This window comes from Amblyomma maculatum, chromosome 1 (genome assembly GCF_055883805.1).
Source record: "Amblyomma maculatum isolate TAMU_Amacu chromosome 1, ASM5588380v1, whole genome shotgun sequence".
In the NCBI taxonomy this organism is placed as follows: Eukaryota; Metazoa; Arthropoda; class Arachnida; order Ixodida; family Ixodidae; genus Amblyomma; species Amblyomma maculatum.
In genome coordinates this window covers 37,992,217-38,064,305 of record NC_139344.1, presented here as the reverse complement: position 1 = coordinate 38,064,305, position 72,089 = coordinate 37,992,217, and the positions used below count along the sequence as shown (strand labels likewise).

Here is a 72,089-nt window from a genome sequence, read left to right as displayed (position 1 = left end):
TCTGCAACCCTTTTGAATCGGCATGAAACAGTGTTAAGAATTGAACAGTGCAAGGCTGAAGAATTCCGGTTCATTTAAAGAGAAGTTTTTCTTTATCATTTTTTCCTTCTTGCCGATGTATGCATTTTTCACTGCGCTAATACTGCAATGACTCCTAAACATTTCATAGAAATATCAGGGCTTGCGTTTCAAGATGCCCTACCACCTCCTAGCAAAATTTAGGTCAACTTCCTTTTCTATTTGTATCTACTTTCTAAACAGAAAACGATTGCATTTTTCAGCAGAACTACTCCCAGGCTTCGATGCGGACGAAATGAAGCAAAAAAAAAAAGTTCGAGGTGGTCACAATTCATCAAGAGCCGCCCACTTTAAGGCGGCTGGCAGAAGTAAGTATCCAGGAAAGCATCCAACTGCACTCAACAACTCCAGAAAGCACTAACTATGAGTCACAGGGCAACTGAACACCATTATGAGAGTTGTGCTGAAGTCGGAAATAGCAGCAACACATATTTATGGAGTCGAAGTATAGATGACAACCTACAGAAGTAAAAGGGGACATCTGCTACCCTTTGTTAATGTTCTGGACATCAACTGTTCCTGGTACGCACTTTACTTCTGAGAATCTGCGTCACTGAGCATCTGCTGTCATTTTTCCCTTCGTCACTTCTTTCCGAGACTCGCAAGTCACTGCTGCAGATCAAGTACGGCATTTTAGTTCAGAGGCCACAGCACGCGTGCCAGTTTGTTTTCCAACTTTGGCATTCTCGCCGCACCCAGTTCTGAATTCATTTTGTTCTCCATTTCAGCTCTCCAGTCACGATTACATTCTCAAAGGAGTTTTACTTGCGTTTTTACTGAAAAACGCCATTTATACTTGTTCCATTTTTTTTTTCTTTTTTATCTGCAGATCGGCTTTCCGGTAGACCCCCCTAGAAAAAATGCGCAAACTTGATGAGGCCCAGCTTCAGCTGTGCGTAAGTTTAAGATAGCCGCTGCCTTTGAAAGGAGTTTGCCAGATTCAGAGCTTCGTCGTTTTAAGCAGACAGATCGTGTAGATTTGGCGCTTCCGCCCGTTTTGTAGATATGTGCTTGAGAGTTGCAAGGCGAACATCAATTTCTGAAGGAGAAAAACGGGATCACTTACAGTGAACGAGAAAAAATAGAGCGGGGTATAAAAGAACGAAGACTTGTGGCGCCGATCAACTTGATTTTCGAGTATAGCCTTTATCGCTATACTAGGATGGGTCCAGATCATGAAAATGTCCATTTTCCACATCATAACGCAGTAGAACCACCGGCACGATGCTGCATGGTGACTTTTTGTTGGAGTTATCAGGCAACACGTTATTCCAGGACAGCTTGATAACAGGAGTCACCAGAGTAATTAAGGCGAATACGTTATAGCTTCGAGCATCGTATGGACACAATTTGTTTTGAAAAATGCGGCGGTGTAACGTAACTTGCAAACGATTATTCTTCATCGAACTGCCCTACCAAAAACGAATAATACATCCATGGTTTGTTCAAAGTAACAAAGCAATGGAAAATCGTCCCCAGCTAAAAATTATTTGTCGTTGGTGTGCAATTTCGCTCAAGAAATGGTTAAAACAGTTTTCCCCGAACCGTTAATTTGCTCTAAAAGTAACAAAGGGCAATAAATAACTGACTTTCAGTTGCAATGCATCGCAAAGTTTAAGATCACGCCGCCCTTTTTGTAATAAATACAAACGCCATTTTTCTAACGGTACACTATTTGCTTCTTCGCATTTCACACCTTTCTTTTTATCTGGGTACCAATACTACCCTCCTCTCTTCGTACGCAGTGCACCCCCCTCCCCCCCCCCCCCCCCATTCCCCCAGATCAGTTCTGCATGCGTTCTTTAGAGGATGAATGGATTATTTTTTCTTTATTTCTTATATAGGAAGAATACTGCTCTACTAAAATCTCAACCAACTGGCGGGAGCTATTACCGCTAAAAAGGAAGCACATAGATGCGAAAAATAGTTCTAAAACGATCCTGTGCGAACGTACACTCTGCGGTAACCAACAAGGTAACGTGTATAAACTGCTCATACCGACACACATCATTCGACTTCTTAAACCTCGAGGGGACGTCATTTCACAGGCAAGGGCAGACTGATAGATTTTTGCATTAGCCCTTCTACGTGCGACTCCTGAGCCCGTTTCATCATCCCTGGCTCTAACGGTTACCCAACACGCTAAAGAAACCACCCGCAAAACTGAATTCTTCTCATTTTATATCCACAGAAAAGGAGGCGTACCGCTTAGAAGCAGCGTGGCTAGTTTGAGCGCTTTAAGACGGAGGGGTCAAGAGCACAAAACAAATAAAATGAACAGATGCATAAGCAGACAGAACTGTCAAAAATAATGATAAAGTGACGGTGAGGAACGAAAGGGCGGGGGGGGGGGGGGGGCTAGTGTTTTAACATGTTTTTCATGCATAGTGCGATAGAATCTGTTGCAACACTAAGAATGTGGTATCTTGAATGCTATTTAAGATTTCGGCATTGGGTCCACTTCATAGCAACTGAGCGTAGTGGCCGTAGGTCTGAAACCCAGCATATCTCTCACATCATCGTCATGAGCCAGACTATACTCACTGCAGGGCGAAGGCCTCTCCCATATTTCTCCAATTAGCCCTTGTGCTAGCTGCGTCCTCTTAACCCCTGCGAACTTCTTAACCTCTTCCGCCAACCTCACTTTATGTTGCCGCCTACTAAGCTTTCCTTCGTTGAAATCCAATTAATTTGTTGCCCTAAGCGACTATCGGTTGTCCTCCCTTCGCACTACATGGCCTGGCCGTGTCCATTTCTTCTTCTTGATTTCCACTGGAATGCCATTAACTCGAGTTATTTATCTGATCGATTCTGCACGCTTCCCATCTCTTAACGTTATGTTACGTAATGTGACGTAACATTATAAGAGATATCTAACATAATGCAACCCAATTTTCTATCCGACTCTTCATTGCCGCAAGCCGGGAAATTTGTGGAAAGATTACGCTGTCCCACTGCATGTTACACGTTGTCACCGCCACCTGAACAGCTGCCAGGGCTAGTCTGAGCACCGTCCAAGGGTAGAACGTAGCCCTCTTCTTGCTACTTTACGGCTTAATCCGCCACATAACCATGCTGCATGCAGAAAGTGCTGTGGTTGTCGGTATTCCGAGCATCTTTCACACGCTTGCCATCGCCATCACTGCACCCATGTCGACAACATATTTAAGAAACCACTCGTACGCTTCTGAATCTTGTCTCTGCCTACGTTATTCTCAGATGAATGGGGCAGGATCAATGCCGAGAGGAAGGATATTCTGGCTCTGACTGAAGACACGGTCCCGTGAGCTGGAAACAGCCTCCTGCTCAAAGCTGAAATGTGTCTTCCGCAGAAGCTTATAAACTCCGGTACTTTACCACTGGCCTTTCCCTTTCCATTCTGTGAGACTGTGAGGCAGGCCTCCAGAACAGCTAGAGGCCACACCTAATACGTTCTCTTTGCGTAAAATCCGTTTTACTACGGCTCTAATTGCTCTTGTCTAATGACGGCATCCTTAATCTTTTTGTTTTGAGCCAGTACCGAAAAAAAGGCAAGAAATCAGAGTAGATCACATCACCGAGCATGTAGACGTAAGCATGAAATGAATTGCAGGAAAAGCGTATCTGGCTCACGACTATTTCATTACTACGTCGGCGCGTGTCTCCTCTGAGGGCGCGTTGGAGGCGTCCAGCAAGAATCGAGATATATTGATGTTTTTTTTTTGTTTCTTTTTTTTTTAAATTTGCGCCGCGAAGTTAGGGCGGAGTGAAAAAAGACTCTTGTTGACGTGTGCGCTATTCGAGCGGCAGCACATCATGTATACACCAGGGGCTGAGCCATAACACTTCGTTTAGGTCTGCCTTTGTGTTCTCTCGGTTCGCTTCCACGTTCTCTACCATGTTCTCCCTAGCGCCTTGCCGCCGAAAACGGAGGCTAAAAACATTTAATATTTAAAAAATTAGGATTCCGCACTTTACTTAGTTATTCTGCCCAACTGCAAATGTTCCTGACATGTTTCACACGTCTGCTGGCGCTGTCAATGCGCCCAAGACGGCAATACGCACGAGAGACTGCTCGTACATGAGGCCAAAAGATTTAGACGAGCCAATAGTAAAATAAATACTGGTGCGCGCATGGCCAGTTCACAACCCCATGCTGACGATGGATGGGAACCGCGTTAAGGAAACGCCCTCATGATCAGCAGCTGGATTGTGACAAGGAGAAGAGCTAGCACTGAAACACAAAATGACACTGGAAAGCCCAAAGTTGCGGACTAGCGCATCTAAAGTCAATACAAAAGACAGAGAGAAGAAAAAAGAATTCTAGAGGGCACTTTCCCTCCCTCCCCTCCACTAAGCCCTCCACTACGGCACCTCTTTCTGCTTTCACTCCCACTTCACTTTCACTTTCTGCTTCGCGATGACGCGATAGCGTGAGCTACCTTCCAACAAATTGAGCCCCGCTTTAACCGAGCCGTATGAACGAGCCTGCGTGTTCTAGGGGTATCGTGAATGCAAGTATCCTGACAGGCTGATTCTGATATCCCCCTCCCATTGAAAGGAGAGGCTGCCAAGCGTAATGTCAGGCAACCCTACGTTCAGTGCGCCATGCTCGCGTTGTCCAGTCAGTGCGCGGCCATGTCAGCTGCCACGTACCGCATGCACGATCTTTTTCGCTCACAACGCCAACGCCGGATTATCGGTGAACGGGGATTCCTTTAACGATGTCGCGTTAAAAAACAGAAACAGATGTGTACGAAGGGAGTCGAAGGTAAAAACGGAAGCTAAATGTTTATATATACATATGAAGTATATATACTCGTCGTTTGACACAGAGAACCCTTATGACTTTTTTTTTTGTAATTTCCCAATCGGAAAAGACTACAGAAAAGTTTCTATCGTTACGACAGAATATCTGTGCGGTTTTTGATAGGAAACCGGTTGTGACAACAAAACTTTCTGTAAGAATATCAGAATTTTCTGTATTTCCAACAAAAACATATTGCCAGGGGGCGCTCGGAGCGAAAGACGTTGAAGTGGCGCTCGGGGAAAAAGGACGAAGTGAATCGGCTCCGGACTAGAAGGACGTACCTAAAGCTTGGACCGTGTAATTCCACCTGCACCGGCTCTAATAACCTAGCCCTAGTCGCCAATATCGTGACAAATCTGGTGGAGGTCAGGTCTGATGTCCCGTACCCCTCCGCTAAGCAGGAGTGCTGGTCATATATTTGAGGAAACGCCTGTTCACCGCACCAGCCGCAGGCAACGAGGCCTACCACCTGAGTTTTCCCCATCGGCTATGACTACCAGCAGCCACGACGTCGTCGCAATGCCTGGAGCGGCCCCTACTTACGTGACGTTTCAGAACCCCCGCGTTCCAAAGACCTTTCACGGGGACACCTATGAAGACGTCGACGACTGGTTGCAGCACTACGAAAGAGTAGCTACCTTCAACCTCTGGGATGACGCCGCCCGGCTTCGCAACGTCTACTTCAGCCTTGAAGATGGCGCTCGGACATGGTTCGAGAACAATGAAGACCAGCTGTCTTCCTGGAGTGAGTTCAAGCGTCATCTTGCGGCTGCTTACGGTAGCTCAGATCGCCGCGAACGGGCTGAACGCGCTCTCCAATCTAGGGTTCAAATGCCTAACGAAACCGTCGCGGCATATATCGAAGACATGACACGCCTCTTCAAGCGGGCAGACCCTACAATGTCCGAGGACAAAAAGCTGCGCTACCTCATGCTTGGCGTTAAAGAGCAGCTTTTTGCTGGCCTGGTGCGCAGCCCACCGAAAAATGTCGCAGAATTCCTTGCGGAAACATCCACGATAGAAAAAGTGCTTCAGCAGCGAGCTTCGGCACAGAACCGTACCGTCCACGCCACCTCCGTCTCTGCCGAGTTACCATCGCATGGCATGGACGCATCGGCGCTACGTGAGCTCGTACGTTCGATTGTGCGCGACGAACTCAGACTGCTGTATGGCGCACATCAACCGGCTTCTACCTCCATTGCGAGCGTTGTCCGCGACGAAGTGCAGCAAGCGCTCCGGCCTCCGTTTCCAAGCTGTGAACCTCACCCTGCTCCCCCTTTTTACGCCACCTGAGTGCCAGCGTCCCACATACGCCGAGGTGCTACAATACTCGCCACCCCAGTCGCCGACCCTCATTACTGGAGCTAACGTAGCTGCACCAACAACACCGGCCCCCGTGATCCAGTACGTAACGGATTCCCGACAGTCTAGACGGAAAGCAGACGAGTGGCGTACCCCCGACCGACGGCCTTTATGCTTTCACTGCGGCGAACCGGGCCATGTCTATCGGCGCTGTCCCTACCGTCGACTGGGCCTCGAAGGGTTTTCCGCCGATTCTCCGCGGCCTCGCTACGGCGAACGGCCCCGAGCCGTTGAAGATTTCCTCAATGACCAGAGCCGTGGTGTTCCGTCTCGTCTGCGGCAATCTCGATCACCGTCGCCCAGGGCTCGCCCCTCGCCATCTGCTTCGAGGTCCTCGTGGGCAGCGCAGGGCAGATTGCCCAGCCCCCAGCGGGAAAACTGAAACCAGCGACCTTCAGGGGTAGGCTCGCTGGACATCGCTGCGCGGGAGACCCCCCATCGACGCGGACACGGAAACTCTACGAATCGACATTGGAAAAGTCCGCGGTTGCCGATTATAACGCTACCTCGACGCCACCACGACGCACCCGCAACGACGACGAATTGCCGGTGGAACTGACGACGCACCAACGCACCCGCAACAATGACGAATTGCCGGTGAAACAGACGACGCAACAATGCACCCACAACAACGACGAATTGCCGGTGGAACAGATGACGCGACAACGCACCCGCAACGACGACCAATTGCCGGTGGAACGGACACCGCAACAACGCGCCTGCAACAACGACGAATTGCAGGTGAAGCATACCGCGTACATCGACGCAGAGCACTCAAACACTCAGAAGCCTGATATTCGCGAGAAGCTGTCGTTGGACATACCAGTAATACTGGATGGTCGCCATGTTCGAGTTTTGTTGGATACTGGCGCTGATTATTCTATTTTGAGCAGCCAGTTTGCCGCGATTCTCAAGAAGGTTTTGACTCCGTGGGCTGGCACACACGTTCGCACTGCGGGTGGTCATCTGGTTACTCCTCTAGGAATGTGCACGGCCAGGGTTCAAATTCAAGAGTCGACATTTGTGGTAAGCTGCCTCGTTCCGAAAAGCTGCTCACGTGACCTAATTCTGGGTGTAGATTTTCTTCGTGAATATGGCGCAATTGTTGACCTCCGGGATTTTAAGGTCTCGTTTTCAACTGAGAAAGCAGTGGCCCTCAGCAGTACACAGCGACCACTCAATGTTCTTCGAGTTTATGCGGACAGTGTCACGCTGCCACCCCGAACCAGCACCTTCGTTAATGTCAAATGCAATGCACTTCACGATGGTGATGCAATAGCCGAAACTAACCTCTCGTTACTGTTGACGCAGGGAGTCTGCGTGGCTCGCAGTTTGATCCATCTTAACTGTGGTCAGTCCAAGGTACTTGTTACCAATTTTTCGCACGAGTATCGACACCTTTTTCGGAATACTTCCGTAGCTTTCGCGGAACGCATATCTGAAGTCTCCGAGTGCTTGTCCACAGAAACCGTGCCACCGCCCACATCCCTCGACAACCTCGATATTATCTCAGAGCTATCGGTGAGCCAGCGTGAACAGCTGTTTTCATTGTTACTCGAATTCAGAGAGTGTTTTGCATCATCGTCAAAAGTGCATCAGACTCCCATTGCCAAGCACCAGATCGTGACGTTCGATTATGTGCGCCCAATTCACCAGCACCCCTACCGCGTCTCTTCGACCGAGCGCGAAGTTATTAAGTCACAAGTTAAACAAATGCTCGAAGATGATGTTATCCAGCCTTCAAATAGCCCATGGTCCTCCCCAGTCGTTCTAGTTAAAAAGAAAGACGGCACGTTACGTTTTTGCGTCGATTACCGCAAGCTGAACGCCGTAACCAAGAAGGATGTTTGCCCCTTGCCGCGGATTGACGACTCCCTCGACCGCCTTCGGCGTGCGAAGTACTTTTTGTCAATCGATCTGAAAAGTGGCTACTGGCAGATTGAGGTAGATGAGCGAGATCGTGAAAAAACGGCCTTTGCCACACCCGACGGACTTTACGAATTTAAAGTTCTACCTTTCGGACGTTGTTCCGCGCCGGCCACATTTCAGCGGATGATGGACACTGTCCTTGCCGGGCTTAAATGGCAGTGTTGCCTAGTCTACGTAGATGACGTGGTGGTCTTCGCAGAATCGTTTTCACAACATCTTAAGCGCCAGCGGTCAGTACTCGAAGCCCTTCGATCCGCTAAATTGACACTTAAACCACAGAAATGTCACTTTGGCTACCAAGCTTAAATTCCTCGGTCATGTCGTAAGTGCTGCCGGCGTGAAGCCCGACCCTGACAAGCTTACTGCTGTTGCGAAATTTTCGATTCCACGTGACAAGAAAGCTGTTCGCAGATTTCTCGGTTTGTGCAGTTATTACCGCCGTTTTATCGATAACTTCGCTGATCTTGCTGAACCGCTGACTCGGCTCACCCGGGGAGACACCCCTTTTGTTTGGAGTCACGAGCAAGAAGCTGCTTTTACCGAGTTGCGTCACCGTCTCCAATCGCCGCCTATTCTAGCCCATTTCGATGAGCACGGTGAGACAGAAATCCACACCGACGCCAGTAACATTGGCCTTGGGGCGGTTCTCGTGCAACGTCAAGAGGGTGTGGAACGAGTCGTCGCCTATGCCAGCCGTGCTTTATCCCGCGCCGAGATGAACTATTCAACTACTGAGAAGGAATGCCTCGCCATTATTTGGGCTGCTGCAAAATTTCGCCCCTACCTTTACGGTCGCCCATTTAAAGTGGTCACTGACCACCATTCCTTATGTTGGCTGGCCAACCTGCGTGACCCATGTGGCCGCCTGGCGCGATGGAGCCTTCGCCTACAGGAGTTTGACCTCACTATAGTCTATAAGTCCGGACATAAGCATGAAGATGCTGACGCGCTCTCTCGTGCGCCCGTCGAGCTCGCTTCACCACACACGGGTGACTCTGGCAGTTTTCTCGGAGCTGTTGATGCTTCAGATATGTCTCATCAGCAGCGTGCTGATCCAGAGTTACGAGCCCTGATCGATTATTCAGAAGGTCAGCCAGCCATAATACCTAAGTGCTTTTCTCAGAGCCTCTCAACTTTCTGCCTGAGAAGTGGTGTACTCTATAAGCACAGCTCTAGATCCGATTCGAGAACCCACCTCCTCGTGGTACCCGCAGCTCTGCGAGAGGAAATCCTTTCCGCGTGCCACGATGAACCAACTTCTGGCCACTTGGGATATATACTCGCACACTTGCTAGAATACGAAAGACATTCTACTGGCCCAACCTTGCCACTGTCGTTAAGCGCTATGTTAAGAGCTGTCGGCAATGTCAGCGTCGGAAGGTTCCGCAATCAAAGCCTGCAGGCCTTCTCGTGCCCATAATACCACCACGCGCACCGTTTGATCAAGTCGGCATGGACCTTCTCGGTCCTTTCCCTCGATCCTCCGGGGGCAACCGCTGGATAATCATCGCCACAGGCTACCTGACTCGATATGCCGAGACCAAAGCGTTACCTAGTGGTACAGCATCGGAGGTTGCCCATTTCTTTGCACACCAGATCATGCTGCGGCACGGTGCTCCGACCTGTATTACGGTACGGCGCATCGAAAAGCTACTGCTTACCATCCGCAGACCAACGGGCTGACGGAAAGGCTTAATAAGACCATTGCGGACATGCTGGCGATGTATGTCGACGCCCAGCACAAGACTTGGGATGCTATCCTACCATATGTGACATTCGCGTACAATACGGCAGTCCAGGAGACGACACGCTTCACGCCGTTTCGCCTAGTTTACGGCAGGGAGGTTCGGACGATGCTGGATGCAATGCTCCCTTGCGAAACAGATACCGAGCTTTCTACCGACGCCGAACACTCTGCCCAAGATGCTGAGCAAGCACGCCAACTAGCACGCGTCCACATCGCCCAGCAACAGGACAAGGATTCACGCCGGTACAACCTCCACCACATACAAGCTTCCTACAACACCGGGGACCAGGTGTGGGTGTGGACTCCTGTTCGACGCCGTGGCCTATCAGAAAAGCTGATTTGCCGTTACTTCCCTTACAAAAATGGATATTGAATTTCTGTTACCCACGTAATGTGTTTTTGATGAGTCATCAACCACTCAAAGGAGATTCAAGATTAGATGTGTTTTAACATCATATCCGCAGCAGACTTTCCTTTGAGATCACACATGAAGTTTTGTGCTTGGAAAACGCAACAGTATTTTTGGGTAGGATCTAATGTGGAAATACATTGACTTTATCAAATGAGGAAATGTATACATCACTAAGTGAATATATATTATTTCTTTGTAAACTGCACACTTTCAGAGCCCTATGTTTTCATTTCTGATTAGCATATGTAGGATGTTGCCTAAGAAACAATTTTTATGTGTTTTAACATGAGATCCGCAACAGACTTTCATTTGAGATTACGCAAGAAGTTTTGTACTTGGAAAACAAAACAGTATTTTTGTATAGGAGCTAATGTGGAAATACATTGACTTTCTCAAATGAGGGAAATTATACATCACTAAGCGAATGTATATTCTTTACTATGTTTTCATTTCTGTTTAGCATGCACTGTAAAAACAAAAAACAACTTTTTGGACATTTGTTTCATTCAAAACACGCTTACACCCTGCGTCTTGGGTGTTTGTGCCATTGCAAATCACTTCTTGCCAAGCGAATGGGTGCTGTGGTTGGACAATATGCTTGAGGGTGTTACGGGCAAGGATATTGTTGTGTACGCGAACCGACGCACTGCCACACTGCCTCCGAGCTAACGGACGCAAGGCCGCTCCATTTCCAATGCCTCCTTGCACCTGCGAGCAGGCCGTTTTGGAGAGACCAGCAGGGGTACCCCGGCCTGCGCCGACGACGACGCGCGGACGTAACCCGAGCCGTGCGTTGACTCGGAACTGGACCGTCCTGGGAGCATGTGCGCGACCAGGGCACGAGAAGCAATGCCTTCTTTATAATGCATGATATTTTGCGTGTTTCCTAAGCTTTAGAGCTCCTTCTTGCTCTGCGTATAGATTAGCCGAGCCCTCAGTCATCGCAACGCTTCCCGAAATGTTTAGATACAAGTAAGATTTAGTTACCAGTAAAATAGTGTTGGCGCTGCTGCGCTTGCCGGTATTGAAGCTTGCTCGCACTTTTTTTTCCTTAAAGGTTCGTGCTACAGCTCCGTGTTCAGCGAAAATTACGCCCAAGGTAGCAACCACCGAAGAGCCAGCGCTGATAAATTTGCCAGCGATGCCAAACTCGACATGTTAAAATGACTGCAGTGGACAAAATAGTGCGCATAGGTATCTAGAACATTAGATGCAAGTTCTAATGGTCAAGAAGTTGTAATTGTTAGAGCAGCCGCAATGGCCTGTACACTTCGAAACATGCTTCGAAACATTATGTCCCAATCTTATGAATGCAGTCCAGACATAAGAAGTAAATACGTTACCGACATTACCAGTTCCCCGAGTGGCCGAGTGGTTAGCGTAGAAAGCTACGGAGTAAGAGGTACCGAGTTCGAATCGCGCCAGAGGTGCAGTTTTTTTTTCGCTTAATTTAATTTTATTTTTTAGCTTTTTTTAATGTAGTTGAGGTGCTTCGCTACGTTTTAGCTTTTACTTTTTATCCAAAAGTGCTCATTGGTCAACACTCATGAATAACACACAAGAAATGCACACATTAGGTACCAACCAGAAACACGGTGGCCAACTTTCTTGTGAAACTCATCAAAAATGCATCAAGAAAATGTATAGAAATGCTAATGTGCATGATGAGGAATGTAATTATCATTTAATCAGAAACTCATTAAGCTTTTTTGTAAGGGTTCGGACCATATAAAGTCTTGCGGCGCCTCAGCGACGCTAACTATGAGGTCCTCCCTGATGGCCCAGAGCAGAGAGGCCGTCGGCTACCTCGTCCAGAGACAGTTCATGTCCTACGCATGAAGCCGTATTTTACGCGGTAACTGAGAGACGGCATCTGCAAACTTTTTTTTTCGTTCGCTTTTGTCTACCTGTGCGCACGTGTGCCGTGTGCGTCACACTTAAGGAGGGAGGAATGCCAGGGGGCGCTCGGAGCGAGAGACGTTGAAGTGGCGCTCGGGGAAAAAGGACGAAGTGAATCGGCTCCGGACTAGAAGGACGTACCTAAAGCTTGGACCGTGTAATTCCACCTGCACCGGCTCTAATAACCTAGCCCTAGTCGCCAATATCGTGACAATATTTACAGAACGGCAGAAAACAAAAAACTACTATAGAAGTAAAAACAACTACAGATCTACAGAAAAATACTACAGACTACAAAAAAAAATATGGCATTTACGAGAGAACTACACAATATTTCGCAGTATTTTTGACACGGTTTTGTAGTTGATGTTTTTTTCGAATGTGTTTGATATAAATTTCTTGCTCGTCAATTTTTATTACAGTTCGACTCACCTCCTTCACACAAGCTTCTTCTGGGCCTCTCAAGTATTCATTCTTCTTTTAATATGATTTAAAACTTTTTCTCGCCCGTCTATCAAACAATTCATCTTGTATTCGTTTAACATCATGTGCTTCGGACACACATAGCGGAGTGACGTTGGTGGGACCCACCCACCACCCGCGCACTCGCATCCATAAGTGCGTATTTTAGGTGCATAGGCAGGTGAAGAACGGGCAGACAGCCGCACTTCGCGCCTTAATTCTCCCTTCTCCCGAGCATATGGGTGTGCATAGTGGACACAACTGAGTATGCCCACACCCGCATTCCGATCACACCCACATTCCGTGTGGTACTCTCACAATACCTGTGTGGTGTCGGAGACTTCCTCACATGTGAAAGTGTGTGTACAAACCCCGAAGAGCGGACACTGGACTCTTGACTCATCACGCGCAGTAGCGCACGCGCTTCTGCATTTTTATTTCAATGTGTGTGCGCGCGCGCGCGTGTGTGTGTGTGTGTGTGTGTGTGTGTGTGTGTGTGTGTGTGTGTGTGTGTGTGTGTGTGTGTGTGTGTGTGTGTGTGTGTGTGTGTGTGTGTGTGTGTGTGTGTGTGTGTGTGTGCGTGTGTGTGTGTGTGTGTGTGTGTGTGCGTGCGTGTATATGTGTGTGTTCTTTCCCTGTCTCTGTGTTCTCACCAACTAAAACGTCAGTTATCCTTTCCCTACCTTTGTAAATACCTGTTACCTGCACCATTCTATCATTCTTATGAAGACTGATCCCCCGTCGAAACGTCAGTAAATAACGTTATGTTATGAAGGTCGCGTCAATCTGCTTTATCAGTATATATACATACACACTCATATATATATATATATATATATATATATATATATATATATATATATATATATATATATATATATATATATATATATATATATATATATATTGATACGTGGCAAGAAGGTGAGCTCTAGAAACACAATGGATGATGACTTGTGTGAATGTTCTGGCAAGCGGCAACATTCTCTTAGTACCAACTACTGTTGCTATCAGCTTCGTCTTCCTTCTGTCTCACTGTTGTTGATCGTCGTCTTCAACTTTCAGCCACGCAGGGCATATATATATATATATATTTGAAAGGGAAATGAGGGGCTCGTTAATAAAGCATTTAAAGGTGCGAACAGTCTACGAGTGCAAGGCAAACGTTCGTTTTTATTTTTTTTCTTGTTTATACTGTGGACATTTGCAGGAATTTTGTCCTATGGTGATTATTGGAATAAAGAGCATTAAGTGCAAAGTGGAAGGAAAAACAACGCGCCCACCATAGGACAAAGTTCCTGTAAATGTCAACAGTATAAACAGGAAAAAAAATATAAAAAAGAACGTTTGCCTTGCACACTTGTAGAATGTTCGCTCCTTTAAATGGAATGTTCGCATATATATATATATATATATATATATATATATATATATATATATATACATAATATGGAGAAGAGACCAAAACAGAAAATAGGGCAGATAAAGAACACAAAAATGGCATGTGGTATATGGTGAATGGAACTGCCCATAGTAACTTGGGGCTATGAGGACCACCGTAGACGAGGGCTCCCGATTAATGTCGACTCCTAGCCCGTGAATTCCTGACAGCACGCGGTACAGGGGTGCCTTGCGTCCTTGCCTTTCGCCTCCATTGAACGCGACCGTCGCGGCCGGAATCAAACCCGAGTGCTCGGGCTCTGCAGTCGAACGACATAACAGAAGATAATGAAGCATTCCATTCATGCGGTTAGTACATTCATGCATTCCATCCATGCGCGAACCGCTCTCTAGGCTACAGAGAGCATAGACATTTGAAGGCTTATACCGGGCCATAGACATCAGGGCCATGGATATCGCGATCAAGGGATGGTAAGGCCAGTCTGTATCGCGCTGCAAAATCGTACATATTCGACTGGTTTAAAAAAGAGTACATGACTGATAAAACGTTGCGCCAAGGCACCCACAAGCAACTGCAGGGACCTTTCTACGCTATCGCGAGGTGCTCTTGAAGCAAAGTTAAGTAACTCTTTTCAGTTTTGTAGTGAACGATAATGCCCCGGGTCGACTGGGCAAGTAGCCTGCTTAAGGGGGCAGGTGTGGCCTTCAAAAGCTACCGGAATTCTTTCAACAAGAAGGTGGTACTGCGCGAGTAACCGGTCAAGCTCAAGTATAAGTTTTTAGGCGTAGAGAACCCTCTACCTCGGTTGCTTTGTCGCTATTTTTGAAGATGACATCACGACTTGGATAGCGACCAGCTGCGCCTGCAACCAAGCAGCGCCATCCACATCCCCAGAACTTCATCAAAAATCCCGCCTAACATTTTCATTACACACCCCACTCTCAGTGGCACGAAAACACCTCGTTCAGCTGGAAGCCTAGCCTTCATATTAAATAAGACTGTATTAACGGGGGAGTTATATGGTGCATTCTTTTTTCTATCATCGTATTGCATGGTGGCGAATACAAGCCATGGACAGTAATTTTGACCCGCGTTTGGTCCCAGACCCTGCATGTTTTCTTTTTTCTTTTTTCAAACAGCACGACGAAACTCGACGAAGTAGTGCGATGGCGGCCGGGTGTCAATTCACAACGCTATCAGCGCCTGCAGCTGCATTATGTTTTTGTTTACTAAGTCACTCAATATGCCCCCCCCCCCCCTCCCCCCTTTAAGTAGCAATTCGCCAAAAGTTACGATAACCTGATATTCTGCGCTGTGTTTAAAAGCAAGGCCACACAATTATCCAAGTGCTATGTAACAAGTTGCTTAAAGTTACGACAACCTCCTATTCTGTGCTCTGTTTAAGAGCAAGGCCACACAGTGATCCAAGTGCTATGTAACAAGTTGCTTAAATTTCAAATCTGTGCACGTCGAGGTGTTATTCTAGCAGGTGACCAATAGTTCTTCGAAGTACCACTGAGCAAGACTTCAGTGCCTATGGCGCATTAATGCAGCCGCTCTTCAACACCATGATATTTATAAAAACATGCCCCCATTTTAGTAATGCAAATATCCTAGCCATGCACAGTACTTTTGGAGCAGCACGATCCGCGCGCCATACAATTCTCGTCTTCTAGATCTCAACTAGTTCCAAAACTCGCAAGACAGGATGACACCTTAGCAAGAGACTTGTTTTACCCTCCCCCTGCAAAGGGAGCCGGTCATCGCCCTCTTCAAGCGCGGGCTCAGGAAAGAATTGAATACGACAGCAGTCACCAAGCCTACCACGACAACAGTTCTTTCACAGACGTCTGCCAGGGAACCAAAACACGAAGTTTGCTTATTTCGGCGTGGAGCAGTGGTAACGAGTGCATAGCATAATTAAAACGACGTGGAGAAAATCAGTGCATCTTACCGTTATTAACATCATTCCACAGAAACAGGCTGGTTGAATATGTTGCCTTTGCTCCTCGGCCATGGACATCCAAGCGTATAATGCGGGTAGCCCGTAGAACACAGCATTTCCAATCTGTGCTCTGCTGAAGCCGTTTTCTTTGCTACTTCCCTCACGCGTTTCTGGAAGAAGGTGCGAGGCATAACCACGCAGACGCCACTCACTCTCTCTTTGCAGACAGGACATGAATTCAGTTGCTATGTGCCTGCACGTCTCTTCGGCTGTGCGGGACGTCCTATAACGTGGCATATTGTCGCATATCAAGCCGACAGTCCACATTTTCCACCAGTATACGCTCAAGGAGCGCCTTGTCATGACGTTATACTCATTTTGCGTTTTCATCATTCGCACATCCAGTGTCACCTTGTCTACACGGTACTGCTGTATGCTTTAAGAACTGAATACTACTTACAGTCGTTCACCTTTCATTCTGTAGAGCACGGAGACCTCTTACGTGCGCCCACTATGTCGCCAGTTTAATCTTGTTGCGACAGGCTTCAATTTCAGCTGTTTGTTTGATCGCTTTCTTGCTTGTTTTTGTTTGTTTGTTTTACTCTTGATTTCATTTGCAAGTTGTTTCGTCACTTCCTCATAATTGGTGAGTATGATTCTCACAATGCTAGATTGTGTACACGCCATCACTATCTGCATTTACTCACTGAAACTATGCAGGTTATATAAACTAAGACTCTAGAGAATACTTAAAAATACATTTTTTTTTTCAGCTAAAATAGCTCATTCTTGAGTATACTAGTAACAGTGGTGGCGCCAGCCAGAATATAGCGATAGGACGTGTGACCAGCATGCTGGTGAATGATTGTTGAATGGTTAACGTTTTAACTATATATTACTGGCAAAAACTGATATAACTTAGGGGAGGACTGTAAGCCTCGCTATACATGAGTAGCCTAGCTACAACAGTTAAAACGTTGACTGTTGACTATATATTAACCCATTTCCTAATGAGCACACTGTAACTCTATTGTGTTATTCACCGCTGCTGGCAATGCTATGCCGAAGAGAGCGCTCTTCTAACTCAAAAAGCTTATATTTAAAAATGCTGATAGTCTTAGATTTGATTATAGGGTTTAAGGTCTCAAAGCGACTCGGGCTATGAGGGCTGCCGTAGTGGAGGGCTCCGGAAGTTTTGACCACCTGAAGTTCTCTAACGTGCACATTTCATAGTACACTGGCGCCTTGCATTTCACCTCCTGCCTCCACCAAAAAATGACCGCTGCTGCCTGGATCTAATCGGTTTCCCCGGGACCAACAGTCAAGTTCCCACAGTGGCAGACACTATCTCAAGTGAAATAGCCTGTCTGCCCGGCAATTTGTTCTGCATAATGGTGTGTGGAAACCGCGATTTCTTGACAAAGGCCAGCTTCGATAACATCAGTGAAACTCAACGATTTCTTAAAATACTTCTCGCGAAGGAGCAGCGGCTTTGGCGTTCAGATGAAAGCATCAATATCAGAGTGTCAATCTCAGTTGCGACGGCAATATTACGATAAAAGGCGTTATGCAATACTGCCTGTGAACATGTGGATGTCGTTAAGGCGGAGGCTTCCCCGTGACAGTACAAAATGACATAGAGAATACGCGTTTTGAAGTTCGTGCATAGTAGCAGAGGGCGCATCTTTGCTTTCTCTCTCTCTCTCTCTCTCGCCTCCGGTAGGGTTACATGTAATAGATAAGCCGAGGGCATACAATGCCAGAGAAGGCCATGCTTTCTGCTCTTAGTCGTCGGCTCGTGCGCACCCGATAAGGTCGCGTTCGCAAATAAGCATTGTTCGTGGTCGTAACCTTCGTTCCATGGTCACAGTAATTGTCTCTTGTGCACCCTCCACAACTATGCCGAAGTGTTATCACAGTGATATCTAACACTCCTACTCACTTCACCGCTAATTCCGCGCGCTTAATTCACTACAACGCGTGCGCACCGTATTTACTACATTAGACTCGCTCGTCGCAGCTTCCATTGAAACGGGGTATACGAACCTAAACATTTATTTTTTTTTCTGTCCGATGCTACCCAAGGTACGCTCGAAAAAAAAATTATTTTATGTTCCTTGACGACAAAATATCAAGAAAGTGTGAATTTTATCTCCCCGCATCAAATGAAGTCTACAATACAATTCATATCTTTATATATTCCTATATATCCTCTTTTATAAATAAGCCTTTTTGAATGTTTGGGAGGAACATCCTGGAAGATAAAAAGCCGAAGTTTCTCACTATACATAGCCGAGAAGAAAAGGAGGCAACAACTTTAGTTAAGTCAGCGTGGAGGGTCGCAATATCAGTGCCGCGAAGTGGAAGGTTCGTATTTGAGCTGGCTATCGTACACAAAACAGATTTAGCCGAAATTTTAAGAAATTGCGCGCTACATTATACACAGACGCACAAGAAAGCAGGAACCACGTACACAGGACACGCGCGCACTGACAGCTAAGGTTTATTCATAACAGGGTTACATTTAAAACAGTGCACACGCACTCTCTTATACAAGACATCTCGCAAACTTACTGCACAGGCAGTGTCACATCCCTACGCACCTACGCACCTTTATTATGTTTATCTCATGACTTGTATAGCATGACTGATGGTGTGCTTACGCACTTTTCTCCGGCTTCCCATATCTGAAACGCTTCTATTATTTCTCTTTGTTTTCTTTCTTTTGAACGGCCTAAGATGGTGGTTCCTTCAAATTCTGGCTTATATTTGTGTTTTGCGGGATGGGGTGCGAGGCTTAGGGTTAGTGATTTTACCTATATCATTATAGTGTTCCTTTAATATCGTGCTCAAACACCTGCCTATCTGGCCTATGTATCCCATTCCACATGTTAAGGGAATGTTATACACAATGCCAGTATCGAAATCAACAAATATTTCTTTGTGCGCAATTTCGCATGTGTTGACTCAGTCTTGCCAATATTTAGTCATTTTAAGGCACAGGCTCATTACCGTTTTCGGGGTGGTGAACACGAGGTGAAGATCATACCTACTAGCTACTTTCTCCCTTATCATGTGGAATGCGATACATAGGCCAGACAGGCAGGTGTTTGAACACGAGGCTAAAGGAACACTGTAATGATATAGGTAAAATAACTAACCCTGGAAACCTCGCACCCCATCGCGCAAAACACAAATGCAAACCAGAATTTGAAGGAACCACCATCTTAGGCCGTTCAAAAGAAATAAAAGAAAGAGAAATAACAAGCTTTTCAGATATGGCAAGCCGGAGAAGACAAGTACGTAAGCACACCATCAGTCATTCTAACAAGTCATGAGATTAAGATAAGAAAGGAGCGTAGGTGGGATGTGACAGTGCCTGTGCAGTAATTTTGGACTGTTTTAAATGTAACACTGTTATGAATAAACCTTATTTGTCAGTGCGCGCTTGTCCTGTGTACGTGGTTCCTTCTTTCTTGTGTGTCTGGGTATAAAGTAGCGCGAAAATTCTTGAAATGCTTCTGCTTGCTGCTTCTTGAAATTCTTGCTTGCTGCTTTTTGAAATTCTTGAAATGCTTGCTGCTTTGCTTGTTAGCCGTAATAGTGCCAGTTTTGTTGTGGAAAACCCCTTAAAATTCATTTGGTATCTTCCATACCAGGCCACCACAGATTATCCTCTTGTTTTAAACGGATTAATTCAAAACAGGCGCCAAAAATAGTTTCATGGACGCACAAAAGAGATAGTCGTGATGCAGCTGCCATTTCGCGTCAGAATCCACTTTTTCATCCCAACACTAGCCAAGCCAAATAAGAAACCACGTTTTTCCGACATTCCTGCGGAAAACGAGCTGCCTTATGTGAAACTCACATGGCTACATGGTGCCACCTGTTTTCCAAGTAGCAAATTTATAGGAACTCTAAAGCCGTAACTTCTCGGGGTTATTAATGTCGTAAGCATTGTATGACTATGTTTACGGTTTCATGTCATCACGAACTTGTCCGCACAATTATTTCCTAACGAATGAGTTTAAAAGAAAAAGAATGGTTTCCTCAGGCAGAGCACCAAAAAACCTCGTATGGGAAATCTAGAGGTGCACGTGGGTCAGTTAGTTAATAATTAGCGGCAATGAAGTCAATAAGGCGTCAAAAGAGCCGGTAGGGGCAATGTCGACGTCCAAAGGGGGTTATGTGATACTCGCCTTCCGGTGACGTAGGCCTTACTTCCGGTGGCGGAAAATTTGAAATGTTTGAATGTGAACGAGCGGGAAAGGGCATGATTTGTGCAAATGGGGGGAGGCGTTTCTGCTGCACGCGGTACATAGCGCTCCCCTTTGCGAACACAACCAGCTTTCCGTTTAAGCATCAAAGTTCAGCGGCATTCTATAATTTGTTGACAGGATAGGAAAGACGCAGTGTCTATCACTTGCGGAATCCCGCTGACATATCTTGCGAACAACACAGCAGCGCAGTGGTCTTGAAAAATCTTTTTCTACTCAAAAAAAAAAAAAAAAAAAACAAGTGTGAAGACACCTAACAGGGCAAAGTCTTGGAACAGATGATATGACGTTTTGAAAATAAAAATAAACGCAAACATGCACAAGGCTTTGGATATAGGGGTGGATAGTACGAGCTATAAATATTTGAGAGCTAATACTAATTACAATAGGACCAACGCTGATGTACAATAAGGCAGCGCCAGCCTCCTCTTCCTACCCCTCCTCCTCAGCCAGAAATAGCTTGTTCAGATTCCACTTTTGGTCCCATAGTCACCTTTCTAACGAAAGAAATTAAAGAGCACTACAGAATCTACATTGGAGTAATGCGAAAGCACGGATGCTGGTGTTGGTTGTATCTGATTACTTCTAGTTGCTTCCAGTTGCTTAATTCACTTCTTGTTTACCCCTTTCAGTCTTTGGCATTACAAATTGCGCGCCAGTCCCTTCCTATGCCCTTTTTCGGCTCTACTTCCGGTTGCGTGACGTCACATTCTTGACGTCACAATAATTCAGTTCTTGTATACCCATTTTAGTCTTCGGTACTTTCAAATTGCGCACCAATCCCATCCTATGCCCTTTTTTGGCTCGACTTCAGGGGCGTGACGTCACGTAACCTTAATTGACTGATTCAATGAACTATTTTGGTATTTGGTATACATTCAAATGTGGCGCCTAGCCATTGGCTAATGAGACCATTTTCGCCTTTACCTTTACATTTTTTGCCTCTAATTCCTTACTTAATGAACGTATTGGTCTAATCATTTACAAATGAGGCTACAAGTCTGGTTGGCACTTTTATGGAAAAAGTAAAAAAAGGAAAGATCATAACCAGACACTAGATCGCAGTCTTAAGCAAGAACGCTGACATCCGAAAGCAATCTGGTACTGACTCAATTTACTACGACCTGTCTGATGACAACTCTAAGAAATATGGCAAGCATTTTTTCATTGTTTCATCTATCATGTACTCTCCGACTACAAATGTAAAGAACATTATCTTCGTCAGAGATACAGAACTGCCACGATGTTTCGCTTTTTTTTATTTCGCTGAGTGATTGGCGTCGGAGTGTTTAGTGACACATGCCATATCGGCCTGCCGCAACGTTTCCACGAGCGGCGACCTTTGTTAGAGTCTCGCGGCGGACTCTTATTTCCGAGGTACCTGACCTAGTTTCGGATAAAACCAAAGGAATAAGCCGTGGCTGGTATGCAGCTTGTCGCTCTAATCCATCTGGTTCGGCCACTCGACTGTGTGCGTCCCAGTCCTCCAGCTGATTTCGATATACGCACAAGTGCAGAGGACACGAGACTCCGGATGGGCGGTAGAACAGATCTGATGCTTTATCTGGAAGCTTCGACGAAGAGGGGGGGGGGGGGGGAGTATTCGTTCACGTGTGCTCCACTGCCCGAGGACTCCGGGAGTGCGAGAACTCTCTACGCAAGTGGCCTTGCGCTGGTATATGCTTTTGATAAACGCAGGTGTTGTTTGTTTCACCTCTTGAGCGACCGTCGCTCCTCTGGCTGCTTCTAGGTGTCATGATGTGTGGCACGCTGACCAAAATCGCAAGTGCATTAGCTTTCTGGGAATCAAAACTGTGCAGTAATGTGTCAGGACCTTTCGCGACAGTTTTACCCGTCAGCACCAACGCCCAAGGGGACCTTCCGGTACATGTTTGCCTCGGGCGCGACCGATAGCTAATTTCACCGAGCGGTGTAATCCAGGCATCTACGGTGCTTACTATATTTGATTAAAATTCTGTCTAGTAAAAAGCTGGTACCAATTTATAATCTGAAAAATTTACCACCTCTTCATATCACCTTCAAAGAGCTGGGCCTCTAGCGCCGACCGCGGAAAAAATGCACATAGTTCTAGAGTAGGGAAAAGATGCAACATGAAAATGCGGTGCAGCTGGGCAGCTCACCGGAACTCCCTCCTAAGGGTGAGTGTGTGGTGCGCGTTCCTTCTTCGTAGCCAAAGCAGCGGCAGCAGCGGTGACCGCCGCGCCGCAGGGTCCGGTTTCTTCGGGATCAATTTTTATTCCAACGAACACTAGTCGAAACTTGCTGGCCGTTCAGTCTCATCCACTTTCCAGAGTATAAGGAGAGTAAATACAAGTGAGGGTTGCTTAATATTCGTTTCTGAACGAGGGAGAAAGAAATACACTCGCCACGTCGACGCTATACAGTCTCCGTAAAGCGCGTCGTGGCGGGAAACTGAAGCGACAAAGCTATGTCCGCATTCCAACTATCGATGCTTTCAGCATGATCACGGACGCAGCGAAACGGTACCCGGACTCCCGCGTAACTCGAGCCTTTGCTGTTAGCAATTTAAGAACAATGCGCCATGTTTCAAAAACGGCGCGACTCAGCAGCGTACGTATCACGCTCGGCCTAGGATCGATAGCCGCACCCTCTGCGTCGACGTCGAGCTCGGCGGGGCTACTGAATTTGGGCTAGGAATGCAGAATTTAGACGACAGCAAGAGCGGCAACTTCCGAAGGGGGACAAGGCATCAGGAAGCTGAGGCGGAAGCAACATGCGGTCGTAGTTATGACAAAGCAGCACATAGAGATAAGCTGAAGCCGAGGCGAGGCGGCAACTCGCGGCACTTCCGTAGGCAACACGGAGGGACGCAGCAGAAAGAAAGCGCCAAAGCATGATACATATTATAAATACCAACTGCGAGAAATCGATGAAAAACACTGTGAGAGTCGTCGGACGAAATGCGCAGAGAGTGGCCGGCCGGCAATGCGGCAAAAAGTTGGGGCAAAAGTGAAATGACATGGTGCTATTTTTCGGGCAAAATTTCTCCACTCAAGTCGAATAATTTTATGCTTATAATGATACATAAAACGGACACAAGCCTCTACAATGCGATGTTACTGCGATAAGTAAAGTTTTCGATCAAAGGTGCCCTCTGCCGCCCGTCCCCAAGTAGTTGTACTTCTTTCACTTTATGTGTATGCGGTGATATGGGGTGATAATTTCTCTTTAAACATAGAGATATATTTGGTTTAGTCAGACACGCACAGCTTCAACTCTGGTGGTGAACTGAAAAGGTACTCGATTACGCTCGACGCACGTGATTGTTCTCGACGTTTAAACATTATAGCCTAACCAGCAAGTTCAAGTCCGTTCATTATTGCACACATTAAATAAAGATGAATCTAATGAAATTTTACAGTAAAAAGTCTCATAGTAAACGACTACCGGGGAGGAGAGGGGGGAGGGACCTTCAGAATGAAGCAAGTGGAGTAGAATCGCAAACAATTGGAAACGCTGTATGCAGTAAATAGCGTAAAATTACAACCTGCAAATCAGGAAGCCGTCATAAAAATGTGACCATGAAAGGAAAATAATAAAATACACAATATCACAGTAAAAACACATTAATACTTTTGAGCATGCTAATTACCTCTCAAGACAATTAAATATACTTTAATGCGGAGAGGGAATGTGTGAACAGTTAAACGTTGCTTTAATTACGCAAGGTAAAACATTTCTATGGACTATACAAAAATATATGACAGTACTTTTCCTAAATTATGTCATATGATTTAACGTCCCAAAGAGGATCAGGATACGAGGCGTGCAGAATTAATGATTTTCCACTGACTCTTCACTTAAGCAAACCTTATTTCGCTATTTAAACCCAGTAGGACGTATATGTACAAGGTAGTCAGTAACGGCGTCCGTGCGAGCAGGATGAGTAATTAGTTTATGCATAATCATAAATAAAGTTAGAGGATAATTGTTTTAGTAGAAGTATATTCAAGCTTTCATAAAGTGGTAAAGAGCGGGTGTAGGTAAAAACGTCCCCGGAAGATACGTCCCTGGAAAAAACGTTCCCGAAAGAAACGTCCCCTGAAGAAGCGGTAACTAGGAAAAAACGTCCGCAAGGCCAAAGCCGGCCCTAAAAAAAATTTCTTCCGGAACGCACAAGAAAAACAAAACACATTTTATGCCATTCTTTCTTGGCTATTGAGTTAAATGTAATCATCATTTGGAACCTGTGTCCCCTGGGGGCCCGAAATGTTTACAAGAACTGTGTAAAAGCAAGGTGAAAGAGCCATCTGGCTTTTTCTACGTTGCGAGGTTCCAAGCTCCGCAGCTCGTTAAGCAATCATATATGGCAGGTCTAATAAGTTTGGTAACACTGCCCACTTAGAAAGGTACACGCGTATCGGCGTATGGTAGTCTCGGAGAACCGCCCAAAGCAAAAGACGTCACTAGAATTACTTATCAGACCTTCTGGTGACGAGGTTCAACCGTTCTTTTGATGCTGGTGTCGAATTGTGATAAGGGCGATGATGGTATAAGCAGGACGAGGCTTAACTGGTCATGCATCATGGGCATATTAAAGCATCGTTCCAAGCTTTGCCGGTAAAGCCGGTAGTCAGCTCCTCTTTTCCCCGCAAAGTGAAGACTAGGCGCTGTCACTGTATTACCGCTGCCATCATTTTTTTTGTCATGAATGCCAGCATCAGTTCGATGTTCGCGGTCAATTCCAAGCCGACAGGTGAAACCGCTGTAATAAAGTTAACATGCATCATTCATCATTGCAGCTCGCCACGGGAAACGTAGTCTACGTCCTATAGCGCAAGACTTCAGCCCCGTTCGGGGACATTTTTTCCTACTTCGCCAATAGAGACATTTTTTCCGGGGACGTTTCTTCCGGGGACATTTCTTCCGGGGATGCGTTTTCCGGGGACGTTTTTACCGGATCCCAGTGAAGAGCACGACTGGAATGTGCTTAGTGGGAAAAGCCTCATGGCATGATTCTAGAGGTGCTAAGTTTCTTCGATGAGTGCGAAATACGCGGTCATTTTTTATAATCGCTTAAAAACCTGTATGTTAAAACTCCATCCAGATTGGCTTTAGAGCAAGCGCACATTATGTGCGTGATGAACTTAATAGGTAGACAAATAATAAACTGTAGTTAACAGCTTAGGTTTTAAAACTTTATTTACCACCAGTGCGGTTCAAAAGGTCGATTTAAAAAAAATAATTTTAAAGTTCAGTAATTTGAGTTTTCTGCAATGCATAATTATATAATAACGTCGTTAAGAGTGGTAACTTCTCCGGACTTGCCAAATGCACTAACGATGTCTATTTTTGAGGCGTAAGAATTGTGATAGAGCAATTTTATAAATGTAAGATGCCGGCGAGCTAACTCAACGAGCTCCGCGATGCGTATATTCGACGTTCGTTATACGAACCGCCTTGTCGACTAACAAAGTTCTAAAGCGGGGCGCACATTTGTAGTGATGGTCTCCGATTTCTCATTAAAATACTGGACCTTCGAATCAAATGTACAAAATTTACTAATTGTTGTTAATTATTCGCCTTGCGTTAAAACTAATTTGCAAAAACAGCAGAAACTTATCTCTCATAATTTTTAACTAAAAGTTTGTGAATGATTAAAAAAGGGACCCTGCATATTTCGCCAGCCAGGCAAACAGTAATTAAGTCGACTATGGATACGGTTTTTATTATTATGAGAATGTCGAAAAAGCTTTACGTGAGTGAATAAAATGACAAGCAAACTTTATGTGCTTATCTATAGCTACGCCTAGTGACTTCGAAGTTTCGGAGATAATCAGGGATGGATATTAAGCTTCAGTGGTAGCAGAACATTTATGAAAGTGAGAGGGAAGTGGAGTAGCGTAAAAGCTGTAACTTTTTTTTAAACTTATCTGCAGATTGCCCGACTTGCTAGCATTATTTAGGAACATGTCATGTTTCTGCTTAAGTATGGGGGTGGAATTGTGGAAAACCTAAATGGTAGCATCGTCCTCATGAGCATGCGTTAGGTGTGATTTAGTGCAGTAGTTATGTGCATAATGAACAATGAGAAGAGTAGTGAGCTGATATAGGTTGCTGCTGGACACCTTTGTTTGCAGCCTGAGTGGCGGAAAAACTGTTATATGGAAGACCAACACGTGATGAATTACCTTAGCAACTGCGATTGGACTGAAGTGGTGGCCAGGAAATACCAAACGGTTGAAGTGTTTGAGCGAGTATGAGATGAGTAGTTAGGTCAAAAGCTTGCGTTAGATCGATGCATGCGCTGTAACGATGGAACCCTTTACAGCGGATTGTTGAACATTCTCAATAAAATTTATTACTGCTAGTTCGATAGAATAATCATATCAAAGGCCAAACCGTTCGGGAGATGAAAGGGTAAACGTAGTCAGGTGATTCATTATTCGCGCGTAAAGAAGCTTCTGAATTATATTGCTGAAAAGGAGGAAGAATGGAAGTTGGACGGCTACTGTAGACACGAGATCGTTCACCTGTCGTAAAAATTAATTCAGAAACCGTAATAGAATTTGTAAGAACAGCCGCCTTGAATGCATTTTGAATAAAACCGCCGGCATTGGAGACTGCCCTTTTTTTATAATCGGCTTTCGCAGTCCACTTGACTTCTGAAAGAATCGCTTAGCATTATTTCCTTATAGGCGAAGCGTGAATAAGGCAACAAAAGCGAACAGAGCTCTATAGTCGGATACGAAGAAAGTCGGTAGTGACTACCACTCGAAATTCCTCCTTTACAAAAATTAGCGCGTTATTAAAGTTTTTTTTTTTCTTATGGCTAATCAAAGGCTGAACGATAAACGATTTCACGAGCTTGAAAATGTAACATAACTTGAACTTGGGCGAGATGGTACATAGCTGTTGGTAAGGTGAACAAGCGCACAAAAGACACGCACGAAATGAAGAAAATGACAAGACAGGCGCTAACTCTCATCTGTTTATTTGCAGCCACGCCAGCAAATAAATACGCAGGTGAAGACATGCGCAGAAACAGAAGCGACATCAAACACACCAGCGGTGAAAGTTTCTCCATTGATGTTGAAGATTTCTTCTATTCTGGGCCCCACGATGAATTATTGAGTTTTGTAGGGAATTCTATAGAAGAAGTCGGGGTGGTAGATTTCTAGAACTCGTGTGGGCTTTCTGTGAACAAAGTTTTTCGTCTTCTTGAATTTTATCTTGGGGTTACTTTTATCTATTTTGAGAACAAACTTAATCGTCAGATACAAGGGACCTGCATTGCATACTGCGTTGCACCTGTTCTGTGTAACTTGTTTTTAGCTTCTGTTGAACGCGCCCTGGGGAGGGAATGTTGAAAACCTTTGGGTACGTGGACGACTTTTTGATTGTTCTAAACAAACTAAGCAGATTGACTTACACTGGCTCAGTGGGTAGCCTTTTAGACAGCTTTCAGCAGTGTGGGAAGGGAATGGTTCTTACGCACGAACTCCCTTTACAAGGTTTGATGCAGTTTTTAGATGTGTGTTTTACTTTAGGGGAGTATCGTGTGTGTTGGGAGTACGCTGCGCGGGCACCTAACGAGCTTTTGCCCTATGAGTGTGCGCACTGAAAAACTGTGAAGAGGTCGTTTACTGCTCTCACGAAGTCGTGCCCGCATGCTATGCAGTCTAGTTTTAATAAGCAGGTGCGCCGGTTACTTACTGTCGGGTACCCCTGCTCGGTCATTGTATCCGTCACTGAGGCCCTTCATCGAAAAACGAAGCAAGCCATGGTTGGGAAAGAGAGCTCGCTGGAAAAGAATGCGGTCAAACCAGTTGTTGTTCCGTATGTGCACAAGGTTGCCCATCATGTGAAAAAAGCGGCAAGCCGACACGGCGTTCCAGTTGTGTTTTCTGCACCAAAGAAGCTCGCCCAACTTCGCTCACGCATTTCATGTGGTGAAAGAAAGAGCGGGTGCGAAAAGAGGCAGGCTAAGCAGTTTGTCAACTGCTGTTCCAGAGTCGTCTACGAGATTCTGCTGACATGTGGGAAGGCCTCCGTTGACACGTGGGAAGGCCTACATAGGTCAGGCAGGGCGTTGTGTGAATGACCGCGCAGGGGATAATTTGTGGACGATAAGGGGCGGAAGCACAAATTTAGCTAAGCATTGTGCTAACTACAGAGGGTGCGAGCGTGAGATTAAGATACTGGGTAGGGGCCGTAGCAAGACGGCACGTGAACTGTTAGAAGCCTTTCATATCAGGAAGAGAGGTCGAGAGTGTGTCAGCTATACATCGGTAAAACTACTGAAGGCAGAAATCAAGTATCTTTAACATGTTTTGTAAACCGGCGGTGGGTTTTGTGTCGCTTCTGTTTCTGCACGTGTCTTCACCTTCGTATATATTTGCTGGCGTGGCTGCAATAAGCAGATGAGAGTTTGCGCTGGTCGTTTCATTTTCTTCCTTCTGTGTTTCTTTTGTGCGCTTGTTTCCTGTACCAAATAGCTTAAAAATTTCGACGCCTTTAGCTTTTTCGATGAATATAGCCACACATAAAAAGCGCATTTCGCCTAATATTGCGATTGGTCAGCACTGTAATAAAGACATAGCCTATTGTTTTCATCTGCCGCTTTTATATAGTGTTTTCTATGATGTGTTTATATAGTATACAACCATATTGTCTTCTCACACTTTTAAATTGCGAAGTGCACCTTTTTTGTTGTTCACGCCAAAGTTAGCTGAACATGAGCTCACGGCCGAACTTCAAGCTCAGTAACATTGACAATTTAGTTGGGTATGCATGTCCTGACAACGGTTTAGGCATATTTCATTTACAGTGCAGTGAAACAATTTTTTTTTTCAGTGCTTATACAAGACAAATTAGGACTGCTAATGTGGTTCACTTTACATCTCACGACAGCGCTACATGTCACACATACGGCTTCGTGACTGCGCTATTCGCGATCCACTACCGTAGGCCGCTTCCGCATAGAATAGCCGCTCATGCGGACTGCCGAGTGTGCGCATTTCGAAGCCATTTGCATGAACTAATTTGTGGTAGCGGATAGCACTACAAAAATCAATTTCATGCCCGTTGCTGCGACAGCGTAACCTACTTCAATCACGCAACCAATGAAATGAAGTCTCGAATACCATAATTCGCATGTGCAAAGTTGCATCTCAAATGCGGCATATATTTCATGATGATATCTCCTTTTGGTCTACCCACTCGCTGCAGCGATGGTAGCATTTCTGTAGAGGCAAAATGCCATACGCCAGAGTGTCGTTCGATGTCACCGCGCAGATAAGGACTCCGGATGATCGAAATTAATATGGAACCCTCCACTACAACGTCAGTCATACTTCGAGGCTGTCCACTTTAGAGCATCGACTTTATAGATGCTATAGATGCGAGGGTGAGAGCTTGTCAAGCTGCTATTCAGCAGCTTTTTCTTTTATCCTTTCCATGTTTGGAAAAAAAAAAAAAAGAAGTTATGAAATACACTGTATGCCCCATTTCAACCTCACGATATCAAGGTGTACAGTTTTGCTTTCACAGACAGATTGAGAGGCGTGCGGTTTCCATCAGCGTGCACCTAGGTTCATCAGAGAACAGCCATCCCCAACAGCTTTTTAGATAAGCTTTTATTGCGAGGCAGAGGGGTTATTAACCGGGCGCTGCAGGCCCGTGACAATGAACAATGTCAACGAGTGGAGAACAGCTGTCTGCGTTCTCCTACAGAACGGGTCAGCTTGCCCGCATGACTGGTTGTTAGCGCTCAGGCAGAAGCAGCGACAAGGTTTCATCACAAGGGATGCGCAGCGTCTTCAGTCTCTCTCTCTCTTTTTTTTTTCTTCTTCACGCCATCTGGTTCCAGCCGCTGGCACAGCTGGCAGTGTCGCCTCAGATGAATACCAGGCGGAAAAAAAAAATGCACGGGTAGTGATTACGTATTTTGATTCAGGCTTGTCCGCAGGCCCTAGCTTTGTAGGTAGCGAGCATAAAATATTTCCACAGTATAAATACCATGTTGTGTAAGCGTAGAATAGCGCTGGATTTTGCGGTTTTAAGTTTCCTTTGTGGGCAATGCTTGTGGAATACTTGAGAAAAACGCTAGTGTCTTTTATTTTTTTTCTTTTGGAACTTTCTTGACGGGTAACAGTGCTGCCTGCCGCATTGTGGTTTTCGCCATACGTTGTCCCTAAAGGAATAATACGTTGAGGCTCGCCCCGAAGCACCTCTTCCGCTCTGCAATATAGCCGTCGTGTTAAATGTAAATCAGCCAATCGGATACACGCCACCAGGCCTGCGTTATGCGTCTGCAGCCTTGTTCTCTCGTGCGAAGCTACTGGCGGAATTGAGCTTGTTCCAGGCTTGAAAATTTTAACCTCCACGCAACGGGAAAACAAGCCGCTGGTTTCCAATTTGTTGGATACGTAACAACGTACCGTAAACATCTCGTTGAAGGTGAGTAGCCTTAGCTATAGGGTAAAAAGAAAGAACCGAAAACATTAAATGCGCTGCTATACGTGTCATCTATCGCTTCTTCGTTGAAATCTTTTCGTCCATTGTCATTCCAGCGCACAGGACGACCGGGGCGGCATAACAGCGCATAGGTCGATTACAGCGAGAAAGAAAAATCGCAAGTGAACAGAGCTCGACTATAGTCTCGTTTAGGAATATTTCCCTTCAAATATAAATATTAAGCAAATATATTACATCTGTCACAAGTATCCCAGATATTCAGCGATAACATCCACTTTCAATGTGACTACAATTTCCCGACACAGAGACCGTCTTATTATGATGCCGTAGAGACATCCTAATAAATAATGTTTTATCAATCAATAGTTTAGCCAAGGGATCAACAGGAAACCAACGTTCTTTACTGCGTCCTGAATAGCTTCCAAAATATGTTAGCGATTGAAATCTTACACATTGCTGACTAAATATACCAGCAGAAAACCAGCCTGGAAGTAGGACGAACTTTATCCTTTATTTGTATTGTACCATCTGATTCTTCAAGCACGTCCAATAGGGTGCAGAATACGGAGGAGAGGGCTGTAGCGTTTTGTAACGGTCCCCGGTCTAGTAATTTTTTCTTTCTTTTTCCCCATTGCTAGTGTGACCACTTGAATAATGAGCTCACAATTTTGTGCAGAGGCCACAAACATCTAAAATCAAACATAAGAATGACCGGTTTAAAACTGGTACGCATATCTCGTCTTACACATGGAATCCCGTAAAATGCTCGAGTAAGTGCACAAAATTTCCATTCCCAAATACACTTCTACTGAGATTAATATTGTCTGACTAATAAGGCGACTGACATTTTCATGCAGCAGATTTGTCCAGATTTTTTTTTTTTTTACCTGAAGAGTTGTATCAGATCTTACTTTAGAAACAAGTTGGGATTTAAAACTGCATATAACGATGCGAACAAAGATACTTCCAGTGGATAATATAAAGAGTGCAATAAAAGGAGGGTTGCTATGATTGCTTCAGTAACGAGGTCATTTATACAACAGCGGTCTTCAATTAATGTCAATACTGTGAGACTGAAATGCCTGCAAGCCGCCCTACTTACCATAACCCCGTAAGGCGACAGTCTATGAAATCTGCTCACTACATCACAGCGTCATCGTTACAATGCACAGCCGCATTATAATAATCGCTTTTGGGGGACTTCATCATTGCTAGGGCTTTCTTCCACGACCCAAGCAACAGATTTGCCAATGGGGACAGTCAGTGTGACACCATTCTGAAGAAGAATGAAATAGGTGAGTAAGCTTCACGAGGTCACACGTCAGCTCATGCTGATTTTGTGAAGACTGGGGGACTTCACAAACAACCATTGGGGCACGCTGGATCCTCACCAGCATCTATACGCCTTTATTACAAGTTCCACAGGCATCATCTGTTGCTCCGCCTGCTTCACTCACATCCTCTTTCGCTACTCGGCCATGTTGGTGCTAACTAATTAAAAGGCGCCCGCAGAATACCAACCTAGGGCTGCCAGTACACCCGAATACCCGCGCAGGCAGTTCCGGTGCACGTAATACCGCTCCTTCGATGGCAGGGTCCTGCAACTTCTTTTTCCTCACTGGTGGTCCCTCGGCGAGTTAAACCGCGATTGTTGCTTAGAGGTGTCTCTGAACGCAACCTAAAGGTAGCATAAACTCACTGAAAGCAGGAAATGATACGGTGAAAATAACTACATAGTGTAACCATTGCCATACCGTCACTCCTGGCTCCGTTCATGACTGGTTCATGACGGCTAATAAGAATCAAAAACATCCCATAATGCAACCTCAGGGGGAAAACGCACCAGAAAAGATGTTAGTAATCTAGCTGAATGCTGCGACGTTAAAAAAAAAAAGAAAAGTGCGCTCAGAGGACTCGAAAAGATGTTTTGAGCGCTAAGATGAGCAATAATAATTCACTGCGCCACAGAAGCGACGGGAACGGCGGGCTTTAAATGCAGCCTTGTTCGTTGCGACAGTATTTCCGCTATTTGACGCCGGGTGACGCTTCTCAGAGGACACCCTACCGTTGAGAGAACAAAATCACGCTTCCGGTACCGCCCTAACGCCTCAAGTTTCGACGTCATTGAACAGCTCAGATGCACTAAACCACGAGAACAATGCTTCCACCTCCACTACAGACCGCGCAGCCAACACTGCGCTCTCTGAGAACTTGGTGAAGCGCGGAAGTAGCTGCTGCAGTGGTAAGGAGCGTTTGTTTTCTTGAACGCCCAAAATAAATAACGGGAATTTCGACTTCTCGGCAGGCATATGCCTGAGTTTTGTGCAAAATATGGACGAAAGTGGCTTTAATAATGAGGCTTATTTGAATTGCAAAACGGACAGCCAGACTTGCGCTCGACAATTTCACTCATGCGAGAGAGGGAACACATTGTTCGAGACAAATTGCGTACGGAGGCTGAAAAGCCTTACAGCAAATTTTCAGCGGACCAGAAGGTCGTAAGTGGACGCAAGCTTTTGTCTCTCGAATGAAAAGATTTTTTATATCTATCATTTAAAAAGAAATCTGTCTCGAGTAATCATGACCATCATGCACGTCTCTCGGGTTCTTGTAACCCGAAAATTTAACAGCGTTTCCTGCGTGTAAGGATTGATAAAAAATGACTGGGTAGATAAATAATTTGAATGATTATAATGATTTGTAGGCATTTCGGCTTTCAGTCTTTAGGAAACACAAGCGCCCGTTAAACCTTATGCTGTTCGCGTTTTCGCTGACGCATATGCTTCTAGCATAGAATTAAACGCGAACAAAATAACTGAACCGTACGCAGCATAATATCCGACGCAGGTGAAAAGATCGCAACTGGTGCGAACAACTATAACGAAGGTGTTCACTTCGAGTGCACAATAACATCCCTTTCTAAATGGCTACAAACCCGATTTAAATTTCCTGCTCAGGAGGTAATAATTTGTATTTTTTTTCTTCGTGTTCGAGTAGCAGTCACCCTGTTCGCGTTTTTATTTTTTCGTTGATGGTACAACAATACTTATTTGCAAATGTGATTTTTAAGTCTGACTAGCCTCACTTCGTTTCGTTTGCAGGTGCAACGCTCTGGCCATTTTACTATCACCAGGATATACGTTTGAAGACCCAGCGGCGGCCGAAGGGAGACTGGTCATCTAGCAAAAGTTCAGGATTTCTTTCTCACCCAGCGGCACACCTATATATGCACGCCTGAAATAATACAAGTTTTTCTATCTCACAGAATGTAGGTTTATATCACTCATTTTATTTTGATAGACTGGTAGCATTCGCTGCAATGCTTTATTCATTGAAGAACTTGCCTTCAGAAATAAGTAACGGCAAGCCCTACCATCTTGCGTAAAGAGAGGCGAGGCCAACGACGACGGAGGCACAACATTGGTTCGACAAGTCGGCTGAGAATTCATCCTTTGAAACAGCACGGGACGTCATAACTTTGCAGTCAAACTTCCTGCTATGAATTAAACCACCCTAACAATTACCGTGTCAAATCTTTTCTTCCAGACGTGGCTGAGCATCGTTCTGCCTTCGTCGGCATTGGTCTTCTCTTTCGAATATGCAAAAAAAAAAAAAAAGAGAGAGATTCATTATTCATGCCTTCTACGTCAAAATGGCGTCAGACGTTTTTCTTTTTTTCACTGGTATTTACAACGTAACCTGCATGGCGTGGCACTACCACGAAACAAGGGCCTCACTTTATTATCACGTTGGGGTCCATGAACGAAGGAAATGACGACGTATAGTAGTTTCGCTATCAGTTTATCTACCTTAGCTCCGGTCTTGACAGATACCAGTGGCTTAATTACCGCATTAGATGTCTTTTCTTTTTTTTTTTTTTTTTTTTTTTGCTCCCTAAGGGCATTCTAATGCCAGCTAAGTACCACCAGGGGAAATGGAAAAGATAAACGGGAAAAAAATTGCTCACTAAAAGACAGTGACTTAGAGCGAGCACCAGCCCACTTATTTCTGAAATGTTGGCGGAGAAGAAATAAATTTAATAAATAATTTTGAATAAATTACTGAAGATTTCATTGCGACTGAAGATTTGATTGCTAGAGCTTCTCAGCCTGGATTATACTGACAAATTGTATTTGCATTTTTTTAATTTCCTCTTATTGATTACTATCCCTACCACCTCAAATTTTTGCCGAATAGTTTTAGGAACACTAATTCCTAATTAATAAATTATATATCATACAGCCCAAGTCGGAATATGTATTCAGTCCTTGTACGCGCACTAAACCCTGGCCAATCCTCCACCTTTGTTATGTCCCCTATGTACTGAGGCGAGAAGAAGAAGACAGCAGGAATTGTTTATATTCTCTCTTCGCGCCAATATTTTGCCTGTAATCGTGTTTATGTACGGCACTACACCTCAGCCAAACCCCCATGGTGGGAAACGTGCCAAGTTTCAAGAGGCCAACAACAACAGCAAAAGGGAACCATCCTAGTTTTCTACAGACTGCGCCCGCTTCTGCCTTCTGAGAACGCTCCACTGTCAAGTGAGTGCACCGTCGCGGCACTCCGCACGCACCCGGAGCCCGAGCAGGAGACTATTCTGATCTTCAGCTTCTAACTGGTATACCCGGGCGTGGCCAGCCAAGCCACGGTCTGCATGGAGGTTTCCAACCTCATGCAGAGTTTACTGGACGGCTACCACATCTGCAGCATCGCTTATGCCCGGAGAAAGGCTGGTAAAGCCACGTCATGAAAGGCGAGAACGACTACATGTACACGGGCATCATTCCTCGTGCCCTGCCCCAGGTGTTCGAGCTATCCCTGAGGCAGCCCCACTGGACGTACACCATGACGACCAGTTCTGTGTAGGTGTACAGGGATACCCTGCGGGGTCTCCTGAGCATCCGTCCGAGGCAGACAAGGCCCCACAACTGCAGCTCAAGGTGGCCACAAAGGACCGAACTATCAAGATTGCCAGTCTTACTGTGGTGCCAGTAAAGTCAGCCCAGCATATTGGCCAGCTCCTGCGGTGTGCGCGAAAGAAACAGCCCCTTCACCGTCCCTACGTGCAATGAGCGGTGACCCTGGTCCCGCTCAATGTTCCGACTGGACGTCGCTGGCCACAACACACGCAGGGAGCTCAGCTGTCGAGGGCGATTGAAGCTGCTGGACTCGGCAGGGAGCGAGCGGCTGCAAGAGTTGCATTCGGCGTGGGACGTCTGCAGCAGGCCAAGAACATCAACCGCTTCCTAGAAAACTTGGGCGACGCAATTCTGGCAATCTCCAATCGTGGTAAGTGCGTGTCTTACCGCAACTTCACGCTGACGCATCTCCTCATGGACAGCGTGAGCGGCAACAACAAAAAACTACTGCTACTGAACACCTCGCCGCCGAAAAACATTGGAGAGACAAACAGCTCGCTGCGTTTCGACACAACGGTCGACCACAGCCAAATGAGAAATACACGCAAATTCTTTGAGGCTTGGCTTACTTGAAGCTGCTACAGCCATTATTTTATATATCCTGAATGCTTTTTAAATTTACATTTCCCCATTAATAAGTGGCACCCGCACCTTACCAGCACTATGTACCCTTACTGTGGACGCTGTTGTGGGCAGCATACGGTAAGACCCGGCGACGGTGTTACAAAGGCTGCTAAATGTAAAAGTGGAAAGAGCTCCAGGCACTGTGATGTCACAATATGTTGTACAGCATAAAGACACTCATGATGATAGTTCATGTGCAATAGGACATTTTCTGCCCTCTTTTACCACTGAACTCAGTTGGCTGGAATCTAGGAGATCACTCGGGAAAATACTCCGTTAATAATCTTTTTCTGCATCTGAAATATATCTTGCCATTGGAACACCTGATCGATATCTAAACTTTTATAGCCGCTCCTTTTCACAAATGGATTGTAGCTAGAGTCACAGTTTTGTGTATCTTCTTGCGGGAGAATAAAGCAAGAAATGACGCCATACTGGTCGCCCAAATATATAGATGCCCCGTTTTAAGCCACTTCAGATTTCGTTATGGTAACGGCGGTCTTTCGGAGTTCTCGGACTGTGATTTTTTTTGCGTTCATCTTTTTGTTCTTGATTGCGCTCGAGCTGGGCTGAACTAGTGCTCTTCTAGCAAGCTCCCTCGTGAACAAGCGTGCCATTATGGACGAAGAAGTTCTGCAGCGTGCGAACACGGCGGTCGCCGTGGTTTCGGCACGGCCGCACGCTCGCTAGAAAAAGGAACGAAGTTAAGACACGCAAAGACGGATCAAAGCGCAGCTTGCTCTCGAAGCATTGTGAGCCCGTATGCTCTTAGCTTGCGACCCCCTGTTTCGACATTTGTCGCGCGAATACCAAACACCTAGCTGCGTACAACTACAGCGGCTCTTCGGTCGGTACTTTTGTGTGCGGCGCGATATCGCGACATTTGTACCCTCAGAAGCAGCGAAAGCGGTGAAGTATTCGGACGAGTGGGATCGTTACCTTCGACAGCACGCACTTGACGAGGTGTTCAAAGATCGCCTCTTGCGTTAGCGACCAAAGCGTGTCACCATTGAAGGGCCGACAGTGCTTCGCGCTTTTCCTTTTCCTGAGCAGGGAAAATAAGTGTTACAAAATAGCCACTCGAGCCTCGTATTCTCACTGTTTGTGCGGGACAAATGCCTCGCGTTTGCGATACGACATTTTCTTCTTTTGTTTTCTTTCTCTCTTTCAGCCACGCACTCCGTGCACTGTTATCTGCCTCAACAGTCGTACCTTTGCGTTGTCGAGAGGTGTTCCTTTTGTCCTGCCTTTTAGTGCACCGTACAGTCCGCGCATACGGTTAAAAAGAAGAAGCCTCCGCGTTCTTGTCCCCAGTCAGTGTGGAGTGGGGCTCGAAATGGCTGAAAACAAAGATGGCGACGATCTCGTGCACGTCGAAGAAAAAGTCACCGATGTCGCCCGAAAAGTCATTGATTCTCAGGTAATTACTACGGGCATCTGATCTTTTGTTCTGCCGCCTCACTTTTCTCTCTTTCGTGATGATTGCAGCACAGGTATTTCGCTCCAAACGTTCAGCGGAATGCTGTGGTGCAGGTTTCGAAATCTGTTCGCGCAGGGGTCAGAAGCAAGCGCATCAAACCTTGCAGCATCGCTTCTATCAATACAAATGCTGGTTGAGTTAGCTTTTCCGCTTTATGCACTTATAAAACAGCGTCGCTTGCATTTTTCATTAATCAGATACAGGCAGTGCTTGGTACTTTATGATCTACCAGAATGTAACATGGTTTTGGTTTTGGCGATGATTCCACGCACGCTGACGCGTCTTTATAAGTATGCAGTGTGTGGAAGCCCATTCAACTAGCTTTGAATAGTGCATTTTCGACTTCCGATATTTCGAACTACACCGGCGATTGCGAAAACTAAAAAAGGGAGCTCTTCACAGAAATTTCGCTATGTAACACTGTCTTTTAAGATCAAAAATCAAAACGTTTATTCTTTAATCCTAGTGAATTAACTTTCAAAACATTAATCTTTATCACGTATTTGAGGTCATCCTTGGTGTGTAAATTACGTGTACAGAACGCACCCATGTATGTCACGCAGGCACTAAAATCCGCATACGTTAAAAAAATTACCCGGTATATAGCGTCTTCGTTTTCCAGTTCCCAAGCAATTGCTTCACACCGCAGCTCCTTTAATGTCAACGATGAGCGAGTGCCGAAAATAATTCGCACGTACTAAGTATTGAAAATATCGACTTGTGTATGTGGGAAAAAAAGTTTTATTTTTGGCACTCTTGCTACTTTCCGCGTCCCCCTTATTATGCTTTCCTTTTTCTAAAGAAGTGCAACATCTACACACATTGTAACAAAATTGCGCCTGTGCCAGAAATATAGAGCAGTAGTTGAAATTAGTGCGCTACAAGGAAACGGAGTTCTCGACTTGTATTGGGCAGATACAACTAATGCTTTTCTTTCGAAAATAAAACGTCAGTGCAAGTGAGTGCACGCAAGAAGCCCAGATTCAGCGGTATCTCATATTATAAATGCGCAGTACTTGTCTTCATTTTTTTTTGTTTGTTTTTTTGCGTAGCTACGGTGTTCGGATATTAAAAGCAGAAATATGTCCACTTACAAGGGACTTCTAGAGCCAAAAACGTGATACAGAACCGTTTGTTCCTCAGATCGGCAAACTGGCATGCTTGTTTAGAGCAACTCAGCATAGCTTCATCCTTTGTACTTTGCTGTGTTGGCTTGAACCTCACCAACAGCCTTCGGCTGGAACGTTCCTACTTGTCCTAACACGTGACCTTGTTGCACAAAATATATTCGGACTGACGTTCTACTGCTCGATCGATAACAAAGGCTTCTCTACCCGTCCATGTCACTTATAATTCACCACCGTCTTGTTTTGATCAGCGACGCTGTGACATGTCTTCTCCATTGAATTGTAAAATATACAAAAATGTTAGCATCAGGGGAGAAAGTACAGGCGTATATAGGAGACGGCGAAGGGGAGGAGGAGAGGCGTGTGCTTCTAGGTTGCGTGGGTAGGCCAAGAATTCGTAAATGAACTTAAGGGGGACATTCTTAACGAATCCATAGCTTTACATAGATTTTTACGGTATAGGCAGCTGCATATTGGGTTCGGTACCGCTCTGTATGCGTATGTGTTTATTTAGCAACGTTGAAATTTGGGCTTGTTCGTTCATACTTCGGAGCAATAGCGCAAAGAGACAAGGGACAAAGAACGAGTAGACACACACAGCGCTGTGTGTGTCTACTCGTTCTTTGTCCCTTGTGTTTTTGCGCTGTTGCTCCGAAGTGTTTATTTATAGGTGCGCCCAACTTCCTCCACACGCCGTGTTTTACTTTTCTTTTTACTTCATACTGGTGACACGTCCCGAAAGAAGCACTACGTAAATTGTTTCTCTAGAACTGCTGTACATATGTTAGCTTTACAAACATTGTGCCACATACATTCTCGTCCTCTTTACAGATCGCTGACGATGCGTTTTTTGTTTGCGATTTGCGCGACTTGGAAGCTAAAATTAAATTATGGCGCAAGGAAATGCCCCGTGTGACACCCTTCTATGGCAAGTATCTTACTCGTTGTTTTAGAATTATAAAAGACTAGTTTTTTATTTTGGATACTATGTGCCCGGTGGTTTTGTTCTCGGCTTTTTGTGAGCTGTCTTTCCATTCTTACTGCCGTTATTATGAGGCGTTTTTATTTAAAAAGTGGAGAAAGAAATGCGTCTATAATAAGGTTTTTCCTTCCCGGAGGTTCAGAACTATGAATATTTTCTTGCGCTGTCGGCACACGTCAAACGTAGTTTTGTTTAAGATGCGCGAGCATTAAATTACAATAATCTTGTGGGGACATTAGGCCGAGCTAAATGCTGTGGAGCAGCTGGATACCGCTCAAGTAAGAACTTCCTAGCTACTTATATTCTGCCCGCATGCAAGATTCAATAAATATTATGATATTTCTTTGTCGGTTTCTGTTGTTACTGTAGGAGAGGGCTCAAAGATGTTCTGATTATTTTGTTTCAGCTGTCAAGGCGTGCTCGGATCCCGTAATACTTCATATCCTGAATTCTCATGGCGTAAATTTCGATTGCTCCAACAAGGTTTGTTTACTAGAGAAGACTTTCGCGTTTTGTGGTAAGATTTACCAACGTTGTTTCACGTCAAACTTTGCAAGCTGTGGACGCTCTCAGTTTAAAACGTAACTACATTTATCAGGCCAAAAACGCTAAGCTTCAAGACAAAACATGTTCCCAACAAAGTAATCAACCAAGCTTGGTCGCTGTCTGTCTTGATGCTTTGAATGTCGAATTTGAAGCAAACTTCCCCCTGATGTGTTAATTTTTTGTGTGCTTTAGAATGAAACAAAGACAAAATGCGACTTAAATCGGCACAAAGCAAAAAAAAAATATACTAATGGTAGTTTCGTCTCACTGGGTGTTCCTGTGTCGTTCCTGTACTCGAATGGTTGCGTGTAGCTGAAGACAAGCTGTAGCTTTTTTTTCTTTTCTTTTTTTTTCTTTTTTTTAACGAGATAGCGTATACAGGTCGTTCCAGCGAGAAGCCTGCATCCTCGCCGTAGACGTTATTCGGAAAAACTCTTGCCGGAATATATTTTGATTTCTCGACACGGTCATAACGTGACAAACACATGGTCGCGCGCGGAATTACAAACACCCCCCATTCAAGTCGAGCCAAATAATTGGGGGATGGTCTGAATGCTGAATGACGCGAAAATGGGCGAGAATGCTAGTTGGAGTACTTCAGAAAATAGAAGTATTTACTTAAAATAAACTTGGCACCATTGAAGCTCGAAATCTTTTAGAAAATTCGGTAAAAACGTTCTCACACAACTCGTCAAGGTGAAAAATAACGATTCTGTTCGTCATACTCGACGGTGTAAAAATGGAATCTGCCCACACCCTGGGCGAACTGTTGTGTGCAGTCTTTATCATATATCCCCCCTGTTTTATTAAATATACTGAAAAAAGCATCCTTGGATACGTTTGGTAAATCCCATAATATAATTAAACTGTTTTTGTCAGCGTTTGCGTGCGTGATTTGCATATGTTGCTTTAAGTCCATGTGTCGTTTGTTGTAATTTGACAGTTTTTCTTGTTCACGTATTTTGCTGCACTTAATTTTTATAATTGCTGTATAATACTCGATGATTTCAGACGTGTTTATAATACTTCTGCTTTTGCAATCTATGGAACAATGTTACGATAGTCGTGTCTGTCGAAAACAAACTTATATGGAGCCTGAACCGATGCCAGGCAGTTCTAACAGTTTTTAGTCCAGTCTCCTCCTCTGGAAAGGAAACAAACAAATTGAACTGAATTGAATCTGCATGCCATGTGGGTACGCAAAACATAGGCCAGCACAGTTCGGTGGAACCGAGCATGTTAGAGGGACACCTAAGCGGGGTATAACTTTAGAAACAACAGTTGATAACGGCGGGCTATGGTACGCTACGTGTGTATTACTCCACTGAACAGTAGACGAAATCAGTTTTGGAAATTTGATCGCACTAAACAAGCCAGAAGATCAAAATTCTTGAATTTAAAATTTGGTTTCACGCTAAGCTTTCTGTTTAGGTAGGCAAAGTGTGTTAATGCAGGCTTGAGTTGCATCCGACTATAGCGAACGCGTTGTGGTTCAGACACCGAATGAAAAGGCAGTGTTCAATGTGCTATCACATCTGCTCCTATAGGACGAAGCCTGGGCGTACTCCTAACTTTTTATGCAAACGAACTACTAGCTAACTACTTCGAGCTGAAAACTACTAGTCTTAGCCGGAACAGCATAAGCTCCATGCACATCTAATTGCAGGAAGGGAGCCTACACGTTGTGCCGCCACCGACAGCGTAACATGTAGGCTTCCTAACTCCGGACGAGCGCGCGCGCCACCAGCGGCAGCACGCGCGACTATAGAGTGAGGCGGCGAAGCGTAATCGCATGATTGACAATGCGCTGAACAGCATTTTACTGTACTCTCGAGATTTTATTTCGGGTAGCAGTGAGCCCCTGTGTAAAAAGCACAATATAATTGCAGTTTTGGCTGCGATAGCACTCGACGGAATTCGTCCAAGGCCACGTTTTACAGCCTCCCGACATGACACCAGGAGCAGGAGAAGCGCTTACATTATTACTGCAATAAATGCCTATATAGTTTTAGTTGTCCCTCAGTTTAAGGCAGCGAAAGACCAAACAAGGAACTGGAAATGCCAATTGCCTGCCAGGTTTCCAGGCTTGTTTATCAAGTCAAAGGGCTCGCTCGAAGTCGACATTCTGGTATCATTTTTTTTAGCAACAAAAAAAAAAAAAAAAAAAGGAGGCAGGCGTCCTCTTAATTGGTGTAGTATGCAGACGGCTGGCACGATGCACGGGTACCGAGGCATCGGTCAACCACCTTTGGAATCCCTTTATGTCCAACTGTACTTTTCGTTTTGTTACTATTTCTTTATTATGCTGCAGACCTACTGGCGGCTCGGAACAGTTTATAAAATGTTATTTGGAAGAGTGTGATAGGGAATCATTTAACTTTTTCAACAGCTTTCCTTTACGAGCCATCTGGCCGGTGCCCTTCCGAATTTCACACCGATTAAGCGAACCGCGAACAATCCATTCTTGGAAAGAAATCGCTATTTCCTATGACAGAAGGTAACTGGTTTTCGGTAGTGCGTGTCGCTCCTCCCAACACACACAAAAAACTGCCTCAGCTGCGGTATGCTGGTATTTTACTGCAACGCCTGCCTTGCGGCTACAGGTTGCTTCGGTCAGGTGTCTTTGAGTGACAGATGTGTAAGAAAGCGGAATATCTACACCTTGCCTAAAGTGAACAAGCGGATAATCCTTACTCCTGCAGTAATCCCCTGCTGTTTTCGGCACTGATCACTAGTGCTGTATTCCATGTTTATTCCGAAGTTATATTTGCAGGGCTCAGAGGAGACTCATTTTTGCCTTTCTCCGTCCTACTCAAACCTCCCTCTCTCCTTCAAGCTTCTCAACCAGCGTAACAAATAGCATGGGTTATTTCCATTTATTTATTTATTTATTTATTTATTTATTTATTTATTTATTTATTTATTTATTTATTTATTTATTTATTTATTTATTTATTTATTTATTTATTTATTTATTTATTTATTTATTTATTTATTTATTTGAATACTTTCGGCCCGGAGGGGGGATAACACAAGGAAGTGAAATGCATGGAAAAAAAGAAACATCTATAACACAGGTATTGGGGCAATACAGAAAAAGATAGAAACAACAATATGGCAGCAATATGCATAATAATGGGAATAAACATGTTCTTCTATAGTAGATCTCTACAAAACAGTGCCGGCAATTGTGGCAATTGAGGTTGGCGGATGGTTTGATTCGTTGCGAAAACAAATGAGTAAAAGCAAACGTTAATGCAATACAAGGTATGCTTGCTTTACGAGGGTGGTCTCTACGGGATGAAATGTACGTAAGTTCAGAGAGAAACGCTTGTTTATATTGACGATGAGTATGTTCTATTTGCCTTTGTTAAATATTTGCATACTTTCGAGCAAAATGTGATGCGTTTTCTTTAGTTTGCAATCGATATTTGCCTGAGAATATTCTTGCGTGTGCCCACAAAACCTATTTAACAAAGGAACTAGTGAACCCTCAATGGCGGCTTGAGCGCAATAATGAAGTCCACTGGCCTCTACTGCTGCACGTGAATGTCTGTGCTCTCTTTTCTTTGTTGCCTCGTAAGTTATTAATTCATCTTGCGGTGTTCGTCTAGAGTACAGAACCGCGTTCATTGTATGCCACAGGTGGCGGACTCAAAACTCGGTCCCACCTGGGCATCCATCGAGTTTTATATTACAGTCGTCACTTTGACGAATGCCCAGATTTCTCAGCACGAAAACGACTGGGAAAAGTGCCGCCCGGTTTCTGACCGACCGGCTGCATTTTTCTGCAGATAACTGTTATCTATCCGGCTATGATTTCATCATATTTAAGCTGTGAGCGCCATTTCTTGGATATGCTGTCGCTTAAACCTTAAGCTATTCTTACTTATTGATATCTTGTACCTAGCTTTGAAAAGCAGACTCATAAGGCACATTTTTCGCGAAGTTCTACGGTCGGCTCAAATAACAGACCTTGAAAGAGCCCTGTCAGCAGTTTCCGGCGTTTTTTCATCGTTTCTCAGGTTTAGCTGCCTCTGGCATGACCAGTGGATGCAGCTAGCACAGAACCGAGTTAAGTGGAGAAATATGGGAGAGGCCTTCGCCCTGCAGTGGGTATAGTCAGGCTGATGATGATGATGATGTCATGACCAGGCGTCTTTTGATTCGGCTCAAAAATGGCAACGGTTTCTTAAAAAAAGAAAAAAAACTCCCTGGAGGCAGAGACTGTTACGACACGGCAACGCGTAAAAGAGTAGAAAAAGTGAAAGGGGGGGGGGGGGGGGGGGGGCGAGGGCTGAAGCCACCACAGGCCGCTTAGAGTTTCAGTGTGCACGGAGCCGCTCTGCACCACTTTCATATTTATGCTGGTCATTCGCAGGCACCAGAATACAACCACGCGAGATATTTTAATTGGTGCTTGTTGCCAGCATGGAGGAGCCGCTCAAATACGCTTTATCTGATCCGCAAGAGCGGTGACTTGTTGGAAAGACGAAAGCGTAAAATAAATGGCGGCACTAGCCCTCTGTTTTCTTGCTTTCGTCATTGTGTCTTGGGACTATTTCATTCTTTCGAACACGTGAGGCCTTACCAAGAAAGTTGTGAATTTTCCATGAGTGGACCCACCGTCACGTTTGCACACGCCCGTCGCTTACCATCAAGAGTTTTTAGGGGCTCCTACAAGAATGCTCGTGTCGGTTTCCTCTGGGGAAGAAACGAAGTGGTACTTTCGGTTTCAAAAGCATGGCTTCAGGTAGTCAGTGAAATACAAACTTGCTTGGCGCACAACTATTCAGAGGCAGCGCCATGGCGCATGCTCAGATTGCGTTTATTGTGTCTTTAAAACTCCAGACGAAGTGAAACGGCTCAAAGATGCCTACCGTTACTTCTCTGGGAGGACTTGTCTTCCTCAGAGTGCGTTCTTGTTAAGTTTACGTCGATTCTTGAATACGAGAAACGTCGGAGCTTCAGCATGCCAAGGTTTTCTTTGTCTTATTCACATTGAAAGAAAACGTCCTTACTTCGTCTCTGGTTTGAGTGCAGCTTGCATGATGTAAACTTCGATATCAAGGCTCCTCAATCATCGTTTTCCTTTGGGCAGTACCAGTGGCGTAACGCAGAATTTAAGGTGTTTTAAGAACGAAGAAGAGTATGGAAATATGTGCTGGATGATTGATTGAGTGCGAGGTGAATTAAAATTTCGACAGGTTTTTTTTTTTTTTTTTTTTTTTCTGTGCGTCTACTCCTGGTACCACAGGCTGTGAACGAAAAGTATTTGCACCATCTTTCCCCTCTCATTACATTCAGTTCGTCGGTGCAAGAATTACGTAAATCTAAGGAGTATGCTTCGAAGGGACCTTTCGACTGGCTGCTTAAAAATGAAGTAGAGTTTTAGTTTGCGCCTATCGGTCTCTTTGTATATAACGGGAGGCAGCGAAAAGATGAGAACGAAAAGCAGAGAGGACTGACGTTGCAGCGAATTCCTGCGAACGTGTGAAAGAAGTGAATTCGTACAATCTGGAATAGACTTTTAGTGTGCAGTACAGTACCATGACCTAAATGTTAGAAAGTTCAGAGTATTCAGAGTGTTCAGAGTATTTGTCATATATGACATGGTTTAAAAGATGTGTCGCACCTAATCTGAGCAGACACAGACGTTTTTCGTGACAACTGTAGAAAATTGGGAAAAGAATACGTACGCAGTTTATTTACTTTTCCTGATAACGGCAGCGCGCAGGGAATTAGCCGCAAAGGAGCGTGGGAATAAATGCAAGATAGAGCCTTTTATTAATTTATTACACTTTTTTTTATCATGGAGGATAGGTTTCTGCACTCTGTGTAGTTTAGTCCGCGATTCACAAGCGCTCAGAAAACAGTGGTGCTTTCTCTGCTACGTTGTCTGCTGCGTCGTCTGCGGCTTCGTCTGCGGCGAGGGCGCGTCCTTTTACTTTCGGCATCCTTTGAACTGCAGCCTAGGGGGAAAGCAGTGCTGTACCAAATGCTCTAAGCACACCTGAGCAAATCAGCTCGAATTCTGTCGTCTCTAAAACACTGAACACTGTCATAACCAAAAAGTACAACCCGTAACTTTCGTGCCTATATTTCTTTAATGATGCCTTTCACCGTATTCTCATGCGGTGCTCTCGAAAAATCGTAAACGTGGCCAGCGTATAGTGACGCAGCTTAATAGAGATGGGCCCTGGGGCCGGAGCGTCGGAAAGCCTTTCTGCGGCACCTTCACGATTTTCAGTTTTCTTTTTCTTTTAGGGCTCCCATCATCTAGTCTTACATCTCGTTTTCGGCTTGCGCCAATCAGGATTTATCAAACTAGGTCATGCTATACATAAAATCAACATTGTCCGTAATATTACACGTCCAGGGGCGGGAAGAAGAGGGTTCTAATTATAGTTTTTTCTTTATAAACGTTCGTGCCAATCCAGCCTCCGCCGCATGAACACAACCCAGAAAACGTTATTAAAAAGCAATTAATTTGTGCGGGTTCTGGAGAAGTTGAAGGTTCCAGGTAAAGAGACCGATTCAACGAGACACATTCACTGGACCAAAGAGCGCGCAGGTACTATGCAGGCCCAACAAGCTACGCTTCTTGAGATCCTTAGCAGTTGTTCGCACTTCTGGACAACGAGAGCTGTTGAGTGGCGCACGTTTAGGTACACCTATGCATGTTGCAAGACCTATGTTACGACGGTACGAGCATCTAACTTAAATTAAAAAATAATGCAAAACGGAATCAATGCTTCAGTCACTTTAACAACAGCGAGTAATTGGTAACATCCAAATACAGATAAAGCATACTGCTCCCAAAGCTTGAAACACCGCAGGCTAAGTGTTCTACAGCAGTAAAAGGAACTCTGCAAAGGTTGAGGAAAAAGTGGGACCATTTTCGAGTCGAATCATACTGACTGATTGGAGAACAAAAGTTCTTTGCACCACCGGAAGTGTCAAGGATCCGCTGTGGCGCAAAATAGCATCTAAGTCAGTCAGTGCCCATCCCTGCACAACCATATTTCGCACCAAAACTGCGCGATGAAAAATTAGACGAGCTGTACATGCAGCTTAGAGCATCTGCATGTGTGCAGTGCACAATGTTTTCCAGAAAGGACAAGTGGAGGAAGGATTATCTTGGATGAAGAGAAAGCTCCAATTTCCTCTGTAATTCCCAGTCGTCTCTGTGTGACACCTAAAAGCATTTTGAACGTGTTTGGAAATAAAACTTGATAATAGAGCAAAACTTAAGTTCACTGTCAATTAAAGAGAATACTCGTCACCACGTTCCCAGTTTCTGCTAGTAGTAACCTCAGTCGCTTTTGGACGTTAAACGTAATAAAACAACAAAGTGTATACTGAAGCCCTATTGCATTAGTGTACTCCACACATGCACGCCAACACACACACACACACACACACACACACACACACACACACACACACACACACACACACACACACACACACACACACACACACACACACACACACACACACACACACACACACACACACACACACACACACACACACACACACACACACACACACACACACACACACACACACACACACACACACACACACACACACACACACACACACACACACACACACACACACACACACACACACACACACACACACACACACACACACACACACACACACACACACACACACACACACACACACTGTTTTTAAGTCTTCTTTAGGGCTTTTCACGCCGATATTAAGTTTACATTTTATTTTATTTATTCGGCAACTTTGAGTTATGGCGTCACGTGCGTTAGTGGAATGCGAACTGTCGTGTAGTGCCCTTTTTCTTACCTTGGTTTTGTCGAGACGTCCACGGTGGCCGCTTTTCTATGGAGGCGAAGAGCTAGACGCCCGTGGGCTGTGGGATGTCACTGCATGTAAAGAACCCCAGGCGGTCGAAATCTCCGGAGCCCTCCACTACGGCATCTCGCATAGCCTGAGTCTCTTTGGGACGTTGGACCCCATCCAACAAACCAAGCCAAACCCTACATCAAGGGAGAGCCGTGTAGATCAGCAACCACTTTCTTCAATCTTCAGTTGCATCATTAAAGTAACCGATATTTATAAGCATGCGACAGCAGTTCGGGACATATTAATTAACCATTACTCCCGCACTTTTGATAAATAGGTATATAAAAGAAAAAATGACAAGTTTTCTTTATTTCTCATAAAATGCATGCACGTGAGCAAATGTAGAAAGACCAGAGGAATGCTGGCAGAAGTTTTTTCAGCATTATCTGATAGTGCAGGCTTGTTATCGCGATATACGCGCCGCGACATCCTTAATGTGTGGCCTGCTCGTACATGCATGTCGATTGAACAGGGCTTCTTGATTTTTTTTTTCTTGTTTTTTTTTTTTTTTTTTTTTTTTGTAGTGGAGGTACCAGATGGATGGATGGATGGATGGATGGAATATAGGAGTGTCCCCTTTGAAACGTGGTGGTAGCAGTAGCTATCATGCTCATTTTTCTCCCTATATCCTAATTATTGTTTTAGATTGGTTAACTAAACCATCATTCTATTTATTAAATTTTTGTTTCTACATTACTAACATTATGTCACTTCTCTGCTTTTAAGCCACCAATCTTCCAGTCGTTTTTTGCTAGTTTCCACCGCCGGTTTATTCACCCTGCCACTGGTATCTCTAAACCCCAGAGCTTCAGGAAATGTGACTGCGCCTGCATCAACTTCCGGATGGATACCATTAAATTCGAGTATAATATGGTCAATTGTTTCCACAGGGACCACTCTTCGCACGCGCGCTGCGGCAGTTTTTGTCGACGAGCCAGTTAGGTGGAGCGATCCGCGTTTAATCAGTAAATCTTTGCTGCAAATCACTGTCGCAGTTTGTGCGTAATCTCTGTGGGCTGTCTAACGCAGTGCAAGGCTTTCACTCGACGGTGGTTATTCCCATGTGGCCAAACTATTTTGTGTGTCTCCTGTGAGAGTCGCCGTCAGTACCAGGCACAGAAAGACGGCGGCTTACCGAGCTTAGCTCGAAGGGTGGGATGTTAGCGTGCAGTTTTCAGCCGCACTGTCCGTTCGCTAACATGCGCGCAGAAGCAAAAGTAGACCATTCGCGCAAAGTTATGCCAAGAGAGTGAACTGCGCTAAATACTTACTGATAAAACGACTTGCACGCGTGCACTCTATTTTCTAACAACCTGCCAACACGCAAGTGAAGAGTGGTTTCCTGCAGCATCTCTGCTTAAAAAGCCGTGTACGATAGAAACACGCGCGTCAACGGGCCAGCATATTAATGAGGGCTCAATGTGCATATCACGACAATAGGCACACGCCGGCAGTGTGCGCTGAAAAAACAGTTCCGCTAACATTAATGTGACCTCCCTACATAGCGGATGCCTATATATGCTGTCAATGGGACCGAGAAGTGAAGAGTGTCACAACGGACGGCTTAATAAAGGCGCAGCCAACCATGCAATCAAAACATAATAAGCAAAAGCATGTCCCAGCTCTAATCGGTTAATGTCGCGCATGAAGCACGCAAAAAAAAAATGAAATCCAAACACTTTCGTTGTTGGTTCAGTGTAAAAATGTTAAAAACTCAGAATAAACCCTCTCGAGCACGTGCACAAACACTGTTATGCTGATCCCTTCTAATGCGCTTGCATAGTCAATTTCGGCCGATCGTATCTGCGCAGGCCGAGATGATGTCCGTGTTTGACATGGGCGTCACTCCCGAACGCATAGTGTATGCCAACACCGTCAAGTGCACGTCACACCTGCGTTTCGCTCAACAGCGGGGAGTCACTCTCATCACGTTCGACTCCGTGGAGGAACTCGAGAAGATTGAAGACACAAACGCCAGGTTTGTCGGCGATGGTTCTAATGAATATCTCCTAAGCCAAGCTCGTGACTTTTTTACTTTCTCCTGCCCTCCTTTTCACTTCTCTTACTCCGTTCATTTCTTCTCCTTTGAAATGACGGTGACCGTAAACTCGTTCATCACATCGGATACCAGAAAAGGTTAAAGAGCGTTTAGAAGGTCGCGGAAACTAAGGGTTAATGTAGGCCAAAGGGAAAGTAAATGTTTGTCTTGGCGCACGTCCGCCAGAAGTTTCATCTGCGCTTATCATGATGTACGTGTACCTTTGGTCCGTCCTTGGCTGAAATTACCTGAAAGTTGAAAGCGTATAGACATCCCCTTTGAGCGTAGTTTCGTATAGGGGCAAAAGCGCGACAACAAAACGGGGCGAGAGAGAAGCGCGCAGCGAGCGGCTCACAAAATTAGTGTTCTCTGCTCACCAGTCACCCCTCATTAGGAGAGACTAACCAGTGGACGCCGTCCTGGGTATCGACGTCACTATTCAGGATCGGCCGCTAGAGCAGATAGCAGAGCAACTGGGTTTCGAAGGGGAGCATGAGAGTGCTTTGATGTGTATTTCTGCTGCTTTCCGGCGCGCGCATCGCTGTAATATTTTGGAAAGACGATCTCCGATAGCTAATCGCCGCTTTGGGCTTAATTATTTAAAATGCTATACCATGGTCAGTGGCCCTTTAAAGAACACCAGGTGGTCAAAATTTCTCCGCAACCGCCTATCTCATAGCCTGAGTAGTTTTGGGCGTTAATCCCCCTAAACCAATCAACTATCTTTTAATTCTTCTGTATTTCTTTCTTTCTGGCTTGCTTCCTTTCTTCTTCCTTTCTATCTTTCTTTCATTTCGTCTTTCGTCACACATTTCTTTCCTTTTTCCTTGCGTTCGTTATTCCCTTTCTTTCTTTCTTTCTTTCTTTCTTTCTTTCTTTCTTTCTTTCTTTCTTTCTTTCTTTCTTTCTTTCTTTCTTTCTTTCTTTCTTTCTTTCTTTCTTTCTTTTCTTTCTTCCTTTCTCTCTTTTTATTACCTTTCGTTCTTTCTTAACGGGATACCCCTTTCTGAAGAACCCCGCCGGGGTGGCGCAGTGGTTATGGCGTTCGACTACTGTTCCCAAGGGCACGGGATCGAATCCCGGCCTCGGCGGCCGCTTTTCGATGGAGGCGAAAAGCAAGGCGTCCGCGTGCTGTGCGATGTCAGTGCACGTTAAAGAACCCTTAGTGGTCGGAATTTCCGGAGTTCTCCACTACGGCGTCTCTCATAGCCTGAGTCGCTTTGGAACGTTAAACCCCACTAACTAAACCAACCTTTCTGAAGTCTGCAAAAATAGCCGGTCTTTGTCTCCTATCTACAGTCATGCCTCAACCAATAGAACTCTCCGTAAACAGAGCCTCTTTTCTCTTGCTGCCTAAAACACGCGGAGTAGAAGTGAAACTCCTTTTAACCTCCTTAAACAAATCATTGTTCGAGGTGTCACTGTTGCCATTTTTCAAGAAAAAACTGCGGCAGGATGACATAATAGAAATTTGAAAAAAGGGGAAAAGCGGCCTTTGACAACAAGGGCCCACTTAGTATCGTCTCTTTATTATGTACAGAACTCCAGCTGAATTCCCTATTGTTCGGGCTTGCGCTCACCCGAAACTGTAGTTTTTAGAACCTTAACTCAACGCTGTCGGAGAACACTGCGACAGTCATGAAAACACCGAGTTATTTCTACGACTTCTTCTTCGTTCTCTTCAAGTTGAGCTATGTTTATTATAAATAAATCAGGAATCAAGCTTTTTTCCTTTATTTTGCCTCCACCGCAGCCCAGCGTACAAGCGATGAACCGATTTTTAATAATGATGTGTCGATTATGGCGGACCAGAGCCCTGATGCGTGCATAGTAGATGCTTTATGAAGATAAGACGTTAGCAAGGTGGAGTGGAATTTCAAATTGTCAGCTTGATAAATACGTATAAGAGGTAACATAACATCATTTGATAGCTTTGCTGACATTCTTCTTTCGTTTCACTTCTCTTCTTTTAGTAGAATGAAAGAAGAAAACAGTAAGGGAGTCATCATCATCATCATCATCATCATCATCATCATCATCATCACTACTAGTCTGGCTGCATCCACTTCAAAGAAAAAGTCTCTCTTAGATCCCTCCGACTAACCGGGGCCTGCACCAGCTGCATCCATTTGATCCCTACCAACTTTCTAATCCCGTCCGCCCACCTCACTTTCTGTCGTCGCTTGCTACGTTTGCCTTCTCTTGGAATCCACTCTGTCACCCTTAGAGATCACCATTTATCTTGCCTTCGCATTACATGACCTGTCAATGCGCATTTTTTCATCTTCCTTTCTGATAGAATGTCATTAAGTCCTATTTGTTCCCTGAACCGTTCGGCACGCTTCCTGTCTTTGAATGTTATACCTGCCATTTTTCGTTCCATAGCACTCTGCGTGTTCGTCAATTTAAGTGGAACTCTTTTCGGTAGCCCCGTTTGTGCCTTTGGGTGAGTGCCCGTAAGGTGCGATTGTTATACACTTTTCTCTTTAAGGAACATGCCATGAATGATCGGGTAGTATATGCCGAATTCGTTCCAGCCTAATCCAAGTTTTCAAGCTATTTCCCTTCCCTAATCCGAACCTGAGTCTATATACATGTCCTAAGTAAACGTATACTCCCCTGTCACTTCCAGCGCATGACTACCAATCGAAAACTATTCCTTTCCAAAGCAGTTGCCTGCATATTTATTTTTCAAGCCTACCATTCGGCATTAACTGTGTCATTAATCATGTTTTGTAATAGTTCATCTGAGCTACTCCGCAAGGCAGTGTCATCAGCTAATCTAAGACTAAATAGGTATTCTTCATTAACCCTTGTTCCTAACTTTTCCCAATCCGGCTTACAAATACTTTCTGGAAGCAAGCGATTTGGAAGTACTGGAGAAATCGTGTCTTCTCGGCTAACACCCATGCTTATTGCAACTTTATTACTTTCTTTATGGAGGACTACGGTTGCTGTGCAGCCATTAAAGTGCTTTCTCATATGGCCCCTCTGCTCCTTGATTTTAACTGCTGAGACTTCGATTGAGTCAAATGCTTTCTAGCCCTTGACTACTTGATTGCTTCCACAAGCCCCGAACCCAGACCGGACATATTCGGCCGGTATCTTGAGCTGCATTCTGTGCTAATTTCCTCTGAGGACTGCTTCGCTCAGCGTGCATAAAACTCGAGTGCAGTGCTACGTTTTGCTCGAAAGCGTTGTTTAACTTTCAGGTTGCTGCTGCGCATTACTGCCAATGAGTACGGCGTCCAGCAGAGCATGAATGCCAAGTACGGGACCTCGTTTCGAGAGGTGGCGAAAGTTCTGGCTGCAGCTCGCGACATGAACCTGAACGTTGTCGGCGTGTCGTAAGTACGCTTTGCTCTCTCAGGCAGGTTGCGCTCTGGGGAATAATGCTGGAAGTGCGAAAGACGGAAGAGCAGGAGGTGCACAACTGTAGCTTACATGCCTAGTAATGGGTTGTCTCTACTCTGCCACTTCTGCTTTGAAAAGTTTATTTTGAATGGTCATTGCAGATTTCACGTCGGTTGTGCGTACAAGCACCCAGAAATATTCGCACTAACCATCGAGGATGCCAGAGCAGTTTTCGACATTGGCGCCGACATGGGTTTTGAAATGACGATCCTGGACATCGGAGGAGGATTTCCCGGCGGTGCTCGGAAAAGAGAGCATTTCCACAAGGTTTGTTCGCGACACCCTTACCTCAGCAAAGCATTGTTGACGAGCTTTTCCTTTTTGACGAGTTTTTCGGCGACGTATTTTTGTTTTCGAGTGCGTCCTTACAGATTCAGAAACGTTTCTCAATACCATCATATTCTACTACACGTAAAACCTACGCTTCACAGCCTATATCCGGATACAACTCGAGAGCGCAGCGGCAGTTACCCTTGAAGCAAACCCCTTCAGCCTGTGCCGTCGAACGACTGTCAGGACGTCACAATTAAAGTACCTACTATTCACCTGGTCTTTCACGCTAGGAGATTAACCGCCATGTCATGAGAACCAATTCAAGGTATTGAGCGGATGACCTTCTTTGAGCGGCATTTGCCGCTACATTCCTGAGCTGTATCTCGCTATAGCAGCCTTCAGGCTCTTTCCGAAGCACTTTTAGTCCCAAATGTTTTGTGATTCTGTAATATTTAACACACCTAGTATTTTCGCGCTTACCTTTCTTGCGCTGAATAAAATTAAAATCCTTTTAAATTCAGATGCACAAATTCTGCTAAAAAAAATCGCCTTGCATATGAAATTTAGTAATTCGTTTTTTTTTTTCTATTTATAACCAGACCCCCGATATGGTTAGCAGCACTGGTTTGCAATCGTGTCTACAAATTGTTGTACCTGAATAGAATATTGCGAAAATTGTTCTAACAAGGTCGAGAAGATTGAGCGCCTCACTGCCACAAATTCTGACATTGCATTCTAAATGACGAACCGACGCACTGAAAAAGTAATTTTGGTTCTGACTTAGTAGGCTTTACTGTCGCCCACATGTTTACTTGCGAATGTACTTGCTCGTCTAGATGAGGTGAACTCTAGGAATTACGGCGCCGCAACGCTCGGAAGTAATATTGCGGTCACGTGGAATTCCTGCAGCGGAGATGAACTGCCGCTGCTTTCGTAGCTGCGCCCGAAACAGGAGGATGATTTATGCTACCTCCGCGCAGAGAATTTCTCATCATTTTTCATATCCCGCGGAAGTCACGTTCAAGAGAAGTGAGCTAAAGATAGCTATAAGAAAATGGTGCTGCAGCCGGTGGGGAAGCAGTAGACTCATTAAATATAGGAGACGAAGGGTGCTGCTCTTAGCGCCTGACAGGTAAAAAAAAAAAATTAAGGCAAGGTTGCTGCAGGAAAATTGTTTGGAGAAAAAACGTATTGAAATGTAGAGAACTTCACATTGTGAACAGTTACGAGTCGAAGTGCGAACTATTTGCGCGGATGTGAAGACTACTTTCGCCATGATTTCCCAGATTTGTTCACAATAATCCAGCCACCAGTATGACGGCGTCCCGCGCGAATTGTTTTTGACAAGTTTATAGAGACGTTTAGAGAGAAAAGATTTAAATTTTCTTCAAGCTACTCGGGGCTCAAAGTATCGGTAGTATAGTCGAGAACACGTGTTTTCACCTCGGATCCATCAAATGTGTCGGATGCTACACTTACTCGGGAGAACATTTTGTGGGGCTAACGTCATTAAATTCTCGCATATATGCAATGGTAGATGCCGGCGTTATTTTGTTGGAACAGCAGTCTCTTCTCTCTGTAAGTGCTTCACGCTGCGGTACCCCTGAAGCTCGGCAATTTAGCGACTAAACGAGTTCCGCTTCCACTGGGCGAACGTGGTCCCCCGGAAGCATTCTGTGTATCAATTTCCCTGAGCGTGAACCGCAGGTTTTGATTTATTTGATTTCTTATCGCGCTCACGCTCATGTCAAAGGCGCTCGCATCGTGATGTGAGTTTGCTGTCGCCCTGGCCCATCGGACTATACGCCCGGTGCCAGCATCTGTGCCAGTTTCGGACAGCGACTACGAATTTTTCTGTTACAACCGCGACAAAGGTTGGTTGGTTGGTGGGGTTTAACGTCCCAAAGCAACTCAGGCTATGAGAGACGCCGTAGTGGAGGACTCCGGAAATTTCGACCACCTGGGGTTCTTTAACGTGCACTGACATCGCACAGCACACGGGCGCCTTGCTTTTCGCCTCCATCGAAAAGCTGCCGCCGAGGCCGGGATTCGATCCCGCGTCCTTGGGAACAGTAGTCGAGCGCCGTAACCACTGCGCCACCCCGGCGGGGTCCGCGACAAAGAGCGCTCGCTTAATTCTACAGTGAACTCTCGCGCGCACGTGTGGCATGCACTAAATTTGTCAAGAGTTTACTTTCTGTTTCGAACTGAGCAAAATTCATAAACCGAAACAAAATCAAATCATGCTGTTCTGACCAGCGAATTCATACATTTCTCATTTAAAAGCAAAAATAAAGAAAAAAAAACAGCTCTGATAACGAAAGAACCCCTGTGACGCATAGTACGTATATTAGTGCGTAGGATATCAAGATGATCGTCCGTCAGAGCCAAGACGATGAGGACAAAGGAATAAATAGCCCGGTAAAGCATGAACTTTTCCTACATTTACCTCTAAAAGACTTAGTTTCGCTGGGTGATACTGATTTTCTAAATTTGCTATTAACAGTAAAATGGCGGAAGGAGACAGGAAATAATAGATCTTGTGGTTCGCCCACACCCAATCTACTAGTAATGAATTTACGATGCAAAGGGGGGTTGGGAAGGGAGGAGAAAAAAGGACATCCTAGGCACTAGCTACTACAGTTCACCGTGGATACATAACTAAAGAAGGACACCACATCTCAGCTGGTGATAGAAGTCAGCTATTCACATTTACTCAACTTATTTGGCGTGACCATCACAGTGCCTCTGATTGCACACAATGCATGTCCCGATTTTATTTTTTTGAGGGGGCAGGGCTAAGTTCACACAGAATAATAGTTTTTACTATATCTTTATAAACAAAACTAAAAATTGTGATCCGGAAGCAATTTTCTGTGATGGCAACGCTTCAATTAAACCTACAGTTTCACACCGATAAAAGTCAAATCCTAAATTGACAAGCTGTATTGACCAAATATATTGCATGAATTTTTACTACCCCCTAAGGTAGAGTTAATTGCCCATATTTACATGCAATGCATATCATATAAAACTTGGAAGGCTACCGTTTAAGCGGTTAAGAAACTTTCGCGCTCTTTTCAGCTGCAGCTTTGGTGATATAGCTCATATCGAAAAAAAAAAAAAACAAAGTTCTCCATGTGTTCGCATTACTGCACGCTCCATGTGTTTCAGCCTTTGTGCATACAAGGCGATATATCTTGGGGCGAGCAGGAATAGCTTTTTTGGTGCAGTTGTTCTCCATGATCCCTAATGCGCACTTTACTGACCGGTCCATATTCAGATCCTGAGCTTCAATCCTCAGCGCGTGGCAACTATCTTCAGCGAGGATCAGCTCACCCTCTTTCACTTAGGTGCCTCGTTAATCTACTCATATGTTTATTATACCCTGTAATTCTGGACAAGCATATGTCTCAACATGAAGTTGGAAATGAATGCAGTTTTCGTAGAATAATGTGGCGTAACATTCACTATATCTGCAGACAATACCCCTCCCCCCTTTCGAATGCTTGAGGTTTTCTGCCATTTATTGTGACAAAACGCGAAACTGTGGATTCCTATGGCACTCCTAACTACTCAGTGCTAGCGCAGGACTAACTACAAAAACAAGGTTTCGTTGCTCATTGGAATATTAAATAATTGCCATCGATAGTGTTGTACAGCATTTTATGCAATACTATTTTACACTACTTCATAGTTGAATCCCAAATCAAACAAACTGACTTCCAAGAAAGCTGAAATTGAACGTCGTGGCGGATTTTATGCGAATTCGAAGCTTGGTTCCTTTGCTATGCTTAGAGTATCTCATTCTAAAGCATGGTATTCCTAAATGCAGTGTTCTACATCTGGCGATGGCGACTATTCCAGAGCACACTTCGCAAGGAAATGGAAATGCTCAGAAATGTACGCGCTGTTTTCTTGGAGAACTCATTCCTCGTGCATTGTTTGCTTTTCCTCAAGCTTAATTTATGGCGTATTTCCAGCGTTTATTCCATCAGCTACAGTATACCTAATCTGAGAATGAGCTGAGCACTCCACGCATTCTTTCACCGGCTTCCCCATTAAATGAACGCTATTCCTCGTACACTGTGTGACCCTTCTGAATTATTCTGTTCTCTTAACCTTCTGTGGCAAGTAAATATATCTTATGCCTCAAACAAATAAAAAGTTCGATGCACGTTCTTCTTATAAGGCGCCGTTCATGTATAGGGACACATAAATAAGCGAATACCAAAAGCCGATAAACATACTGCAAGTTGTTCTGGAGCGCGCGATCAGTGTCTGTGGCGATAAAGGGACCACTGATTTCGAGTGTTTTGTGAGGCTTCCTCAGCACAGCCTCGACTCTCAAGGCCTTCACTGATATTCTGCCCCTTGTGCCGACCTGAGTGCTACCTGACGGTTTGAGGTAGCGCTTGAAAGACGAAGAAGTTGTAAACTCTCGCGTGCTTCGGCTAGCTAAGACGGTGGACTCTTGAGCCTGTATCTTTGTGTTACCGTTTCCCGTGAACCCGTCTTGACTGTGTGTCTCTGCCCCTGTTGCCGATTCCCATAAATATCTGTCTTTGTGACAACATATAAGTGCTAAAAAAAAGGCCTATATATATATATATATATATATATATATATATATATATATATATATATATATATATTCACCATTGAATGAGGCCCTCTTTAGAGCACTGCGCTAGCACTTGAGATGTGAAACATGCCACACACACACACACACACACACACACACACACACACACACACACACACACACACACACACACACACACACACACACACACACACACACACACACACACACACACACACACACACACACACACACGCACGCACGCACGCACAAGCACACACACACACGCACACATACACAAAGAAAGGTCATGGAAGGCAGTCCACTGAGTGGAGCTATAATAATGTCAGTTTCTTAACACTGACCAGGCAGTTACCTTTTTTTTAATTTGTTATCGCTTCTGCATTCATATCTTCCATATACTGAGGCCAACTCGAACAGGGAGGGAACCACGTAGTGTCTGATGGTTGGGCAGTGAGGTGCCTTGAGGGCAAAAATGGATTTCTTGTAGCCCTCATCAGAGTATGCAGATCCTTCCACGCGAAGATAACAAACTGGTCGACCATGACTGCCGAAAATCGATACAAATATGGAGCACTCTGTCGATTACTGAGCATCGAGAACAAAAAATTACATTTTTGTACATCTGAGGAAACGTTGTGCTCAACAGCTTTTGTTATTATTATCCTAATTTCCAATACGTCAAGCAGTCAAAATCATCAATGGCCAGATTTGCGACGAAGCTGAAAAGGATCGCTCATAATGCTCCCGCCCTTATTCATGACTACTCTACCCTTGCTTGCTTTAAACAGGAGCAGTTTGCTTGAAAAGTATATTGTCTTACTTTTATACATATCTCTAATTTATTTAATATCAGATCACATCCACCATTTTCATGAGGATGTATACAGAAATTTATTTCTAGATTAGATTTTTGAGAACGTTTCATCGAAGCCGAAAGACGCAAAGCATCGAACGGCTTCTCTATAATGCCAGGCAGCAGTCAGTTTGAAACTCACCATGGCCGTCACTTTGACGTTGGTCCATACTCCCCATATGAATCACAGAAATGTTTCCAAAAGCACTGGGGCCTGCGTTTTATTCCCGAGCTACAAAAATTTATGCATCCGCACTCTTTGCTCAATATGTGCCTTACCTGAATTTTTTCAACTTTTTACTTACGGGTAAATATTTATTGAAATGCGTGGCAGGAGGGGGGAAGTAGCATCTAATACAAAAGTTTTACCTTGCTATAGTTACGTTTACATGAACTCGACTCGGTGGAGTCGAGTCGGGTCCCCTTTAAAATTGAAAATTTATCAACAATGAAGAATAGAGTAAAGAACTGGTCACGAGTTTTCTTTTCAAAACTCCCTCTTTCGCTAGAATAATCAACTCGATTCCCATTCTGTCGCGTTAATGTATAAAGAGCAAATAAAACGACTTCCTTTTTTCCCTATATAAATCACAAAAGCTCCGGACTGGCGGCACAACGCTCCATACATTTTTTTCGCTCTCTCTGTCTCTATCCCTGGAAATCCCACCTCATCAAAAAGTTTCTTTGGGTACAGTGACATAATCTCAATCGGCATTCACAGTAAACTTCTTGAGACCGACTTGCAGAACGGAGACACAGCTCCTGCCGGCAGTGTACCAGATCCCATTCACAATCACAAATCTTTATAGAGAGATCGGATGTCTTTTCCTGCCCCCTCACCCAGACCTCACTCGAACGCAGGCAACGACGCTGCGCACACTCCAGACCCAGTAGATTCTCAGTCATCTGAGATTGCCATTGATCACCATTGGAGAATGTCCGCCCGCATACCCAATTGCCCATAGGCTGAAATTGCCACACAAGTACAATTCCTATGTGGGTGCGTGGGACATCCGCCTCCTCAGCTCCTCAAACTTTGCTGCCAGTCCCCTCCGAGGAGGGCTGGAATATACTCCTGAATATACCAGGTAAAATGACACAACTGGCACTTCGTCACGTGGGCTCAGGAAGTTGCGCCCTCCTGGGGACCCATCAAGCATTACCAAGACCCCCTGCCCTAACCGAACATATCCTACGCAATAAAATTGTTTCACTCACTCGCCCATTCGGCTGCATTGAACGCAGCCTTTTGGAACAGGAATTTATATTCAGTATGCGTAATTCGACCTACTTTGTATCCTAACAACGCAGAGTGAATGCAACACTGAATTATTGGTCACGCAAAAACAGTTAACATTTGTGAGGTCATTTTCCAAGACTCCCGGCGTTTTTGGACAGTCGTATGTCTCGGAACCGTTCGCCCCCCCCCCCCCCCCCCCCCCTGCCCCCAAATTTTTTGCATAATATAAAAGGCGGAAAGTGAGGAAGAAAGGCTCCTGTTGACGCCGCGACCTCAGTTTAATTCGTCAAACCTGCTTTGGTGCCGGTATGTTGTAGCGTCTCTCTCTCTCTCTCTTTTCTCGCTGGCTCTCTCTATCGCTGACAGCAGCTTGGGACGAGAAGTATATAGCCGTGATGGAGGGCTCCGGGTGACTGGAGTAGATCATTCGCCAGAAACGACGTCCCAAGAATAAGGGCCGTCTTCCTACGGTGTACTCAATTGAAGACCAAGACGGGTGGAGTTAATGAGCCGCGGGAGATTGTTGGGCTCATTGAAGAAATTCTATGTTTGCACTGTGCGAACGAGGGGACACCGGGTTTTTATTTACTACTTTTTTCAATTTACAATACCCTTAAAGACCCGCAGAATGATATTACATAAGGGGAGGGGGGGGGGGGGCGGACAATACTGTACGCTCACAGATAAGACAGGATGCAAAAACAAACACAAAAACAGCAGGCCTATACAGACGAAACCGCAGCAAAAATGCATCGTAATTGTTAGCACACGCAACGTCACTAGGCAGCTCAATCCAAAGTTTAATACCCAATAGCAAAGGTGAGGGCCTGAACAAGTTAGTCCTGCATTGTGGTAGGTATACCTTGAAGGGATGGTCGGTGCGATGAGAGATCTATGATGCAGGGCGAATATGTTGAAGTCGGAAAGCGGAATTGCTGTGTGATAGGGTTTGAAGTAGTATAGAAGTAAAGAAGTGCGTCTGTGCTGCTGAAGCGTTTGTATATTTAAGGAGGTGCAGAGCTGTGCAATAGTGTCGTGGGTGTAGTTTCTTGTTGTAAAACGAATCGCACGATTCTGCAACGATTCCAGAGGCTGCGTTAAGTATACCTGATGCGGATTCCAAATAATAGAGACGTATTCGAGCTGAGTTTGAGGTCTGACTAGAGTGTCATATGCCAGAAGTTTTGCGTCAGGTGTAGCCATGTAGTGTGTTTTTCGAGTTAACCCTAGTGTTTTACTCGCTTTGCTAGGGATATATTGAACGTGCTGATTACAAGTTGGATTAATTGATATTCAGTATTGCACGGCCGGTGCTAATTTTTAATGCGCTTATACAATCGCTCTTCAAACAATATGGCAATTTATCCATGTTTGCATGAGCTTTAGTGCTGTCTTTAACTGTTCACGCTCAGCGTGCTACTTGTGCGGCGACGTAAATGTGGATGCATCAACTAACTCTGCTAAATGCGTCTGAGCCAGGAGTTCTTGGCCGGTGACGTCATTTCTAAAGTCAGTAACGAGTTTTTCTTGAAAGTGGTTGCTCTTTGAATAAACTCATGCTCCGATTACAATACACATTTTGAACGGCATAAAGAGTGAACTGACTTGGTAAACACTCTGTTTATTCGCAGCAGGTCGAAATTGTCGAGTCTGATGAACGCAGTGGTGACTCACTGCTCTTTAAAATAGAATGTGAGATGTCATCTCTTTACTTTGGTCGTAGGGAGGAGGTATACCGCGCAATTCTTGGAAAAAAAGTTAATCATGCTGTTTGTTTTGGTTTGATTTGCTTTATAACACTGTTTGACGTCTCAAAGCGACTCAGGGTAAAAGGGACGCCGTAGAGAAGGGCCCCTGGAATTTCGACCCCCTGGGGTTCTTTAATTTGCACTGACATCGCACAGTAGAAGGGCGCCTTGCTTTCCGCCTTCGTCTAAAAGCGGCCGCCGCAGCCGCGTCCTTGGATTCAGCAGTCAAACGCCCTGATCACTGAATCGTCTGGGGCGCGAAGAAGCGTGCTGTGAAGGGGCAGTATGTATAAGCGCAAAAATTTATACGAAGAGTATGAAGTTGCGCTCACAAATTTTCTTTACTATATACTGGCTCAGTTTCCGCAAAAAACGACGAGAGTCGTGCTCTGCCCACCCACGCCATAGCAGACCACGCGACGAAACTCCGCCCCTCAGCCTTCAATCTGCGCTTGCGCGAGCTTCCCCGCGGGGCGCGCTTCCAGCGCTCGCCGCATCGCTAGGCCGTGAGCTCCGAATTTCCCTCTGTGAAACAGCCTGTACACATACGCAGCGTCCTGAAAGGTTTTCAGCGCGTGCAAAAGCGAGTGATTTTGCAAATACCGGTTGCATATATCTGCCCAGAAACGGAGATGGGAGGAATCAAAACATTTACAAAGATATTGTAGCACATCACTAATTTATGCAGAAAGAATTTTGCTTCCACAATCATTGAGTGGCGAGTTCAAGGCTGCATAGAATCGGAACGAGCTAATGATTGTTAGGCATGCAAAATCGGGGATCTCAAACTCATTTTGCTACGCACGGTGAAATGAGAAAAGTATTGCGGGCCAGGAGCCGGAAAATAACTACAAATAAGACGATCGCAATAAATAAAGCCAATAAAAATAACAGGCATTACGTAACAATAACATATGATAAACCAACCAAAACATTTCGTTCCAAGGCAACACTCTCTCGGTAATCACGGGGTTGCAGAGGAGCGCCAGAAGTGAACGTGCAACATAGCAGGTTTCTTGGACCGAACTGCTCAACCGCGGTCCAGAATTCTCTCCTTGAGGCGCTAGTATGGGGTATCCTACACTGGTCCAGAGCTGGCGTCCGCGACTTCGTCAGCCATTCCGCACCGAGAAGTCTCTGAGGTGACGCAGTGAATATGCAAGATGGCTTCCACCGGGGCAAACCACACCTGTGGGTTCTTGCCCCAGAACGATGGCAGGCGAAGCTGAATGGCTACAACGTTCCGTGGGCGCGAAGTAGTGTCAGGTGGAAGGTCGCCTGAAAGCTGTGGGTTGCCGGGGTCGGACATTGCGAAACCCGGAATCACCACTGTCGTTAATCACGGGTTGCAGTGGAGCGCCAGAAGCAGACTTGCAACACATCAGGCTTCCAGAACCGAACTGCTCGTGCCCGCTTGAGCCCCGGGCGCACGCACACGCTGTTCGGCTGTATTTTCTTCTTCTCCATATTTCATAGCAGTCACCAAGGCGCCGGCATGGCATGTCAAACTTTGCGTCACCACATTGAGACTTCATAGATTGACTGATTTATAGGAAGGGAAAGGCGCGGTAACTGTCTCATTTGTTTTCTGTGTACACCAGACAACCCTTCCATTCTTCACTGAAAAAAAAAAAAAAGTGGCTTGTGCTTGATTGCGCCTGAACGCCGGACAGCCGCTATTCTGAGGATGGCCCGGAGCGAGCTACTGAATATATACGGCGGTTAATAAATACCACAGTCACTTATCCTCGAAGAAGAGAAGTGTTGACTTGAAGAAGTAGGCGGTAGGATAGTTAGAGAGGATACTGGTAAACTATAAAAAAAAAAAAAAAAAAAACGAAAGATTTTATTAAGAAGTTCAAATTCTGAAAGCTCCAACCGAACAGACAAGATAGAACTGACAGAGATATAAAAGCTAACCAATAAACGTAAAGTGGCCGACGTAAAGAAGTATAACATGGGGAAAATTGAACGTGCGCTAATGAACGGGGGCAGCCTTAAAGCGGTAAAGAGAAAATTGGGCATAGGCAAAAATCAGATGTATGCGCTAAGGGACAACGCGGGCAATGCCATCACGAATATGAACAGGATAGTCAAGGTCACCGAGGAGTTCTATACTGATCTATAATGTAGCCGAAGTAGTCAGGGCAATAACAAGATAGGCAGTAGCGAAAAACAGTCAGACGTTTGCCAGTGATGAAGTGTGAGGTTGAGAAAGCTTTAGAAACTATGAAAAAGGGGAAAGCAGTAAGGGAGGACCAGGTAACTCCATATTTGTTGAAGGACGGGGGGGAATTTGTGCTAGAAAAACTGACCACCCTGTATACGCAATACCTGGGGACTTCGACGGTACCGAAGTCATGGAAGAACGCTAACATTATCTTAATTGATAAGAAAGGGGACGCTAAAGACTTGAAATATTGCCGGCCAATCAGCATACTATCTTTTACATAGTATAAGGTGTTTACTAAGGTACTCGCTTACCGAATCAGGACAATCTTAGACTACAATCAAGAAAAAGATCAAGAAGGTTTTCGGAAAGGGTATTTACTATCGATCACATCCATACCATCAACAAGATGATAGAAGAATGCTCGGATTATAACCCACCCTTGTACATAGCATTCACTGATTACGAAAAAGCATTTGACTCATTTGAAACCTCCGCAGTCATACAGGCATTGCGAAATCAATGTGTAGACAAACCGTATGTGAAAATACTAGAATATATCCATAGTTGCTACACAGCAGCCATAGTTCAACATAAAGAAAGTAACAAAACTCCCATAAATAAAGGTGTTAGGCAAGGAGACGCGATCTCTCCAGTACTGTTCACAGCTTGCTTAGAGGAAGTATTCAGAGAATTTGAAAAGGAGCAGTTAGGGATAAGGGTTAATGGAGCATACCTCAGTAATCTGCGATTCTCTGATGACATTGCCTTGCTAAGTAACTCAGGGGATGAACTGCAAAGAATGATTGATGACCTAGACACGAATAGCACAACAGTAGGCTTGAAAATCAATATGCAGAAGGCTAAGGTAATGTTCAACAGCCTCGGGAATTAACAACCGTTCACAGTAGGTAACGAAGCACTGGAAATGGTAGGCGAACATGTCTACTTAGGACAGGTAGTAACCGCGAATGAAGACCATGAAAGGGAAATAACTATGAGAATAAGATTGGGATGGAGCGCATTTGGCAAGTATTCGCACATTATGACTAGAAGCTTACCGCTTTCGCTTCAAAGGAAAGTACACAACAGTTGTATTTTACCTGTACTCACCTATCGGGCAGAAACGTGGAGGCTAACGAAAAGGGTTCTACTTACGTATAGGACAACGCAGAGGGCTATGGAATGAAAAATGGTAGGGGTAACATTAAGAGATAGGAAGCGTGCAGTGTTGGTCAGAGAAATAACTCAAGTTACTGACATTCTAGTGAAAATCAAGAAAAAGAAATGGGCGTGGGCAGAGCATGTAGAGCGTAGAGAGGACAACCGATGGTCGCTGAGGGTAACAAACTGGATTCCAAGAGAAGGAAAGCGTAGCAGGGGGCGGCAGAAAGTTAGGTGGGCGGATGAGATTAAGAAGTTCGCAGGGGTCAAGTGGATGCAGCTAGCACAGGACCGGGTTAATTGGAGGAATATGGGAAAGGCCTTCGCCCTGCAGTGGCTATAGCCCGGCTGATGATGGTGCTTTAGGGGTAGTACTAGCATCATCAATTCTAGGAGTGACAAGACTCGATTAACTAGAGACTGGTAACACATCATAGTTGTCATCTTTAAGCCCCGTGATTGGTATTTTTAACATCTGGCTCACAATAACACGCCCGTTACTTTTCCCGATATCACTAACTTCAATAAAAGCAGTACAAAAAAGGCTTGCCACAATTTTCCATCGCGAATGAAAATGCACGCATGAACCTAGTTAACGCTTACGTTTTTTCTTTGTTACAAGTTCCAGTCGCAAGGACTTTACGCTCCTTCCGTCAACGGTGGTTCTCGTAGGCCACCCTGTCGCAGCATATGTGTTATGTTCTTATCAGCACAAGTTATGCGTATAGTGTCAAATAGGAACGAAAGAAAAATCTCTGATATATTTGTGCTTGTGCTGGTGTGAGGCATAGTCAAAATACAGATTGAGTTTGTTAGTGCTTAGTGAGACGCTGGAAAGGAAATAAAGGCCGGAAACTGATAAGCGTCATATTAAAAACTTTCAACTCCTATATCTTACAGATTTATATTATGCCTTTAATTTGTATTTTAATCGTCTGGGAACATTTTGGACATACTCCGTCAATGTTTTAGAGTACTGAAGTACTGCGCTGATTTTTGTCTGTTTTCTTACAAATGGATTCTACAACGAACCAGCGTATTCTCTCCCAGCCCTTTAACTACAAAATTCTCCATATCGCTTTTGCTTCTTCTGCCATGATGTTTCTCCCTCCTTGTTTTCCATTTTCGATGGCAATATATTTGTGGTGTCTTTCTTTTTTTGTTGTATTTGTTGTTGTTGTTGTTGTTCACCCAAACGTGCTGAATACATTTCGTTCGGTTAGTACGAAGTTCGGTTAGTACCAGCCCTTATACATAGCATTCATTGATTACGAAAAAGCATTTGACTCAGTTGAAACCTCGGCGGTGATGCAGGCATTGCGAAATCAGGGGGTAGACGAGCCGTACATGAAAGTGCTGGAAGATATATATAGTGGCTGCACAGCAACCATAGTTCTACATAAAGAAAGCAACAAAATTCCCATAAAGAAAGGTGTTAGGCAAGGAGACACAATCTCCCCAGTACTATTCACAGCTTGTTTAGAGGAAGTATTCAGAGACTTGGAATGGGAGCAGTTAGGGATAAGGGTAGATGGAGAATACCTCAGTAGTCTGCGATTTGCTGATGACATTGCCTTGCTAAGCAACTCGGGGGATGAACTGCAAATAATGATTGATGACCTAGGCAGGAAAAGTAGAAAGGTAGGCTTGAAAATCAATATGCAGAAGACTAAGGCAATGTTCAACAGCCTCAGGAAGGAACAGGAGTTTACATTAGGTAGCGAAATACTGGAAGTAGTAGGCGAATATATCTACTTAGGACAGGTAGTAACCGCAGATCCGGACCATGAAAAAGAAATAACAAGAAGAATAAGATTGGGATGGAGCGCATTTGGCAAGCACTCGGAGATTATGACTAGCAGCTTACCGGTATCGCTCAAGAGGAAAGTATACAACAGTTGCATCTTGCCTGTACTCACCTATGGGGCTGAAACGTGGAGGCTAACCAAGAGAGTTCTACTTAAGTTGAGGACAACCCAGAGAGCTATGGAACGAAAAATGGTAGGGGTAACATTAAGAGATAGAAAGCGTGCAGAGTGGGTCAGAGAAATAACTCAAGTTACCGACATTCTAGTGGAAATTAAGAAGAAGAAATGGACATGGGCAGGACATGTAGTGCGAAGAGAGGATAACCGATGGTCGCTGAGGGTAACAAACTGGATTCCAAGGGAAGGAAAGCGTAGCAGGGGGCGGCAGAAAGTTAGGTGGGCGGATGAGATTAAGAAGTTCGCAGGGGTCAAGTGGATGCAGGTAGCACAGAACCGGGTTAAGTGGAGAAATATGGGAGAGGCCTTCGCCCTGCAGTGGGTATAATCAGGCTGATGATGATGATGATGATGAGTACGAAGTTCTCACGTATCTTCTAGGGACGATGAGAACCGCTGTTAACTAATCAAGTTTTAGTACCTGTTCCATTCTTAAATCATCTGTTGTTGTATTTTGTTTCCCACGCTTCGTTTCGCTTGCGTAATCAGCATATTTTGTACATGTTTGCTTTCAGCGCAGATTACTTCATCTGCCATAGTACCTGTGTGGTAAAGAGCGATATGCTGATTATCATTATTAGCTTGCAGCAGCCATGCTACGTCTACTGCGCCTTTGCGCACACGCATTATTATAGGCAAAATAAATTATCAGTGCCGTTACTATTGTCTTCTTTACTTCCATTACAGCTGCCACCACGCCGACCACCATCACCGCCCATCATCACTAACCAAAAAATTTTGAATTCTATCATTGCCATCACAGTTGCCAGGCATGCCTAGCAGAATCCCTACCCGTTATCACTAAAAAGCAAATTATCGGTACCATTACTACCACTTTTAATATTTTCCATCGCCGCTACCACCATGCCGAGCATATAGTATTCACCAACCGTCACTAACGTTGCCTTGTGATCTTAAAGGTATGTGAAGCAGTCCGATCTTCTCTCGACGAACACTTTCCTGCTTCGTCTGGAGTTGAGATCATCGGCGAGCCGGGCCAATTTTTCGTCACATCTGCCTACACCTTGGTGACAAAAGTAGTCGGCAAGAAAACAAAGGAGCTCATCATTGATGGTCAGTCAATTTGTTCCTTAAGCATCGTGAAAAATATCTCCATTGCTGCCCTGTGCTTCCAAGTTGATTATTTATGAATCGAAATAATGATTGTCTAAAAACCACTTCGTTGTTTCTATACACTGCATTTTGTACGTGTTACGTAAACTGCTTGTAAATTTTGTTTTCGTTCTCTTGTTTTATGCTCAGGAATGGTGCACAGCCATGAAAATATATATATCAATGAAAGCAAATACAACAGCATACCCCGCGACTTGTACCCATTCATGGACATCAGCTACCGTCCGCTAGAGGTAAGACTTCTTATTTCCAAAATATTTTCTTAGGCGGCATGTGCATGCGACTTTCTATAAATATAGACGTTTTTAGTTTAATTTTTAAACTGCGATAGTGAACTAGAAGGAATAAAGAAAAAAGAAACAACCGTCAGAGTCAATACCCACCGTCACTGTGCTTCCTACCTTTTCTTTACGCATGATAAGTAAAATGAATGTAATTGAAGCTTAAGCGCAGATGTTTAAAGTGTAATCGACTAATGCAAGGATAGTTCAGCTAGTTTGGGAGACTTCGTTAATCATGTCTGTCAACGCCTAAATGAACTTTACGCAACTTAAGAAATGGGGACCAAGTCAAGGTCTAGACAAATTATGCGATGCTGAGAGGCGCAGGCTCAAAGTCACAGGAATGACAAGAGAAAAGTTTACGAGACAAGCCTTAACTTTCAACAAATGACCTATTAAAAAAAAATGATGGTGGCTTAGCTTGGTTAAGCCTGGATATCAGAAGCGAAAAGGTTCGGCGATGCCATGGCTTAGCTTCTGCTTCCTCGGCGTAGTTGTAGCTTACCTTGTTGTTCACGGTTGCACCTTATAGGTATTCCATGGCTTATCCTCACGGTGAGACATTGATTACAGCCGTACAGCACATAAGATTAAACTTTATTTCGATTCCACATCATCATCATCATCACCGTTACACTTCTGTGTAGACATAAACACAGCCCGGTGATCCGTATAGTAACATGCAGCTGTTTCCGCAGTTTTGGCACAGTATTCAGACTTCATATTGCATGCGCAGAAGCGCGCGGCACCGGCTAAAGGTCAACCGGCGGGATCGCCGGCTCCGACCACCTGCGCCTCTCCTGTGACATCACGTGGTTTGCGCATGCGCAGCTGTGGCTTTTTCTGATGACGGAGCACACGCGAGACTCAGACTTGAATAGCCTAGTGAAGCTTTTCGCTTCAAAGTCCAAGTGGGAGCACCGCGCCTACGCAGAGCTTTCTCATTCATAATCACGCTGATTTTGAAGATTAAGCGGAGAGTGGTGGAGGGGCTGAAGGCAAGGTACAGATAAAGGTCTTCTTCTAAGGGAAGACAAGGAAGATAACGATCTTTTCTCTGATGTATAGGTAGGAAGGAGATCAAAAGGCGAGAAAAATATAAACACCGAGCCAGCTTGACAGGTGACGCTTTCGTGGGCGGCTCACGGTAGCAACCTGTAATGCTTTTGTTTTTAAAGTGAGAGCCTTTCTACGCTCATGGTGCGAAATCCCATGCGCGGGGGTCGTGCGCAGGATCTGTGCATCGGAGCTGTGCGCTGATGTGTCAGTTGTCCATCATCTTGATGACGTCATCAGAAAATAAAAATCCTGTCTCCACCAAGACTCGAACCTCCATCCCTGGGATGCCTAGCCGAGTGCTTTAACCAACTGCGCCAAGCCCGGAATCCTGAAAAGCACTTCATAATTCTCCTTGTCTGCAGTGAGGCTGATAGTAGCGATGACAATGACGCTGCAATTAGTGATGATGGCAATGATTAGAGTCGCGGTGATAATGACGGTGCATTTAGTTCATAATGATAACGAGAACAAACGTGATGCACCGTGTGTAGCAGCAACGCTCCGGTTTTCACATTTCTGAAGTGTAGATTCCACGGTGCTCTCGAAATTTTTTCTCTCTCGGCCCGGTGTATGAAGTGAGAGGAAAAGCATGAACGCCTTTTTTAATCGCCAATTACTGGTTGTACATAAGCTGTAGCGATCATTTTTTGCGGTAGCTTCAAATGAGATTAACTCTCTAGCAATTTTATTTGTCTTTGTTATCTTCAGCGGACGCACTTTCGGTGTCCCTTTAATACGAATCCTGCCCAGTTGGCTTAGTTGCCTACGTTCATTCCTTTTCATATGATGACATGCACTGTATGAAACATCTTTATGGTCCATCACATCGCAGGCTCCCTATGACAGACCCCAAAATGTGCTCACCACTCTGTGGGGCGCCACATGTAACCCCATGGACTGCGTGCTGAGCAAGGTGCCCTTCTTCGAGGTCTGCGTAGACGAGTGGCTGCTCATGGACAACATGGGCGCCTACACGCTGGTGTTGTGCTGCGGGTTCAACGGATTTCCCATGCCGGAAGTGCATTACATTGCTACGGCGTGGAGCGCTCCGCAGGTCCGCCGAACTATCGACGCCATGGTTGTTCGTGCTGGCTACGGCCACTTGCAGCAAGCCGTCAAGTGGCACCGCCTCAGAAATGGTATCTCACACAAAGCTTAGGAACCAGCGACGACACTTCATACCAGGAATGCCCCAAGTTGAATGTGCCAACGTTACAAAACATGCGTAGATCAGTGTTCTGTTTAGAGAAGTGTTAAACGACATTCTACAGCATCTATCAAAACTTTGATGATGTGCTATTGCTCCGCACATATTATACTTGCAGTTTTAGTCATCTTTCACAAACTGTACCTGGAATCCCGAACCGACCCTATCTGGGTATGCCAGTGCAAGCTAATCTACTTCATCCTTCATTCCACATCATCCTTTTACCGTCTTCCTTTGTAATATGAGACAAGCAATAACATTTTCGTTATATTGTATGTATTCGAACTTCTTTCTTGTAACTGTTTTTCCTAATAAAAGACTTCTTCGCCTCTGCCATGGGCCGTGTAACCATTCTGTCGTCATCGTACATCCAGGATTGCTGTCAGTGGTATGGGAAATCGCTCGGAATTGATTTTTCTGCCTACTGTGAAAAGAATGCATAATTTTCATTAGAAACCTACTTTTTATACATTTGAATCGAAAAACATTATTCTATAATAAAGGTTATATTTTAGAATATCACAAACCGAAAATTCCACCTATTTTAGGACATCAAAAACAGCGAATGAAGTAT

General features: G+C 44.8%; 1 protein-coding gene across 1 annotated transcript; it reads left to right on the top strand.

Moving 5' to 3' along the window:
- Positions 1-37,598: 37,598 nt before the first annotated feature.
- LOC146202153 (ornithine decarboxylase-like) lies at positions 37,599-71,843 on the top strand. The gene is made up of 9 exons (XM_084584127.1): positions 37,599-37,729; positions 39,748-39,844; positions 40,305-40,381; positions 50,152-50,318; positions 53,591-53,725; positions 53,894-54,059; positions 68,755-68,908; positions 69,098-69,201; positions 71,141-71,843. Exons 1-9 carry the CDS (start codon positions 37,646-37,648, stop codon positions 71,465-71,467), a joined length of 1,311 nt encoding a protein of 436 aa, XP_084440253.1. The 5' UTR covers positions 37,599-37,645; the 3' UTR covers positions 71,468-71,843.
- Positions 71,844-72,089: the final 246 nt, after the last annotated feature.

Coding starts and splice junctions, on each gene's coding strand:
- LOC146202153 (XM_084584127.1), top strand. CDS start 37,646: ATGGCTGAAAACAAAGATGGCGACGATCTCGTGCACGTCGAAGAAAAA. Junction 40,382..50,151: donor ATTTCGATTGCTCCAACAAG/GTTTGTTTACTA, acceptor GTATCTGCGCAG/GCCGAGATGATGTCCGTGTT. Junction 69,202..71,140: donor TCAGCTACCGTCCGCTAGAG/GTAAGACTTCTT, acceptor ATCACATCGCAG/GCTCCCTATGACAGACCCCA.